The following is a 71,897-nucleotide window of genomic DNA, read 5'->3' on the forward strand; positions in this document are numbered from 1 at the left end:
TTTAGATATTTATTTTTATCGAGAGATATAATATTCATAGAAAGTTTGTCTTCATCTTACTTTGTATGAAAATGTTATAAATTTTTTAAGATGAGTGGTCATCGACCATGACTGAAACTTTGTTAAGATTATTTGGATATTTAAATAATCTCAAATCTAAAAGTTTTAAGCTATAAAGTTGTAGATCTCGTCGAGAGCTACAATTTTAATGAAAAGTTTTTCCTCATCCGACTTTATATAAAAAAGTTATGATTTTTTAAAATAAACTAACATCCAATATCACTGCTAGTTCATAACACGAACTGGCAGTGATACTTGATGAACTATCACAGCTGGGTCATTACTACAACCGACAGTGGTAGTTCAGATATCATTGTTGTCTGGTGCCCTCACCCGATAGTGAAGTATCACTGCCGACTCAAGCCATTAGCCAACAGTGATGCTTTTCATCACTATCGGTTCATAAGCCGCGTTCGCTGATTCTTCCCGCGCAACTTTTGAACAGGTAGTGATACCTCATCACTGCTGGTTCGTTAGCAACCGGTAGTAATAAACCGGTATATAAACCTGATGTTGTAGTAGTGATTGTACCATTGAAAAAAAGAAAGAAAGAAAACCATCAATTAAATCTGACATAGTAAATAACCATGTGTAGATCTTATATCACCGTATGGTGAACGCCTCTACACATACCATAACATTATAACCGCGTCAACGCATGATTAGATTAAAATCTCTCAAGACAGACACTACCTAAAAAACAAATAAAAGATACACAAAATTAGTGACGGATCGTAATATGATCTATCACATATGACAATAGTGACAAGTTGTAGTTATGACCCGTCGCTTATTACTAGTCATAAGTGATGGTTCATCCTAGACCAGTCATAAGTGGCGGATTAAATTGTGACTCGTCATTTATCATCAGTCATAAGTGGTGGGTCATCCTAACTCAATCATAAGTGACGTGTCAAGTTATGATCCATCACTAATGATCAATTCATTAGTAATGGGTCATCCTTAGAGTCATTAGTGCTAATGACCAGTTTGATGTAACAGAGCAAATGAAAAAAAATTATTAATCAATCATTAGATGTATTAGTCAATCAGTTTTCTATCCCAACTTACTTAATTTTTTATATATATAGTAAATATGTATATAGCATGATGCTATAATTTTTATTTTTCTTTTATTTTTCTCTTACGCCAGGAGCACTAAGAATAAGAATCATTATATATTTCTTCTCAAGTTTGATGTAAGGTATGGTAGATATAGATATAAACGCGTGTTCCGTAAACGGTCTAGAAACTTCAGGACGCGAGAACTCAATCTTTCAAGTCGTTTTTGCCCTTGAAAAATTTGCCGAACCTGACATGATAGCTGAGGTGGTAAGAGGGTACACGTGCGACGGGAGGTTGTAAGTTCGATTCCACATAACGCAAAGACTGAAAGCGGTTTAAAAAATAATGTGATTTATGGGCATATGTGATAGGCCCCTGTGTTAGGTGGCTTAAGTTAATATATATATATATTTAGTCATAAGTGATGGATTACTGTTACAATTCGTCATTTATGTTTAGTCATAAATGATGGGTCACTGTTACGACTCGTTACTTATGAACTTCATAAGTTATAGGTCAATTTGTAACCTGTGACCTATAACTAAATTGGTGACGAGTCTTAACCCGTTACTAATAACGACTTATCAGTAACATGTTCAGAATGATAAATACAGGACACATCACTAATGATGGTTAGTACTCATCATATATAACTTTTTTCAAGTAGTGGGATGGGATATCTTCATGGCATTTTATAGGTAATAGAAAACACCTACGGTTTGTTTAAAAAAGAAAAAAATATACAATTGGATTTGTGTTAGACCATCACAACCATTTTTCTTTTATTTTATTTTTTTCTGATTCTTTTCTTTATTTTTATTTCTTTTATTTTTTCTTATCTTTAACAGTTTTCTTTCGAAGATATTAATAAAGAGAGAACCGTGAAGAATAACTATTAAAATATTAAAAAAACAAAAATAATTTAAAAAAGATTCTGAATCATAAAAGAAATCTGTTAGGTATAGTTTAGGTGCAGTAGTAGCTTCCCAACGGCTGAGGTGGGTGCACTCAGGGTGGTCAAACGCCACAAACAGCGCATGGAAAAAAGGAACAGCACGTGCTCAAATTGAACTGTTATCACAGCTATAGCTCTGGAAGACTGGAAGTCATCGGCCGTTGGGCCGAAACGCAGCAACTGTGCCGGCTGCCGAGAGGCCACGTCAGCCAACCCGCACATCACGGCTGGACTGGGACCCACCGCAGGCTGCTGCCACTATCAGGTAGTGCCGCCAACGGTCGTGTTTATTGTACAGAATGTTAGGAGGAGCGATTTAGGTCATCTTCAACGGTTACTTAAAATTTATCTTTTAAAATATTATTAGAGTATCTATCATTACTATTACAGTATCTTTTATTCTATTTATCTCTAGCAGCTACTTTATATCTTATTCACTATTTTTTCTCCTCTATATTAAACTGTTTTTTACTCTACCGTCATAACCGCCATAGCAGCATCGTTTTTTCATATGTTCCTGTTGCAACGGCTATTTAATGGCATGGTTAAAATAAGTGGGAAGAATTTTATTTATTTGGAAATCCATTATTTATTCGGCTTCATAAGTTCACTTTTTGAATTTATAAAAGACGGGAGAATAAATAGATATTTGAAATATTTGGCAACTTCACAGTGATAGCGATGGACTTTATGGTCGCTATATTTGCCGATGCTAGAGCTGTAGATAGCGATTGCACAGTGATAACGATTCATTTGGTGTGTCTGCTGGAGCCATGCGATCGGCAAAAGTAACGATGGCGAGTGGGATAGAGTCAATATACATCTCCAACCGTACTCATACATGATATAGCAACTTTACATATACATATATATATATATATATATGAAAACTAGTATGTATTTTTGGAAATACATACTCTCATCTATTATATACAACGTAAATGCATATGATATACTTCTTTATCACTCCAAGTATATTCACACATTAATTCTAAGATATTTCAATATGAACTATATGAAAAAACTGTAAAGAAATCCATGAATTTTAGCTAATTATAATAATATCTATATATTTGTATATATAATGGAGTATGTAAAAATTTATGTATATATCAATGAAAAATATACATACCATTTGAATGATCTTATATACTCTCGCGCTATACATACATACCCTTCATTGCGTGAGATACCTCCGACTTTTAAGATATCGTATATGGGAGTATGTAATATATAGTATACCTCTCGTAACATGAAGATATTATACATACTCAATATACATCTCTAACCGTATCCGCCGTTGATTACGGTTGTCCATGCATGATATAAGCTAGGTAGGCAGGTAGATGCATGACCGAGCTCCAAACTTACAAGTGCTAATCATCAGCTAATTGCAAGATTAGGGCTTAATTGACGGCCGGGGATAATCCATCTAGCTTTGAGTTGAGTGGTCAATCTGTCTACTCTTGGTCGCACTGCTTTTCTCCGTGGCCGGCGCCGTCGCCGTCGCCGTCGTACGGTTAGGAGAACACGAGTAGCCAAGTGATCATCCCACCGGTCGGCACTGCATACGTGCCTTTCGTAAGCTAGCTTGCAACTAGACTAACTAATGGTTTTGCCACCTGCTAGCTAATCGAGCAATGACCCTCGGAGTTCTTGCCACGAAATTACCTCCGGTTGTTAGTAACATACGGTCTATAAAACGCAACTTTGGCTGCCAGACAGCCGACCATATAAAACGATGCGAGCACGAAAATATTTTGGGGGCAAATATAGTCATATCGATCTGTATGAGACCAATTGAATTGTCACTGAGATATTGTTGATCCTCTGTGAAATAAGAATATGTTGCTGCTCAAAGTTAAATGGTTTGTGGTTTGGTTGTATTATTCCGAGGTAAACACTTTCTACTACTGAGAAGAGGAACGACTCAACTAAACGTGTGTGTGGGGGTGGGGGGGGGGGGATTTTCCTAAAAAGATCAACTAAACACAGCAAGAAGGCAAGGTAAATTTAAAACTGTATAAGAGGAAGAATCCTTGTCCATAATATGGGAAATCAGCATAAACAACATCACGAATTTTTCATTTTTATATTTCTTAAATTAGAATTTTAAAAATATACATCTATTTTAAAAAATCGTGCATCTAGCATCCTATCACCCATTGGAAGGGCGTCGAGGACCTATCATACTTTCAATGGGCAACAAGTTTAAAATAAAAATATGTTTCATTGCATTTAAAATTCAAAACACTATCAAAATAGTAATGAAAAATTCTAAAAAAACTTGGCAGTGTAGAGGATATTATGATCTAGCTCTAAAAAAATCAGACAAAAATATGATATGTGCAATGAGAAAAAAAGACGAATATCATTATATAGAGTATGTCAAACTCTGTATTAAAAATTGTTTTCTTTTGTTTTTCATCGTATAAATAATTGTTTGAGTTAAAAAAAAATTAGAGCTAGATTGTAGCATCCTCTACCCTATACATTTTTTTTCAGAATTTTTCATGAATATTTCAATAGTGTTTTGATTTTTGAAAGTAATAGAATGTTGTATTTTTTTAACATGTCGCTTGTTGGAAGGGTGATAAATTTATTTTTTAAAACTGTCTACAGAAGTCTAGATATGTGATTTTTCAAAATGGTCGGTTATTTTTGTAATTGTTTATTTAAGAAATATAAAAATAAAAAAGTTCCAGCATTACTATCATCATTTTTTGTTGCACACTCTTAGTGGGCCTGTAATTTTAGGCCCACATCCTACAAACCGTGGGCCGGCCTGGTTTCTTTCCATTGCTTACATGATCCTGCGATAGGGTAAAAAATCAACAATTTTGAGTTTTTGACCCCCTGCAATTGCAGCTTCTAGCTCTCTAGCCCATAGTATTCTAATAAGTCCACATGAAGTCATGATTCATGAACTAGTTCCCAATGCCAAAAATAAGCTAGAGGTGAGGCAATGCTCCAAGGATCAAAGAGGACCAACCAACAAAAATGCCCCTCTTGCATGCAACCTCCCATTCTCACTCCAAACCTATGGACACAATGCCTCACAATTCTACCCACCCAACGATTAAACCAAAACAAATTCATAAAAAATGCCTAGCTAGAAATTAGTCAATATAGGTCTCTCGGTCTCTCTGTCTCTGTCTTCATCATCGATCTCTTGCATGCACGGTGCCATTCAGCCATGGGGCAAAATAGTTATTCTTCACCTGTTGATCTTGCCATTGTTGTTCTTGCACTAGTACTGGCACCATTCGTCTATGTTGCTGCTTGGTCGTCGTCGTCGTCGTCAAATCTGCAGCAAGCTAGCTTCGCCGTCAACACCGTCGGGAAGGGGCCCAGTCCTGGCGGCCAAGCCAGTTTCGTCGTTGACAACAATGGCGCCGGGACCAGCAAGCTACCGCAGAACTCTGGCGGCGGCGGCAAAGGCGGGGCTGCCGGCAGCTTCGACGAGTTCATCGCCGAGAACGTGCAGAGCTACACAGCGAACGCGCATATCTACGCCGAGAAGGTGAAGATTGGCACCGGCGGGAAGGCGGTGGACGCCGACCTGTCGGCGGCCGAGGCCGGGGCGGTGAGGTACGTGGTGAGCACCGACGGCAAGGGGAAGTTCAGGACCGTCACCGAGGCCGTGAAGGCCGTGCCAGAGAGGAATAAGAAGCGGGTCATCCTCAACATCAGGCCGGGCACCTACAAGTAATCGATTCATCAACAATGGCGCTGCGATTTTTCAGGCGACCTGGAAACTGAATTAAACGGAGCTGCGAATTGCATTGCATGCATGCGACGCAGGGAGAAGGTGTGGGTCCCGTACACGAAGCCGTTCATCACGTTCCTGGGCGACCCCAAGAACCCGCCAGTGATCACGTGGGACGACACGGCGGCGACCCGCGGCAAGGACGGCGCCCCCGTGGGGACCGTCGGCAGCGCCACCGTCGCCGTGGAGGCCGACTACTTCATCGCCTCCGGCATCGTCTTCAAGGTACGTACGTACGTAGCCAACCCAGGTTGCCACTCCATTAATTCCATGTGCACGCGCGCAATTAATTGGACGAACGGGCGCCGACGTTGACGGCGTGCGTAGTAGAACCACGCACCGCTGGCGGCGCCGGGGCAGAAGGGCGGGCAGGCGGTGGCGCTGCGGGTGTTCGGCACCAAGGCGGCCTTTTACAACTGCACCATCGCCGGCGGGCAGGACACGCTGTACGACCACAAGGGCCTCCACTACTTCAAGGGCTGCGCCATCCAGGGCAGCGTCGACTTCATCTTCGGCTTCGGGAGGTCGCTCTACGAGGACTGCACCATCACGTCGGTGACGAAGCAGGTGGCGGTGCTGACGGCGCAGCAACGGACCAAGAACATCGTGGGCGCCATCGAGAGCGGGTTCTCCTTCCTGCGGTGCAAGATCACCGGCGCCGGCCAGATCTACCTGGGCCGCGCCTGGGGCGACTCCTCGCGGGTGGTCTACTCCTACACCACCATGGGCAAGGAGGTCGTGCCCGTCGGCTGGGACGGATGGAACATTCAGAAGCCCGAACGGTAAAGCCTGACGATGGTTTTTGCTTTTGGAAAAACAATTTAGCCAACGCTAATTATATATATCAAATAACGAGCTCATACGATAATTTTTCATTCAGATAAGATTTACCGTTTTGATATCCATATTGCTGCATGAGGAGACGTCCGCTACACTGCTGTATAAAAAACTTTTCCTTGTTTTTCTGTTCTAATTTTATTTTATTTTTTGCAGGAGCGGGATCTATTACGGGGAGTACAAGTGCAGTGGGCCGGGGGCGCTGGCTCAGAAGCGGATCGGGTGGTCGCTGATCCTGAACGACATCCAGGCCAAGCCTTTCACCGGCACGCACTTCGTCTACGGCGACTCGTGGATCCTGCCGCCGCCCAAGTAGATGTAGCCAGCTTCGACGGGCCCCCATCCGTCCGGCCCATTGGGCTGGGCCGAGGCCCTAATCAGCTGAGAATGGAGCTGGCTAGGAATGGTGTTTTAGTTTAACTGATTAGATGGATGATTTGCAGCGTCGCCATGGTGCTGATCGTTGTTAAGTACCAGTAGGAACCAGCTGAGCATCCTTTCTTTGCTAAGGCAATGGTTTTGACTTTTGACAGCCCGTGTATCTTCTGGATACATATTTACATGGATGTTTCATACTCCTTCTGGACTCTTCTCGTTCATGTGTCTTTTCAAAGTAAAAACTTGTTTCCAAGAAATCTTTTTTTTTTCCTCTTATGCATGCCCTGCGAAACGAACCGTATTATCCATTCTCTGAATGATTGAACGGTAGTTAGCCAAGTATAACTGTACCTTTTTTCTACACATTTTCTAAATTTAAGATGTCTATTTAGGAGGTATGTCAGACGACGAAGAACGCCTGGGGGAGTTGATTTAGGGACTCCTTCATTGCCGGACTTAGAAGAGTTTCTGGGGAGGGAGGCCAACCCGACAGAGGAGGTAGGCACGGGAGAGGAGCAGCGAGGCGGGGGTGACATCGGTCGTAGCGGCGGAGGACGGCCGATGGGTTAGTGCTGGGTGTGGGAGGCAAGAGCGTCGGGTTAATATGACGGGGGGCGATGCTGGTGGATCCGGTGACAAGAGCGTTGCCTGAGGCAGGTGAAGGAGGGTGGGAGGAGGGGATGAGCACACAAACTCGATTGAGGGGGCATGGGAGGCGTGAGCACGAGCCATCGGAAGGTTGAAGATGGTTGTAAGCCGTTCACAAGTCACCATTACTACAGAACAGCACATCATTGTCGGCTCCAAAACCCTCTTCACTGCCGGTTTTGAAGCCGGCAGTGGGTAATAGGCAATGATAGACAGGGACTATCACTATCGGCTTGGGGGACCGACAATGAAAGAGTTATCACTGCTGGCTGAAGGCTTCAACCGTCAGTGATGATGAAGGAATCAATACCGACTGAATTCAGTCGGCAGTGATGCTTTGGGAATCACTACCGGCTGATGATTTTAGCCGGCAGTGATTCTCAAAGCATCACTGCTGGCTGAATGCTTCAGTCAGTAGTGTTTTGGCTCTTCTTTCTCCTTGTGCTCCCTCTCTTTATCCTCTCTCTATCTCCTCAATCTCCCTGTCTCTCTCCCTCTCAATACATGCATACAATGAGATATATTTAATACAAATCAATAATAAAGACACATTCATTAATACATAGTAATTCATTTCATATTCGAGTGAACACATATTACAAGTCATAAGCATCGACAAAACACATATATACATAATAGTTCTCACTGGTCACCCTCGAAAAGTCGGTCGAGGTAAGCCAATCTAGTATTCATCTACCTCTCCCGCGATGAGGACCGCGTCTCTACACGGACGACTGATGGTGTGTGTATGTTCGGAGACGCTAGGGGATCGATGTGGTGGAGCCATGCCTGCTCGACCGCAGCGTCTTCTATGATCTAGGTTTGTCGACGTGTCAAAGACATTGAAGTCCAATACCTGAACATCACTATGGTTTGAGCCTCCGGTTTTTTCTGTAGCACACTGATGGACCACCCTCTCGTGCTCATTCACAGTGCACTAACGGGCCATCCTCTCTTCCTCCTTGATGTGGTGGAGCCATGCCTGCTCGACCGCAGCGTCGCCTATGATCCAGGTTTGTCGACGTGTCAAAGACATTGAAGTCTAATACCTGAACGTCACTATGGTTTGAGCCTCCAGTTTCTTCTATAGCGCACTGATGGACCACCCTCTCGTGCTCATTCACAGTGCATTGATGGGCCATCCTCTCGTCCTCCTTCTTCTGGGATCGATGTGGTGGAGCCAAGCCTGCTCGACCGCAGCGTCGCCTATGATCCACGTTTGTCGACATGTCAAAGACATTGAAGTCCAATACCTAAACATCACTATGGTTTGAGCCTCCGATTTCTTCTGTAGCGCACTGATGGACCACCCTCTCGTGCTCGTTCACAGTGCACTGACGGGCCATCCTCTCGTCCTCCTTCTTCTGGGCACACTTATGTGACGCTGCTTCTTGCTCCTCCACAGCACATAACTGATGGGCCCACCTTTTATCCTCCTCCTCCTTGGCATGCTTACGGGCCACTGCTTCTGGATCCTCCTTCACATCATTGTTGGAAAGCCATTCTGTTGAAGAATCGTCCGATGGTACCAACTCCGAAAGTAGGTCGAAGGCCACAACAGGATCCCCTGGACCAAGTGAACTGATATGTATATAATGAGACACACATTTAATGTAAATCAATAATAAATACACCTTCATTAATACATATTAATTCATATCCTTTATTAATACATAGTAATTAATACCCTTCATTAAAATGGTGCCATTTGATGATATATAAGTTGTCTAACCCCTGGTTGCCTTCCTCCTTGTCGCATACGCTCTACTAGAAGGTACATAATCATTTGATGATCTCTCACGCGTCGACGATACGATCGGTTCATGAAACTCGCCGATTGGGTTGATAACATGTTCCATGAAGATCCCGATAACCTGTTCTTGAATGACATGTATTTTTGCAGGTTGTAATGCACATGTGCGTTGTTTCGAGTATTGAGTTTGAAGAATGAAAAGAATTTGTCCGAGAACACATATAGAAATTGAAAGGAAGACATCGATATGTAATTTCATACCTCAAGATCATTGAACCTGACAGTGTCTCTGTCAAGGCTGAATCTGTGAATGAAAGTAAGAACATAGATTCCACAGAGATTGTTACCAGTGGCTACCTCATACACTTCAAGAGGAAATGATTCATCAGTGGAATAAATTGTATCTTTTTATTCAATTGGAAATGCAAGTCATGAATATTCCCTGCGTACCAGAAAGTCGGTTTTTACATCACACTGCTTCCTATATGGATAGTACATAACACTCTTTTTGTAATATTCTGTGTCCGCTCTGTACATGAATATGAATACCAATTAAACTTAGATGCAATCGACGTGAAGATTAAATGATCGAGTTTACCTGTTTAGCATGTCAATGAGGTCTTGGTAAGTCATCTTATCTCTCTTTTGTGAGTTCAAGACAATGGTTGTCGGAGAGTGAACTCCTGTCGCAGGGATCCCGAGAGACCCCTTTTTAGAGATTCGGCCGGGGGGATGATCCTAGAAAAGCTTGCACGGGAAATGAGCGGAAAAGGAAATAAAATGCGATGGCTTGCGGGGACACCGGGTTTTTGGACAGGTTCGGGCCGCGCGGAGGCGTAACACCCTACTCCTGTATGAGTGTTATATCTATCCTTGAAGGAGATCCTTCAAGGGTATATCTGGTTCTCGAGGGAGAGCTGTTTACAAAGAGCAGGAGGCTCTTATGTTCTAGCTAGCTGGTTTCTTGATTGTCTTGTGATCGGGGGTGGTGATTTCTTGTTCTTCGACTGACCTCTTGTTTTTCTCTTGTCCTCCTCTTTTTCGTTGTTCGTCTCTCCGTCCTCTCTAGCGTCCTCCTTCCTTTCCTTTTATAGATGCGCCGACCTCGACATATCCTGAATGGGAAAGAGGGGATGCCAATGCCCAGGTGCCACGGAGAAAGGCCTAATCATCTCATTTTGGCGAAGTGACAGGGGCGGTGGAGGAAGGCGGCGCGCATTCGACCACTAGCCGCTGCGGAAGCTTCGGGGTGCCAAAAAAAGGCCCACCGGACAGCCTCAGAGGTGCCCGGTGCGCCCACTCTGTCTTGTTCTCCTGCCAGGGCAGGGTGGCAGGCCGAGTGCTTCGATTCTGGTAACGTTATCCCGAGGTGCGCAAGTGGAAACGGGACGGGACCCGTGCATTTAATGAACCCACGCCCCCCAGCCAGGGCATGGCCGGGTCTGACACTGGGGCGTGGGCAGCCGAGAATGTCAGGATGTCAGAATGCCAGGCCACGCGCGCCTATTAAATGCGGCATCGGGCCCTTGACTGGATGACACTCTGGCGACGGGGCCCTTTGAGTCTTTGAACGATCTTGCGCGAACCTTCTGGGGACCGAGTCCCCGGGGGCTGCCACGTGCAGCCCCGAGCACTATTTCCCGAGCATCTTGGGGGGACCTTCGGGGCACCGAGTCCTCGGGGGCTGCCACGTGCAGCCCCGAGCACCCTCTCCCGAGTACTTCAGTGAGACCTTCGGGGCACCGAGTCCTCGCGGGCTGCCACGTGCAGCCCCGAGCACCCTCTCCCGAGCACTTTAGAGGGACCTTCGGGGCACCGAGTCCTCGGGGGCTGCCACGCGCAGCCCCGAGCACCCTCTCCCGAGTACTTGAGTGAGACCTTCGGGGCACCGAGTCCTCGCGGGCTGCCACGTGCAGCCCCGAGCACCCTCTCCCGAGCACTTCAGTGAGACCTTCGGGGCACCGAGTCCTCGGGGGCTGCCACGCGCAGCCCCGAGCACCCTCTCCCGAGTCTCTGCTTTTACCTTGCAGGGTGGTGATATGTGGTGGGCGGCCGGTTTGGCCTCGGGACTTAGGGACCCCTGGTTCTAAATACACCGACAGTAGCCCCCGGGCCCGTTTGGCAGCCGATGGGACAGAGACTGCGAATGGGCCCTTCGTCGCGACCGAGGTCAAGGCGGGCCGAATGCCACGCGGCAAGCTTTCCGGAGGTGGCCCCTGCGGTTTCTAGACATCAAGCAGACCCCAACGGGCAAATGAGTGGACGCGTGTCCATACAACTTCCGAGGGGTGTGATAATCATACGGGCGGCCCGTGCGGTTGCCGCGCAGATCGAGGAAAATACGCCTGGCAAAATGCTGACATCGCGCGATACGAAGGGCGACGGCCCCGCGCGGCAAGTGCTGGAGCTGCAGCAAGTCTGCGAGCGCCTTGAGACCCTGCCTTGGGCAGTCCAGGAGCTCGCCGCCCGGGAGGGGCGCGGCCTGGCTCATGCCGTGGCCGAGCATGTCTTGGCCTGCTATCGAAGCAGGGACCCGAACTTCCCGCTGGAGCCAGCGCGGGAGGGAGTGGTCGAGGCTGAGGAGGAGGCCGCCCGGGCAGCGGTTAGCAGTACCGCCTCTGCGGTGGCGGCCGGCTTCAGGCGGGAGGTGCCACCATCGCCAGCCCCCGGGGACGACTCAGAAGACTCAGCCGACGCCTCTGCCGCAGACTAGGCCGTCGGCGCCCTTATCTTTTTTGTTGCAGATGTAGGAGCGAACCTTTAGAAAAAGCTTTGTCCAGGTCTTGCGAATATAATGGCAGCTTTTCCTTGGGCTCGAAACTCCAATTTCTTTTGTATGCTTGAGGTTTCTTTCCGGCGCTCTGTCTGGAAGTCCCGAGGAGTACTCAGTCGGGCCGCTCCCGACCTTTCCATCCCCGAAAAACGAAGTAGTTGTAGTCGCTGGTGTGTGTTGGCGCAGCCAGCTTTTAAGCTCTCGTGAGTCCGCACTGCCTAGCTTAAGAAACAAAGACATAGACTCCTTGCTCGGGAGATAGAACAGCCCTGTCCGGAACACGCCGTGCCCTGTGAACACCTTTTCGCCTTGCGACCACTCAGCTGGTAGATGGGAGACGCGTGCGAGCGAGAATGTGACCAAGAGTCCTCGCGGTCCGGTGGTGCCCGGGCTCAAGAAAGGGCCGGACCGAGTACTGACAGCCTGCCCCCAAGGCCTGAGCTCCGGACTACTCGAGCAGCTCGAGTGATAGGATTACCCAGGGCACCTGAGGACTCGGTAGTGCTCGGGGTCCTTAAGAGCGGACCGACCACCACGACCACCACGAAGGGCTTCGGTCGAACGTTATCGCACGCACGGTACTCCTTTCTACGAACCGCTCTGTCGTTCTAGAAAAAGGCCGACACGCGGCAGGGTTTGTTCACGGGCCAGGAGACCACCTCACCGAGCAGATTAAAGTGCGAGAGCCCCCGAGAATGACTCGGGAACATAAAGTTACTGAAAGCAGATTTGTTTGAATATAACCACTCACCGGACAGCCGTCGGCCTTCCGGCCAGCCGACCCAGAAGGGGTTGATTCCGAGCCCGGGGGCCCGGGAACTTGATCCTTTCAACGGAGCGCCCGACCGCCCATGGGCATACGAGGCTCCTAGGGTCGGGTGATCTCGACCACCCAAGCCTAGGCGGTAGGACCACCCGAAGAACCCTGGGGGCCGACCAGAGATCGGGGCATTGAAGCCCTCGCGGCCGAGCTGCTTGTGATTGCTGTCCTGTGACTTGATAGAGAAAATGTAGAATTTCTTTGTCTGGTGCGCTCTGTTAGTGCGGTACTTGCCTTAGACTGCTCTTGTTTTTTCGACCCGAGACCTCTCGAATACCCGAACCGGAAGACAAGGGCGGTCAGAGGCATAACCTAGAGGTCCTATGGTTCGGTGGCGCCCGGGTATGACAGGCCAGACCGAGCACCGACAGCTCGCTCCGGGGGCCTGAGCTCCGGCCTACTCGAGCAGCTCGAGTGATGGGATTACCCAGAGCGCCCCGAAACTCGGTTAGTACCCGGGAGCCCGTTACGACACCGAATACCACTGCCTACCATGTCGGACGTAAGTCAGTGGCGACTGCCCGCATGTATACCGATTGGGATTCTTTTATCAATGGGAAAAAACGAGAGAGCGAACTTTTTCTCGCACAACCGAGCACCTCACCAGACAGGTTAAACATAGGGAATCCAGAGAAATAATTTGCCATAGTGATTGCTTTATTAAAATACTGAATGTACGATATTTACAAGGTTGGGCGACAGCGATTTACCATACGGGGCGAAGCCTCCAGATTGCTCGGGCGAGGAGAAGCCCCCGGCCTTATCAACCTGAACCGCGAGCTTGACCATCTACGGGTAGAAGCGTCGGAGATGCTCGATGTTCCACGGATTCGGGAGTGGCAGCCCCCGAGGACTCTCGACCTGTACCTGGCGGCGAGCGGTGCCGACCAAAGCGGCGATGTCTTGCATCCACCGGCCTTCCGGAGTGTTTGGCGTGGCCTGAATGGGAGGGTGCCTGAGGAGGGCTTGCGCTGCAAGCAAGGCGCTCCCTGGGCTGGCCTCACTAAAAGCGAGCCTGCGCCGGGGCGGCGCCCGACGTGATCCAGAGGCGGGCCTAGCGGCCGGGGCCCTGACCATCTGCTGGGGGTCAGAGAGCACGCCGGCAGCGGCGGCGCTGATGGGCCCAGCGCCCTGATCCCCTTGGGCGGGAAAAACCTCTTGGCCGTGGGGCGGCGTTCCGTTACTGGAAGTGGAGCCGGAACACTGGAGACGATGCCCACCGGCCATCTTTTCCTGTGGAGAAAAAAGGGAAACAAACAATCTAGGGATATTCCCCCCTACCTGGCGCGCCAGCTGTCGGAGAGTGAACTCCTGTCGCAGGGATCCCGAGAGACCCCTTTTTAGAGATTCGGCCGGGGGGATGATCCTAGAAAAGCTTGCACGGGAAATGAGCGGAAAAGGAAATAAAATGCGATGGCTTGCGGGGACACCGGGTTTTTGGACAGGTTCGGGCCGCGCGGAGGCGTAACACCCTACTCCTGTATGAGTGTTATATCTATCCTTGAAGGAGATCCTTCAAGGGTATATCTGGTTCTCGAGGGAGAGCTGTTTACAAAGAGCAGGAGGCTCTTATGTTCTAGCTAGCTGGTTTCTTGATTGTCTTGTGATCGGGGGTGGTGATTTCTTGTTCTTCGACTGACCTCTTGTTTTTCTCTTGTCCTCCTCTTTTTCGTTGTTCGTCTCTCCGTCCTCTCTAGCGTCCTCCTTCCTTTCCTTTTATAGATGCGCCGACCTCGACATATCCTGAATGGGAAAGAGGGGATGCCAATGCCCAGGTGCCACGGAGAAAGGCCTAATCATCTCATTTTGGCGAAGTGACAGGGGCGGTGGAGGAAGGCGGCGCGCATTCGACCACTAGCCGCTGCGGAAGCTTCGGGGTGCCAAAAAAAGGCCCACCGGACAGCCTCAGAGGTGCCCGGTGCGCCCACTCTGTCTTGTTCTCCTGCCAGGGCAGGGTGGCAGGCCGAGTGCTTCGATTCTGGTAACGTTATCCCGAGGTGCGCAAGTGGAAACGGGACGGGACCCGTGCATTTAATGAACCCACGCCCCCCAGCCAGGGCATGGCCGGGTCTGACACTGGGGCGTGGGCAGCCGAGAATGTCAGGATGTCAGAATGCCAGGCCACGCGCGCCTATTAAATGCGGCATCGGGCCCTTGACTGGATGACACTCTGGCGACGGGGCCCTTTGAGTCTTTGAACGATCTTGCGCGAACCTTCTGGGGACCGAGTCCCCGGGGGCTGCCACGTGCAGCCCCGAGCACTATTTCCCGAGCATCTTGGGGGGACCTTCGGGGCACCGAGTCCTCGGGGGCTGCCACGTGCAGCCCCGAGCACCCTCTCCCGAGTACTTCAGTGAGACCTTCGGGGCACCGAGTCCTCGCGGGCTGCCACGTGCAGCCCCGAGCACCCTCTCCCGAGCACTTTAGAGGGACCTTCGGGGCACCGAGTCCTCGGGGGCTGCCACGCGCAGCCCCGAGCACCCTCTCCCGAGTACTTGAGTGAGACCTTCGGGGCACCGAGTCCTCGCGGGCTGCCACGTGCAGCCCCGAGCACCCTCTCCCGAGCACTTCAGTGAGACCTTCGGGGCACCGAGTCCTCGGGGGCTGCCACGCGCAGCCCCGAGCACCCTCTCCCGAGTCTCTGCTTTTACCTTGCAGGGTGGTGATATGTGGTGGGCGGCCGGTTTGGCCTCGGGACTTAGGGACCCCTGGTTCTAAATACACCGACAATGGTCTTGCTCAAGCTTGGGTGGATGACAAGGAGGATCCAATAAAAACTGCATGAATATGTCACCATAGAAAATTAGTACTAGAATCAAGTTGCCATAAAAGAAGAACACCCTAGCACAAACACATACTCAAACCTGTAGTCTAAGAGTACAAAGCTCTTCTGTTGGTGGTGAAGTAGACACTTCAATAAGCAGTCCTCAGTGAAAACTGGATTCGACCATATAATTTTTTGGTTGACAAGCCCAGGATCAATGAATCATACTTTATTATCTAATTCTTGTCTGCATGCTTAAATCTCTATTCTACGAAAGAGAGAAGTTAGCCATACGATTTCAATGTACAAGATCATACAACGTATGCATAAGTCACTTACAGAGTCCACGCTCTAATTATTGTCACATCGAGAGCATCTTCCTTATACATTTCATACAAGCACTTCAGCTTCACCCAGAAGCAATCGTCCCCATTGAGTGAACACTTGTATACCCTGCCTGGACTGCTCTAAGTACCACTGATATAATTGACATATTTGAGTTGTAAAGTTTCTTTCTATATTTGGTTTGATCAAAGGTTTGCTCAGCTCAAACGGCCATATAACATCCGACTTTGACATATCTGCTCCCATAGTGCGCCGTGCTAGTTCTTCTATTGTTAATCTTGAAGAAGCCAGGAAGTCCCCAATGTTTGGAGCATCCTGAACGATTGGACCTGATTTGCTCCTGGCTTGCTTCTTACTAGTATGTTTGTAGTCAGTCGGTGGCTTACTTGAAGCTACCCTCGTCTATTTAACTTTGGCTATAGTATCTTCAAGCACAACTGGCTTCGGTGGAGGTGGTGGAGGATGGAAATGAGCCATGACACTGACATCCACAATATTTTTGTTTTTCTCAGCAGTGAGTGAATAGACATTCTTGGGTTCTACCACCTTAGATGGCATCAACTTCTTAGATGATGTCATCTGCTTGGATGCTACGGAACTTGATCTTGTTTTTTGAGCTAATGGCTGGCTTCTTGATGGTGCTGGCTTCTTGAGCAGTGGACTTCTTCGAGGTGCTGGCTGAGGAGGTGGACTTCTTCTAGTTTTTGGTTGAAGAGAGGGAGATCTACAAGGTGACGGTGGCCTGGGGTGCCATGGAAAGTATAGATTCTCGGGAGCTATCCCTGGTGAAAACACTATGTATGCCTTCTCTCACGCGATGAATGTGTGATCGTTCTCCCCTATACTATTTGCTCCCTCCTCTGAGGGGTAGTCCACCTTAACATGACGATATTGGTTAACTGCCTCATCTACTTCGATCATGGCATAGCTCTCCAGTATCGGGTGTCCGTGCAAATGTTCATGCGAGCCGCGGGGATGAGCCACGACGGAAGCCATTGATGGTAATGTTCCTCGCACTAATGTGTAGTTCACACGGTGTCTGTACTATGTTGAGGTCCATAGGATAAGTGATGGGGTTAGCTCCCGAAACTCCTATGGATGCACGGCTATTTCGACGACTACTGGGGTTGGAGCGTGCAACATTAGGAGATGCTATCAGCCATTCCTTTTTGCTCACAATGACGCCCCGTTCACGCATGAGGGCTTGTTGTAATGCTTATGCTATCTTTTCGTTTGTATATTCCATCTCTTTTTGTAGTTCTTGTTCATACATTTCCATCATACCTAGCTTATTTTGCTTCTCGTTCTGCATCTCGCTCTGTATGGGATCTCTTTTGACTCTTGTAACTATCGATGTCGCTTGGGAATATATATTTCTAACCCATCACCCGAACACCTCATGTGCGACCACCGTGCTTCTTGTTTCCCAGTGCTAAGGTGAGCTTATCCCTATCCCTATTTGGCTTGAAAGAGCCTTATGCTGACTGCTCATGGGCTTCCGTAAGCTTTTTTGCAAGAGTTTGCTTCACTTTTTGGTCTTTGAACGTCGTAAAGCATATGTTTCCATCAGACGAGTAAGAAGCACTCCTCTTAAGAAGGAAGCGTGTCGATCGTTCGCTCCAGCTCTCTGTCTTAAGCGTGATACCTCTCTCTCATAGTTCATCTAGTTATTGTTGCCCATGTCGTTCTTTTCTTACGTACCCATGACTGCTGACTTTGTGGGGGTAGAGGTTCTTCTTCGAGTTTGCTTTGTTCATCTCACTCAATCTTTATGCTTCTTCCAACAACTTGTACTCCGCAAAGGCTTGCCACGATCTTCCAGTTGTGGCCATTTGTAGAAATCTGGTATTGTACTTTTCTGCACATATGTTATGTTCAGTGTGCCGTTCCAATTCTCAAATGAAAGGTTCATGATCATTAGCGCCTTACGCTTAACTACTTCTATCTGTCTCTTTAGTGAAGTCGAACTTCTCTAATATTTTGGGCCTCAAGATGTCATTCTTGATCGAATCAGGAACCACGTGTGAATCACCTCGTTCGCCAGTCCACAATCTGTAGTTGATGGGCATGTGATCCTTAACTGTAGTCCCACAAACTGACTTGTATGGCCTTAGAACTCTCTCTAGTGCAATTGGGTCCCGTACTGGTGGGATATCCGTGATCACAAATCGTCCTATAAGCATCTTCGAGGGACCTCAGGCATGATACCACTCTTGGGATTGCTTAGGTATCTACAAATAAGTGGAAAAAAATATTAAGAACCTATATGATCATATGTACAGTAGATGCATTTATCTACTTATGAAATACCTTATCGCCACCACTAGTGTCTGTTTGGTCCAGGTTGAGGTTGTTACTCGGGCTACCTTCTTCAATGTTTGAAGATGGTACATCTCCTTCCTGCACCTGGGCCGGATCGAAGGAGCTACCTTCTTGAGTGTTTTCCATACGATCGCAATGAGCGGTTGGTGATGCCATCCCTTCCTGAAAGTTTTGCATACAATGGAGACAAGCGGTTGAGTATTATACGGATAGAGAGCTAAGGAAGGAAAGATATAGAGAGAAAGCCAATGAGGGAGGGAAAGAGGCTGTCAAAATACTATAACTGACTGGGAGGGAGTTGATATATAGAATGCAGAGAGATACAATATGACCACATTTAACAAAAAAGTACAAAACTATTTAAAATATAATTAACCAAACAAAGGCACATAATTAAATAATACAACCCCTTTGCCAAAAAGAGGATAATATTGTGATTACATAATTACAACTCATAGTACATAAAAAATAATTCAACACTCATAGTACATAATTAAATAATACAAAACTATTCAAATTTCTTGCAAAAAGTAAAACATGTATGAAAACAGCATTAGCATCAGATTATGAAGATAATTATATACAACTGGGATAGTGAAAAGACGTGCAAGATGCATATGTAATAAACATCCCAGTCGAGCTTTGCAGTCATATGTATGGTCTCTAATTTCATCATTTGCAAAAAGAAAAATAAGTATGAAAATAATGTAATTTTTAATACAACATATAACATGAGTAAAAAAGAAATACAGCCTCAGAACCAAAAATCTTGTTGGCTCCAGGGCTAAAGTATACCCTGCACCCTAACTAGATATGTTCAAATTACCATTAACCGGACAAAGGCACACAACTCAACAATTAGGGTGTGTTCTGTCACCTAACCGGCCTACATGTTGTCCAAGATCGCGATTTCAATTCAATGGAATTAATTCTCAACTAAGACCGCAATATACCACTTCCTCAAAGACTGGTAGAGCCTTATGAAAAAAATGCACAGATACTGGTATAGCCTGGCTAAGGTAACACAGGAGAGAGAGGGAGCAGAGGGATGGCGCAGGGGAGCAGCACAGATTAGAACAAAGGGAGAGGTAGAAGTAGTCGAGTGGGTATAGAGCACAACACAACACAAGAAGGAAGAGGGCAGACGTGAGGGAGAGGGAGTAAAACAATAGAGGAGATCAGAATAGAGGGAGTGGTCGGAGAAGCAACTGAGTGGGTAGAGATCACAACACAACACATCAAGGAAGAGGGCAGGCATGAGGTAGAGGGAGTAGAACAATAGAGGAGTCATATAATCACTAGTTTGTAATCTTAGTTACTAGCTCATAGAATGTAAGTCATCTCCAAGGCGGCAGACACTAAAATCTTGGACAACATATAGGTCGGACAAAGGCAGCAGACAGTGCAATTTTTGTTGCATTACTAGCTCAGAGCCCGGTTTCAAACTAACAGTTCATCATCGAGCATCTCAAATTAATAGCTTATCATCGAGCATCTCAAACTAACGATTCATCATTGAGCATCCCAAATTAACAATTCATCATCGAGCATCTCAAATTAAAATTTCATCATCGATTATATCAAAAAAAGAATTCATTACACATGAACTTAGAACAAAACAACAATAAAGTAAAAAACAAATCATGATATCATGTGTATTTCAACAAGTAGACAACATGAACAAAACATGTGCAATAGTGCTCTCAGAAATTGTATAACAATTTGTCCTAGGACAAAATAAGTACTGCTCCCTAATTGTTCTATTGGATACATCATCGATTGAGAAAAATTCTATGCTCTTAGCTAGTAATTAGAGCTTGATAGAGTTCTGAAAGTATCATCATGGAGAGTGCTACCATAACAAATCAGAGTGCACAAGTTCTGAACAGAAGGATGCAAAACAAGTACTGACAATTAGAAAAATATCCCAATCTCAAACTGACATATTCCAGGGATAAAAAGGACTAGCAGCCCACTGGAGAACTAACACACCACTTAGAAAAGATGCCCAATCTCATCGTATCTCAAACTATTAGTTCATCATCGAGAATCTCAAACTATCAGTACATCATCGAGCATTCTCAATTTACTTGAAAATCAAATAAAATCAAATCAATTTGCATAGCATCTGTTCTTATCAATTTTGCATAGTATATATTCCTGAGCTTAGATTAGGAGGACATGGTAGCATACCTAGACTAAGGGGGACAAGACGGAGTGGGATGGGACAGCTGGGTCGTCGACACGAGTGACGACGATGGAGGGGGAGGAGACGACAGTGACTGGGTGCTGCTCCTTAGCGAAGGCCTAGGGGAGAGGGACGGGGACAACGTTAGGGTGGAGCATGGGGGAGGCGTTGAGGAGGAGGATGGGGCCAACGTCGAGGAGGAGGATGCGAACGACGTCAGGGAGTAGGATGACCACTGCGTTAGGGATGAGGATGGGGCCGACATCGGGGAGGAGGACAGAAACGGTGTTAGGGAGGAGGATGCTGATGGTGTCGAGGAGGGCCAGAACGGCGGGCTTAGGGTCATTAGTGCGGGCGTGTGGTCCTCCGGTGGTGTGGGAAAGGACAAGGCAGAGGCGGCAATGCTTGAGGATGGCGTGGGAGGCAATTTGGCAGAAGGGAAAAAATTTTCTAAGTCCAGAGAGAGAATGCAGTGCATCGGTTATATAGGGGTGCCCTTCACTACCAGGCCATAACGTTAGCTAGAAATGAAACCCCACATTCATTGCCGGCTCAAATGTGTGCCAACAGTGAATGGGGATTCACCGTCGGGCCATGAAGTCAGCCGGTAGTGAAACCCCACCCCCCGGCTGTGCTGCGAGGCAAAAAATTTTTTGGTTCTGAGCACAAGCGTTGAACCTGCGACGTTTGACCCCAGCTAGGACGAACAAGCTAACTGCCATGCTACTCAAGTGTATTCGATTGTGATCATACTATCTACATTTATTAACATCCTTTTGACCTCCAATACTAATACATATTTATTTTAATTTGAACTTGATATATACCAAAATTAAGTTTGTTATATACCAAAATTTCATGGTTAAATTTTGTAATTCAATAAAAATGGAAAATAAATATTGTTGGAGCTTGCTAATTAATTAAAAAAATATAATTGGAACTTCCTATATATCTTAATTTCGTAGGTAAATATATTAAATCATTAAAAATGGAAAAGAAATGTGCTCATAACTATAGATAATGTAAATTAATAGTAAAAACACATTTATTAATACATAGTAATACATAATAATTAATACACTTTAGCTACTTGGTCTTACATTCGCCCTTCATTATGATCATGGCGTATATAGGGAGGTTCGTCGATGTCTTCCATGAGACATAGGTCGACGTACTCTCCAAAAGGAGGTAGGGCGTCAAATTGATTATAGTCTTCCTCGTTAACTACATTCTCCACTTCGACAATCCTTCTTTTTCCTTGAAGAACCATGTGGCGCTCCTCCTTGTCAGCTGGATCCGGGTCATTTACATAGAAGACTTGGATAACATCATTCGCAAGTACGAATGGTTCTTCATAGTATCCAACAAGTTTTTAGTCCACTGTAGTTATATCGTACTTGTCGATCTTCATGCTCTCTGGGATTCTGACCCATTGACACTGGAAAAGAGGAACATTTAACACTCCATAGTCGAGTTCCCAAATCTCCTCTAAGAATCCATAGTAGATCTCCATATTTCCATTGCAGTCCTAGGCATCTATACAGACGCCACTATTTTGGTTAGAGCTCTTATTATCCTGAGCTCTCGTATAAAATGAATAGCCATTTATGTCATATCCTTGCAATGTGAGGATTATAATTGACGTTTCATGAGCTAACACATTCAACTAAGTACACTCTATCTGCTTATCCATCACCTGTCTATGTAATCAGGCGCCAAAATGATCTCGGTGCTCTTGCGCGATCCAAACATCAGACTTCCAAGGTTTTTGGTGCGTAGCATCTTCTTGTGTTCTTTTACATACGAGTCCACTGCAATTGATTATTGCCGAATTGTGAAATATGCTTGCGTGAATGAAACAGGATCATTAGTGCGGAATGAGTTTGCATATATCGTCCCTTTCCGCTATAGCCTCCCCTCATGGCGAGATACAGGCATACCAATAGATTTGATATTCATGTAGTCGACACAGAAATCAATGACCTCCTCCTAGCCTTCGGCCATGCAGCCTTCCAACCAATTTCGGCTACAAATATATTTCTTTAGAACTCTCATGAACCTCTCGAAAGGGTACATCTGATGTAGAAACACAGGGCCAAAAATTCGTATCTCTTTTGTAATGTGAACAATGAGATGCACCATGATATCAAAAAATAATGGAGGGAAACATGCCTCAAACTATGATAGAATCTTGATCACGTCTTCCTGTAACTTATCTAGCTTGGTTGGATCGATGGTCTTCTGTGATATCGCGTTGAAGAATGAACACAACTTTATGACTGGGTTTTGGACCTTCAACGGCAGAATACCTCTAATTGCAACTGGATGCATCTGTGTCATCATCACGTGACATTCATGAGACTTCATGCCAGTTAATTTCAAATCTTTCATGTTTATTAACCTCTTTATATTGGCGGAGTTACTGGATGGAACTTTGGTTCCATGCAAGCACTTGCATATTGCAATTTTCTCCGCATTTCTTAGACTTTAGCTAGCAGGACCAAGATATTTGTTGCCTTCTGTATATCTTGGGATGTAGATCATGTATGAGTCTCAAACATTTTAGGTTCATCCATGCTTGTAGTGTATCCTTTGTTTTACCAAGTATGTCGAGTAGCGTACCAATCAAGCTATCACACATGTTCTTCTCAATGTGCATGACACCGATTGCATGTCGAACCACCAATTTCGGCCAATAAGCTAAGTTATAAAAACAAATTTCTTTTTGAACATAAGAGCACTAAGATTAGATTTCAGAAATGGTATACTCCTGCGTCCCTTTCTAAGGATAACCCTAAGTCCCTTTACTATCTCATATACCTGTCTCCTAGTGCGATGCTTAAGAGGTGATCAAGTCTCAACTTTTTCATCAAAAGCTCTCTCCTGTTGCTGCAGTTCAGGTGATACTTGCGAAAAAATTTATGATGACCTAGGTACACTATTTTTTTGCATGTTCTTTAACCACAAGCTTTCTGTTTGATCCAAACAATACACACATGCACAGTGACCTTTGACAGTCTGGTCCGATAGGTTGCCAAGGGTTGACCAATCCTAGATATTACAAACAGCATTACGCGTAGGGTAAAATTCTCTCTTTTGTATGCATCCCATACCTACACAACATCGTTCCACCGTATTACAAGATCTTCTATTAATGGTTTTAGTTTGACATCGATATCATTGCTAGGTTGCTTCGGCCCTGGCATCAGCACTTGCATTATAATATACTTATGCTTTATACACAACCAAGAAGGAAGGTTGCAGATACATAGAGTCACATGCCAAGTGCTTTGACTATTACTCATGTTGCCGAATGGATTCATCCCATCCGTACTCAACTCAAATCTTATATTCTTCACATCTTCTGCGAAGGGCTCCTTGTATTTCCTATCGATGTTTCTCCACTGCATAAAATCAGTGAGGTGTCTCAGCATTTCATCATCCTTGTGCTCGTTGGCATGCCATTACATCAGTTCAGCATGCCTTTTGTTCGCAAATAAACACTCAAAACGGGGAACTATAGGAAAATACCACATCACCTTGATGGGAGACCTTTTCTTCTTTCCTTCACCATCGATATCATGATCGTTACGCTTGTACCGTCTTGCACCACAGACGAGACACGCTTCCAAGTCTGCATTCTCTCCGCGATACAACATGTAATGGTTTGAACATGCATGTATTTTCTGCACTTCCAACCCTAAGGGGCACACAACCTGCTTAGCCTAGTACGTGTTTTCTTGCAGCACATTTCCCTTTAAAAGCAATTTCTTCAACAACAGTAACAACTCTGTGAAGTTTGTATCAGATCACCCGTTGTTTGCCTTCAATTGTAGTAGTAAAAGCACGATACACAACTTTATGTGCTCCTTTTTGCAGCCCAAGAATAATAGTATTTTAGAGTCCTCTACCATACACTGGAACTTTTGAAACTCTCTTTCATTGGTGAAGTTTTCCTTCCCATCGCACAACATCTACTACATATCATCGGCGTCGCGTCGGCCTACATCTCCTCTAGATCATCATCAACCAACGTATCTCCGGCAAGCGGCATATCATTGTATTCATCAGCCGGCATATCGGTGCACAAGTTTTCATCTCTTCTGCCAATGTATTGCCCTTCCTGTAAGATCTCAAATTCACCGTACTCAGTCCAAAAGGTATAGCCAGGCATAAAGCCCCTCGGCATCTAGTGGGAATGTATCTGCTAGGTAGTAGAAAACTGCTTCTTATTCTCGCAATCAACGTATGGACAACATATGTTTTGAGACTGTGTATTTGACTTGTGCGTCGTGGTTGCTACCAAGAAATACTTCACGATATTCTTGTATTCTACTCTCACACGGCTCGCATCGTACATCCATCTTCTATCCATCTACAATTGTATCATTATTTTAAATCTAAATTCATAACATTTAGAAGATTTTGTAATCAACAATAAATAAATTACCTCACCATCTCTTACCGACAATTGGCCTGGGTTGGAGGAGTTGCCTTTTGTATGCTTTCATGTCCACTTCTGATGAGTATTTATTGATGCCATCCCTAGAAATTTTTATTATTATTCAATCCTTATGTAGTACTAATTAAGTAAAAATAAAAAATAAATACACTCATACATAAAGTTTCTATATTGAACCTTGCTAATTAAATAAAATATAAAAAAATATAATTGTATCTTGCTACATACCTAAATATCATGGTGAACTTTTCTAATTCATTAAAAATCAAAATAAATATGCTCATAACTAAATTATCTATATTGGAGCATGCTAATTAATTAAAATATAAAAAATATATAATTGGAGCTTGCTAATTAATTAAAATATAAAAATATAATTGGAGCATGCTATATACCTTAATATCATGGCTAAATTTTCTAATTCATTAACAATAAAAAATATATACGCTCATACGTAAAGTTTCTATATTGGAGCTTCCTAATTAATTAAAATATAAAAATATAATTGAGGCTTGCTATATACCTTAATTTTATGGCTAATTTTTCTAATTTATTAAAAATCAAAAATAAATATACTCATACATATAGCTAATGTTAATCAATAATAAAAATACTTTTCACCATAAGCTACTAATTGAAGCTTACATATCATAAATGAGGTATAGTTCCATCTATGTTGTCTTCAAACATTATGGCTATAGGTTCATCTCTATTATTTCAAAATATAGAGTAATTTTGCAAATAAAATTCAACTAGAAATAGATTAGAGATGAAGTTATATACCTTAAAACGCCTAGAGCATGAGGATTTCTCAAATTTTTGAAACCCCCGAGAACTAGGTGAGCAAAAATGGCCGCCACCAAACAAGAAAACAGAGCTACTCTCTGTTGTGCTCAGACTTAGGGAAGGAGATGACAACTTTTATATAGTTAAGACATCACTGCCGGCTCAATTCACCAGCCGATAGTGATGCCTTTATATCACTGCCGATCGATGTCTTTAGCCGGTAGTGATAATGGAGTTGGGCATCACTGCTGGCTCAATCCATCGACCTGCAGCGATGACACTTATCACTACCGATTCATAAGCCACGATGACTAATTCTTTCCGCGCGACCGCGCGACGTATGAACTGGCAGTATTACTCTATCATCACTACCGGCTCATTAGAAATCGATAGTGGTAGATCGGTATATAATATCGGTTCTATAGTAATGCACAGCCGTCGTATGAAAAAAAAGAAAGAAAACAGGAGATTGATAAATAGTATCGCTCCTTTTTCTACCCCTCAATTCATAAGCTAGTTCTAATCAAACGACCTTGATCCAAAACAAAAATCAAAACGACCAATATTTGTATTTGAATTCGCGAGCTAGAAGTGGTTGCTTTCATACATTTGTGTGCTTGCGCGCGTGTGGTAAGCAAAGCAAAGGTTGGCTGGCAGGTGGCACATAATCTATTTATTAAGATCTGATCTGTTCGATCCACCATGGCGATGGCAATCGATCCGGCATCGAATCCGACAAAATTCAATCCGCATCCAAAAGAAAATTCAATTCAAAGCTGATCGAGCGCACAGCGCGCCACTGCTCTCGCTCCAACTTTAATTTCGCTTTTGCAGCCGGTTTAAGAATGCACAGTACGTACGATCGAGCGGTAGCTCGCGGCAGTAAATCTCCATAACAAATATCGATAGAACAACCCAAGAACACGCTCTGATCAGACGGCACGTACAGATGGATTGATAGTACTTATGTGTTTAACAGCAGAAAGATTAATAGGCAATACATGCATGAAGTATTTATTCGAAAACCAAATTAGCGTACAGTTGATAGATGATCAAAGTATCAAGCTCATCTCGATCGTCGTCCTTGAGCTTCTCTTTCTTTTAATTTCCTCTGTTGTGGATGTAATGAACAGCAAATGGCCATGGCCATGGCGTCGATAGCGGCGATGGATGGATCAGTTCTTGGCGGCCACTGTCTCGGCGTGCGCCACCTCCGTGCTCATCTCCTTCAGCTTCTCCTCGATCCCATCAATAGCTGCGTCGGACTCCTCCTTGTTCTCTTCCCCAGCGGCCTCTTTCTTGGTATCCTCCTCTTTCTTCTCTTCCTCGGCGGTCTCTTTGTTGTTCACCTCCTCAGCAGCACCGTCGGTCACCGGCAGCGAGTGGTCGGCCTCGAAGGCCTCGACGGGGAAGCTCCTAGAGATCCCGCCGATGGCCTTGCAGATGAGCTTGCCGGTGGGCGGGTCGTCGACGCAGATCTCGTGGAGCGTGACCCAGATGAGCATCTCCTTGGCCTTGACCCCGGTGATCTTCTTGAGCCGGCCATTCTCGGCGATGGCGGAGACCTCGGTGCCGTAGCTGACGTGGCGGCCGGCCTTGGCGAAGTAGTGGTCCACCTTGCGGCGCTGCTTGAGCCAGACGAAGCCGGTCTCCTCCACGTAGCCGCACTCGATGATGTCCTTGAGCGGGAGTAGGCCGCTGGGGAGGCCCGTCTCCTCCAGCAGGAACCGCGTCTTCTCCTTCCCCGCCGCGTCGCCCACGTAGATCTCCGCCTTGGCGCGCACGTCGTCGGGGATCGTCAGCGTCATCGTCGCCGGCGCCGGAGAAGAGGAGGTGGTGCTCGTGTGGGGAGGGGTCGGTTGGAGGCGAGTGTTGTGTGTTGGAGAGGTGAGCATGCCGTGCGTGCTTATATAGGAGAGATGGAGGAGGTGTCCTCCTAGCTCACAAGTTAGTTGGGAGTTGCTTACTTTGTGGAGCAATGTGTTTAATTTGATTTGATTTGGTAATGACTAATTTGAGGTCTAGCTGCTAGATAGGTTGCTAGATTCTTAGGGTTTTTTTTTTTTACTTAGTAGCTAAGTATCCGTGTGTTGTAACCAAAATTAAAATTCCGTTCTACCCAACAAAACAGAATGTACTTTTCTTAATTTTGGTGCTCAGATAGTAGACACGGATGTAACTAATGCATGGAAACTTCCAAATATAAGCTATTATGAAGGGATAAAGTAAAAAATTTAGGTGTTTTTTAAAATATTACTATTGGAACTTATCATTCGCTATTCACAAAAGATGATAGACAGTTTCATAGAATATGGATGAATAAAGTTTATAGATCCCACCATGAAAGAGTACACTCTGTAACACAACAGTAGAAAGTAGAGCAGGAACACGAACTGCAAATAGCTTAGTAGACATCAAGCTCTTTCTTATCAAAAGAGAGTACACCTTCTTATGACAACCTGCATTGAAAACAAACACTGATCATACATGACCTCCGTGCCTATCGCACCACCAATGCTTGCCATGCCCAGAGCAATCTTCTCACTAATGTCATGGTCCCTGTCTCTTGTGATCTTACTCTTCTTATCTATTGCAGCATCTCTGGCCTCCAGTCCTCTCCCTCTCACTACCACATCTATGTTCGTTTTCATATAATAAAGCCATTAATCAAAAAGATTTTTTAACTCGCTTACATTTGTAACGTAATTGGGCAAGATTTTTTTAAAAGGAACAGGAGGGGCAAGCCCCTACCGATTAGACATTAATAAAATACCGATTAGACATTAATAAAAAAAGTTAATAATACAAATTAAAAAAAGGAAAAAGCACAAGCAAACTAAAGAGAATCTAGCCAACTATCTATATCCGGGAAATAACTTGTTTTTCGATATGGATAACCAAGGCAAATTTACGATGTTTTTGATTTTTTACGATCTTCGATGTGCAACTTTGATCATTATTTTCTATTAAAATACAATTAAAATATTTAATAAAAATATAATATTATGAAAATATTTTTCAAGATAAATCTACACGTGTAATTTTTATGTTTCCAAACTAAATATTTTGGAAGTTATTGATGGTCAACATTTTAAAATTTTAACCAAATCTTAGTCACGACAAGTATTTATGATCGAAGGAACTAATTTAAATTATTTTTTTACTTATAGTTTAGGACATCGGTTCAGCCTTTTATGCACGACTTTGGTTATTTCTTTTTATAAGTACTCCATTTGTTATGTTATCTAAAGTTATTGTAAAGTATTTTTCATTACAAATCTACAAATATTATTTTAATGTGATAAATATTGATATTTTGTATATGTTAGTGGTGAAAGTTTTAAAAGTTTAACTACACGTATCACTAATCGTCATCTGAAGTATTTATGAACGATGAAAGTATTAGATTAGCCGTACCATCATGTTATGTTGTGTATGTCAACATACAATTTTCAACGTGCTACCTCTAAGGTCAAAGAGTGTCGTTTCGGATATTGACTTATATTGAAACACCATCTCAAAAACAAATTCATCCTGTAACATTTACTTATTTGTAAAATCCAGAGCGATTAGACCGTCGCGATAACACCTCTCTTTAATCCATGGAGACATCGATGGCTAAAGACCGATCGCACGCATTGCGAAGACGGTTTGATGAATTAGGTTTGATGGCCATGACAATCGGGGCCGCCGCTCCCCGATCCGACGGCTGCACGCTCACCCGCCGTCCTCCTGTCCCGCCATAAATGGGAGCGGTTGGTCGGGGGAGCGAGTAATCAAGCGAGGCCGGTGCGCTCCTTAAAGCCGAGCTGCTCCAGCTAATTGCAATTGCACATCACTCCACATCAGCAGGTCCTATTCGAGCGACGAACTCTCAACCAACCCTTCAATTCGATTCTTGTCCACGGCGAGCAGAGCAGAGCAGAGCACCCTGCGTGTCTCTGGTACTGGTTGGAGACGACGACGGTCAAGGAGGACCTCCTGGTACTTGCTGAAGCACCATGCAACTCGCTAGTAATTTCTTCACTGCTGCTGTTGCTGCAGCATGGACCATGCATGCATGCGTCCGTCCGTCCATGTGCTGCAGCACCATGCCTCTCTCTCTCTCTCTCTCTCCTGTGGAAGATGGACCATGCATGCAACAAGTCAGAGGCAGGCGTCCGGCGCCCCGGACAATGCGTCTTCCCTGTGCCGCATTCGAAGCGGCAGCGCCAGCAGGGCGTGCCACCGCAGCTCGCGATATTCTCCAGGGCAGTCCATCCGTGCATGCATGCATGGCTGGGGTCGTCATGGAAACGCATCTATGGTGCGCGGAGACCTACCAGAGGGGCAGGCACATACATGGCCGCCAGCCAGCCTCGCTCCTGTGCTAGCTTCGTCGGACACCCAGCGGAGCGGAGCAGATCAGAGCATAATGACGATGTGGTCACGGCATGGTCAGCTTCAGGCTTCTTTCCGCTACCCAACCGTACGCGACGACGACGGTTAACCGTGTGATGTCAAAGCCGAGCCACACCTGTGTGCACAATCATAATCACGCACCGTTGCTTTCGTGTTTTGGTCTCGACTGTCTGCGTTCCAAGCGAATTTACGCAGAAGAAATTCGGTTGACAGATAATTTCTCCAAAATTTAGCAGTGATCAACTGATGGATGAACTTGATTTCCCAGCGGTGTCAGGTGTGGCCAGAGCATGGCTCGCCTCTCACTCAGCTGCAGGCAGCTCGCAGCTCCTGGGGTGGTTCCACCGCGGCGTCGTCACCGCCCATGCTCATAAAGGTGGTCAAGTGGGGGATCTCCTTCGGCACCGACGCCGTCAGCACCTGCGAACGACGACCACCACCATCAATCCCCGACGGCAACATTCACCAGCCCCAGCATCCAACATGTAACAGATCATTCAGAGGGGCACTAGGCACGCACCTCGTGGTGGCCGGTGTCGGTGACGAGGACCTCGTTCTCGATCCTTATTCCGATGCAGCGGTACCTGTCCGGCGCCTTCTCGTTCAGTATCGGGACCGGTGGGATATAAATCCAGGGCTCGATCGTTATTATCTGCGCAGAAAATGGCCCCCAGAAAAGGAATAATTGGTGCTACACTAGACTTGGTTCACACAGTGCAAGAACTCGAAAAGGAGCAACTAATAAATATGGACAATGCAGTGCAAGAACTACGAAATTCTGTGACGAGCAAGGAACTGTTGGCTGTAATGGTGGCTGTAGCATCCAGGTAGATTCAAGCAAGGGCATGATCACATTCACAGCAAGGCAGGACCAGGAAGGAGGAGAGCATCGACTTACCACGCCGGGCTCCAAGGGTTTGTCCTTGGTGAGTGTTACGGAGTCATGAATATCCATTCCTAACGAGTGACCTGGGAACGGGGACACAAAGGGTTGATGTTGGACCCCCCAGGGGCACCATCCCTTGGATTCAAGAGCGAGCAAATCTAAAGAACAGGCCGACAGATACCTATGGCGGTTGGATTCAAATAATTGTATTGGATGGATTTCCCTTTCTCCATAATACTGAGTTCTCGTGAGAAATCAAATTGAAATGTGTTTTGATTTATACTATATGTTAAGTGATTGATAATTTTATTGATTTGATTTGTTGAGTTTTGGATTGCTTGAGCTTGGTTTGAGTATTTTGATTAGAGACTAATTGGAGTTAGAGTTGGAGAAATGTGTTTGCTTGTCTCATGGTATGCAGGTGACATATTTAACTTGGCGGTCGACGGTGGGTGATCGGAGCTAAGCGGGTGCTTGGTGCCGGACGATCAAAGAGGCCGGACGAAGTCGAAGGTGATCTTATATACACGTGGAGGTCAAGCAAAACATAAAACGAAGAATAAAGATGGCGTATTGATAAAGTCAAGTGAAAAAGGATATTGGTGCAAGTGACAAGGCGGTCCAAGAGAGCGGGAGTGGGAGAGACTTGCTGGCGGTCAGGATCGTATGACGGAGTACATGTATCAACATCAGAGCGCTTACTTAAGGTGTAAGTAAGTGGGGAGTCACGCTTTGGGAAGCATGCAAAGGGTTTCACAGTTTGGTCTCAAATCGTGAGAGGATTGGAGGAGTATGTAGCACAATCGTGAAGTTTGCATCGAGGCGAAGCTAAGTCGTGAATGCACCGTTGCCATTCGATGGACGGAGCAAGAAATGAACTAAAATGCACTCGATGGTAGGTAGGAGTGTACTACAAGAGAGATATATTTTTATAACAAGCTAGGAAACTTAGGGATCAAGTTTTCTAGTCTATAAATAGAGGTGTAGGGTTATAAGAGAGTTTCAACCAGCTACTTGAGGCACTTGTGCCACCCATTTGAGAGCCTAATGCTAGGGTTTTAGTGCAGAGGAAGGATGAGTGCTTAGCCTATGTAATATATGTGAGTTTTGAGAGGAAAATCTTTGTAATTTGTTTAAAATAGAGCTGACCTCTTTAAGTAATAGAGTTTATATTTTTTTCATATGCTTGAATTCCCCTCTCTCTAGTTTCTCTCTATTGGTTTCCTTGATTTTTTTTTAGCAAGTTTTCGATCTCAATTGTGATTTTTATTTTTGTGCTTGAGCTGAATTTTTTCACCTTATTGTAGTTAATCTTCTAGTCGCTAGAGGCATAAAATTCACGCACAAAAATACACAATTAGGTATTGAATTATTTTGCCTATGATCCATCAACTTAGAGGTTTTCTTCACCCGGTGATTATCTCATTGAGTTTTTGGCGTTTCTCCAAAAGATCCAATTTTTGTGTAGGGTTAAGTCATAGATTGGTTTGCTATGGAACCTAGGGTTCGATTAATTTGGTTTTTTAATCAGAACTTCTAGGTTGAGCCTAAATTTCTACTGTATTGTTCTTTGTCGTGATTTCTTCTTGAGGTATGTTGGGTGAATAAGAAGTTGACCTTCATCGGATTTGTGATTCTTAGGCGACAATGGAGAGAAGTGAGAAAATTTTGTTCTTTGATGGTCGAGATTTTTCATACTAGAAGGTGCGTTTGGAGACTTATCTCCTAAGTCAAGGAAGTGCAATATGAGAGATTATGGACTCCAACTATGTGATTCCTGTTGCTTGTTCTTCTCTGTCCTAGATTGAACAATATGAGGCCAAATACAAGACTCGTAATATATTGTTCACTAGCCTAAGTCGTAATAAGTTCGATAGAGTTCAGCACTTCTGTACTGCTCGCAAGATCTAGTCGACTCTTAGTGTCTTTCATGAGGACACTAACCAAATCAAGGTGATGTTACAATTGGGTAATGAAGTAGAACAGGTCATTACCATTAGTGGCACTTGTGGAGGAAGTCACTCATGGAACGCAGCAGTATCTCCGAGAGCGTTACAGTAAGGTCACGCTACATATGAGCAACCCACAAAGGGTGTATACAGTGAAGATAATGTCTTATATGGAAGAGAAGAGTGGGAAGGGCCATTCACACAGAGTTCATATTGTTGGCAGCCATCAGCACCTCTTCGAGGTGATGTTGTGTGACAAGCGCGGAATGGGTATCGGAAGGCAGGAAATTACAATGGAATGCAGGTTGTGGCTAGCGGACAACATGTGCGAGTGCACTTGCAACAAGCCAACACTGACACATTTGCCTTTCTCTCATGTGCTAGCTTGTTGCGCGAAGGGCAGCATTAAGTTGGAGTATTTCATGTCACCATACTACCATAAGGAAGCGGTAGAAAGTACTTGGTCCGGCGAGTTGCTTGGGTGGCAGGCGGTGAAGGACTTCACGAAACCACCTGAAAATCATCCATTTTGGATTCTAGATCAAAACAGTAAGGTCGACACAAAGGGGCGGCGCAAGACTTGGCGTATTAGGAACGATATGGATAATGTTGAGGGAGCACGTCCCCACAAGGAGTGCCTAGTATGCAGAGGTCCGCATTCGAGGGGGCAGTGCGAGGAGTATCCAGTATACACTCTGGCGTTAGGCGAAAAGGTTATGCATGTCTCGGTACACCAGCCGAAGAAGAAGAAAGATCATTCAAATGAGACTATTATTTGAAGCAAGGTGTGATTGTTTTCATGTTGTATTACTAATTGGATGGTGCTCTTTGTTTGTAATATTCTTTTGTCTATGTGTTGAAGCCTTGTAATGTTGGCACATTGTTGTAATATGTTCAGGCAACGTGAGTATGTGATGTAATATTTGGAGTATGTTACATTATGCACTATTTGGAGTTACTAGACAACCTGACTATGTGATGCTATGTATTATTCTTTGTGTTTTATTTCTCTTGTGTTCAATATTTATTTTGCATATTCTGCATTGCTTTACTATGTTCTTGTCGTATTCATTATGTTATGCAGTATAATATTTTTTGCTTTAAGTATGGAGCTCATCGACCCTGTGATCGATGCAATGCATTGGGCACACTTCGACGATACGGACATGTACCCGTGCTTACGCTTATGTACTCCAGACACCTTCTGGAGGCTTGACCAGCATTGGATCCTGAGGTAATAACTTTGTGCATTATATGTTTGCTCAGTAAATCACTTGATATTTTACTCACATTCTTTATTTTCCATAGGTTGAGGGCATCGGGTCTCCTTCCTTTGGCCTGTCTACTCAATCCAACTAGGGACCGGTCCCCTGATTTCCCCTTTACAGGGCATTGCTGACAGCACTGGTCGACCACTAGAGGCCAGAGACGCACACTTTTCACCTACCCATAGGTGAGATGACTGTCGCGCTACAGGATGTCTCCATGCTACTTGGATTGCATGTAGTAGGACTGTTGTGTTTGGACCGTACTTGCACATCGAATGGAGGGATAGACTCCTCGCTAGGTTCCACAGAGTCATCCCTGAGGGTCAGCAACCTGAGCAAGTGGCCTTCGACATGGCTCACAATCCATCAAAGGCCTGGGTCCACAGTTCTGGGCGGATCGTTTGACGCCAAAGTCAGAAGACTGGAGAGTGCGACGACACCTAGAGGCGTACCTTCTGTGGTTGTTCGGGTTGGTCCTCTTCACTAGTACGCGCGCAGACACCATCGACAGGCTGTTCGTCTTTTTCTCGTAGCAGATTGTGGATGGCCCCCTACATCAAGTCCCTCAGTATAGTTGGGGCTCCGCGGTCCTAGCGCAGATGTACTGGGCGTTGTGCGAGGCCTGCAGTAGGATGAGTAACTCTGGGTTGATCACACGTACGAGCGCTTTGACATAGGGTGCCCACACCTAAGCTCGTACGATGAGTCTTTCTAGTTCCCTGACGAGTTCAGCCTACACAACGTAGTGGATGGCCCTGTGATGGGTTCGCTCTAGTGCAAGCGTGACGTAAGTAATATAAGTTAACACATTTCTTTTAGTACTATTGTTTCATGATGTTTATATGCCAGACACTTCTCTTTTTCATTCAGCCGAGGTGGGCGACTGCGACGACACGCTCTTTGTACCCTCAGTTCATTCCTGCATTCGACCAGCTACAGACAGATAGGGTGCGCTAGACACCGTACGACCATGAGGTGGTCACGATGCGCACGCCTCTTGGCCTCTCTAACTTATGCATAGGGACCAGGCTCCCTAGCTTACATGGCAACGGCTAGTGTTCGACATCACGATCGAGCCCTACTACCCCGATAGAGTGTTCAGGCAGTTTGGGTATCACCAGCACTTTCTCCTGCCATGATGACCAACGGACATCACTCACTTTTAAGTATTTGTTGTTACAAGTTCTACACTATTCACATTTGAAGTTCTGTAATCGTAACTTCATCTTGTAGGATGATGCAGAAGGGTCAGGGCATCACATATGATGCAACTTGGAGGGGTAAGTTGCATGTGTGGGTGGACGAGTGGGTGGACGTGGCTTCACACGTCCATGTCCCTAGTGGGCTTATGATCCTAGGATGGAGGACGCGTACTTGTGCTAGTTCCACGAGGTGATACGAGTTAAGTGCTTCTCAGTGCCTCAGGAGCCACTACAGCATGAGCTGGAGGTCACCGACACGTTCGCAACGGAGCTGGTGGTGGCGTACCACGCAATGGTATGTGACGATGTTTCATTGTACTAACTTTCATTCTTATTATTAAATGTGTTCTCTTAGGCATTGCAGGTGGACACATGCAGGGACGTCGGCACAGAGCTACTAGACTTCATGGACCGCCGGGAGTCAGTCCCACCGCAGGTTGACCCAGTCGAGTTGATGGTCGATCTGCTTCAGCTGGCACGGCATTGCCTCGACGGGTTTTGACGTGCTTCATGCCAAAGGGTTCCAGACTTCATTGAGCCTACCACACAGACGAGGTCCTCGTTACGCGATCGGGCTATGCTGTCACACTTCCACATGGAACTAGCCTCGCCGTCTCGGCCACCACGGCTGTGGTACATGCCGACTTCTGGTTTCCGCTCGAGTGCTTCTGTTCTAGGTTTGTCACTACCAATAGTATCACTCAGGAATGTATCTTTCAAGTCAACTATATTGTGATGCACGACATTTGACATAGTTGTACCATGCAACAGTTCCACCCTCCTTCAATGCAGCTTCTGGCTCGTCGCACTCCGTGACGGATGACTGTTTGACAGAGCCGACTGATGAGGAGGGACCATCGTAGACAGTGGGGGCACCTCCAACAACACAGCCGTCACAAGCTAACCCTGCCACCCTGCTGAAGCTGCACGGTCTCAGCACCCTCCGTGTGACCCCTTTATGTTCTCCAGCGACCAGGTGCATCATAGAGCAGCTGATACACGGAGGGCGGTGGCCGTGCGCATTAAGCACGCCCGTGGCCATGGCGACGCCCCTTCACTGCGCCATTAGATAGTACTTGTATATGTTTATGTTATTTCTATTATGTGATTGGCATGTTATGTAGGATGCTTATGTCGGTACTATGTTATTAGCCATGGTTTTATTACCCGTGTTCTTGTTCCATCCTAAAACATACCATCAAGCAATCTTATCAGCTTTCGAATGTATCTGTGTGACGTCCTACTGCAACTTTTGAAATCAGAACCATGTGCATTACGAACCCTACTACTATTACGTGTGGAAACAAAATCCAACTTTACATGACCGAGTACAAAATCCAACATTAAAAATAACACGGTACATTGAAATAGTGCAAAAGGCTAAGGCACGGATGTTGAACGGCTGAAGATGAGGCTACATGAACTCAATGAAGAGTGGTGAGATAAGTACATCATTACATGCAGCAGCATGCAGTTTCTTCCACAATGCATGTGCGGCCTGCCTGTTGTGCCAGGGCCTGTGGCACATGGACTAGCACAAGGGTACGTGTGCAGCAAGCCCTACCCGCATGGATGCAACTTTCAAGAGATCTGCTGGGAATATCTGGATGAAAAGCCTCTATCTTTTCCACCAACCCAATATATATTTTCTTGCACCCGGCAGTCTGTCTTTCCATAAGGCATGATTCGTTTTGCGATGGATTACTACATGCTATTTTAACTTATTGTAGATTGTGTATGGTACGAGTCGATACATATTGCCTTATGTTTTGTAGCCATATACAGACAATGAATGCTTACAATGACACTTATATGTGATGTACTTCATTTTCATCAATGAAATGACCGGAATTTATCATTCTACCAATACATTTTTTCTAAGCTCAATTCTTTCATAGGATCCCCTACCTTATATGCAGAGGTAGTAATAACTCATTGCTGAACTTTTGCAGAATGAAATGACCACACCAAGCAACATCTTTCACAGAAAATCTCTATCAAGCATCAATGTCACAACTTTTCTAACTTTCACAGGGAATCCTATGCTCCAGCCCCATCCAAGTACTACTGCAACTCAGTCCATGCATCAGCCTCCAGCCACTATAAATAACCCCACCCTCATCTATAGATAGACCTCTCCTTCCTTAGCTCTCTCAACCACAATATCTTTCTTAGCTCCACCAAGCCCACCCAAAAAATATTGGGGCATTTTCGTCCCCTATGGGGGTCGTGCCGTCGACGTACTTATATGGCGACCTTTGTAGGCTTCGTGAGTCCCATGATATCTCCTACACTTATGGCCTATGTTTTTTCATGTGTGCCAACTAATAGTACGACAAGCCTCGATATAGACCGTATGAGTACCCACCAGTATAGTGACATAGATTACTCATACGGGCCTTTCTATACGATTTCATACACTCTCTTACTAATCTCTCATCTTGTTTTTTTTGTCCAATCTCCTTCACCTATCTGCGACTTCATGCAATGGCTCGATATAGAGCAAAATGAGTACCAGAAGCGATGGGTGGACATGGAGATGCAGTAGAGGAGGGAAGCTTACGAACGCCGCAAGTACGAGTGACATTAGGAGGAACTACGGATGAAGCAACAGGAAGAGGAGTGCATCAGGAATGCCACAAAGGAGCACACCGTGGCTCAAGCACATGAAGCAGAGATAGAAAGAAAGCGGGAGAGGGCCCGTCGCGCTAAGACGGAGGGTCCCGATGCCCTAAGAAAGGGAAATATTGTAGGTTCACTCAGTAGAGAGAATCTATTGTGACTCGACCTATTTTCATTCCCTAAGGTATGTTAGGTTTACCAGCGGCACACTATTAGGTTAGTCTTTAGACGTACCTAGATGCCAATAGTTATTGTCGTTATTTCTTTATGGTTATGGTCCATTCTTGCAGTGACGATAACCCATATGTCCCATATAATGTTTACCAGCGAATATAACTTTCATGCTGTGTACTATAATAATTGTGTTTTACAACTAATATTGTTCACAAATTTAAATTTTGTATCCTCCTAACGCTACTTCACTAAAAAAATTACTCACACAATTTTACATCAACTAAATAAAGAAATATCGATAAAATTACATTAAGTCAATATTAGGAAAAAATGAACAACTCTATGATGTTGTTTGGACAACTCTTTGAACAACAAACATTTTCAATCGTTCAACAACAGTGTGTATCATTGCCTCAACCTACGTGTAGCCTTTAGCTGCTATTTTCAAAAAAGTTTAACTTCTTTTATAGGATGCACATTGAGTTCTGCCTGTGCCTCATTAAATACATGATATTTTCCTAATTATTAATAAAAATCTTTCATTAAATACATGATATTCTCCTAATTATTAATAAAAATCAATGAAAAGAGATAGATATTGGTCTGTCGGCAAATGGAGAGCCGACAGGCCTGTCGGCAAACAGAATGCCAACAGGCCTGTCGGCTGTCCGCTACCATGACACCCTTATCAATGTCCACCTAGATGTCTGTCGGCACACGGAATACCGACAGACCTTTGGTCCGTATTCCATGCGCTGATAGGTCTCCGGACCCAGTGCCATATAGACTATCGGTATATGGAATATTGATAGATCTTTTATCAGTATTCTACGTACTGACATATACCTATTCTTACAATTTTTTAAATTTAACTATTATTTTTTAATTTTTTAATAAAATAATATTATTAAAAAAAATTGTCGCGCTGCCACGGCAGCAGCCTCCCTAAAGCTTGGCTAGAGTTCGCTTCTTCTCTCTAGAGTTCTCTCTATCTATCTTTCACCAATCTTAAAGCATATGCAGGAGGCCAGTTCATTCTGCCTGTTGCTCTTGCCATGCTTGCACCCAAGAAGACAGGGGAAGCTACAGTCCCTCATCGAGTGCACTGGAAACCAGGGAAAAAATTACGTCTTAGTTATTGATAATTCAATTTCGTCTCTTGTGTACTATATAATTTTAAATATACGTTAAAATGTGCTTAGAAACTTCAGAGCTCTAGCTTTGCCTTTGCAAGAAGATGGTGCAGATCTCTAGCTTGTATCACTAGATTGTGCGACCCTGATACGTCACCATATAGCCAGTTCGGTTCGAAAAATTGGAACGCGATTACGCAGGAGATTTGAATTTGAAAGAAATCAATCTACAAGAATTTGTTTTGATTCGCTGATAATAGGCGAGGCGATGTGCGGCTTGGATGATCCGAGTCACGAGTTTTGAAATTAAAAAAATTGTAATATCAGAAGATATGATTCAAGACATTCTGATGCCACACCAGTAAACCTCTCAAATCTCAAATTGTTTTGCGCAGTCAAATGAGAACAAAAATTACCAGCAAACAAGGCGAATGCCATCCAGAACCCACCTTGTACACCAAAAGAGATACAACAGATCAGGTTGCAGCTTACAACAGAATACAATCACTTGCAAACATTTCATTGGAAATTGGACAAAAAATCCTTTATTTGATCGATGTAGGGCGACCCAGTGGGGATTATGTGGCCCCTATCATGTTCAACAATGGAGCAGCAATCCTGCTCAAACAGGCCGGCAAGTTCAATGCTTGCCCTGTTTGCTATCTGCCTGTCATGGCCTTCGCCATTGCCAAAACAATGGAGGGAGGGGAGCTTGATTGGTTTGTTGTCAAAATCGCCCACAGGTGCTGGATATCCCGAGCAGAATACCCCAAACCTGAACTTCAGAGAGCCAGAGGTCTTCTGCAGCTGCCTGCAGAATAAGGCAGCCATTGCTGCACCCTGAGAGAAACCAAGAATTCCATCGAAGGTACCCATCTGAGAGAGTGCATTTTCAAGGTAGGCATATGATTCCTCAAAGCCTTCGGTTTGTTGCTGATACTGAAGAGGGTCAAATGGTGTATCTGCGACCTTCCAATCTTGCTCGGCATTACAGCTAGCATTTGGAGCAATGAGCCATGCAAATTTTTGTTTTGCTGTCACAGATGGAGGTGAGGATTTGTCAGAGCAGTTGCCCTGAATTGGTTGGTATACAAAGGAAAGCTCATGAGGAGCATCTATAAAAACAAGCTCAGCAATATGCTTCAGCTTCTTGGCAAGTGCCGATGTTCTCCCTTTAAAATTAGATGCGTTTTGACGAAAACCATGCAAGCAGAGGATCCTCAACTTTTTCAGCTGCTCACTACCTGCGAACATTCCCCACGTTAGAGAAATATCAAACTTAAGAAAAACAAGTTGCAAATTGTATGCTTGGTAGTTCAGACCGAAACGAACTATATAACACAAATAACTCACTAAAGAAAATGCATGTGGACTAGAACCACATGCAACTAAGTTGGTATTATTTCAGAATTGATGGGCATGTTGCAAGGTTAATATTGACCTTGTGGCTACCGAATCCAATATGCATTTATTTGTCTTTTCAAACCCAATGCATTAGTTCTGTACTTCTATCTACGGCATAAGACTGGTAGCATGTGCATAACTAATGAGATCATAAATAATCTAAAGTCAAGAGAGTGCAATGGAAAAGTGATACAGACCTTACCATTACTCCTGGGAAATTTGGAGGTCACACAGTGATTGTTTATGGATGAATTTTCAAAGCCAGAAGATTCAGATAGCCCTATATGTATTAAGCAGTCTTGACTTGGTGATATTTGGCAGGATTCTTTTCCATTCTTTTGGCATAGCTCGCATACATATTCCTTAGAGGATTCCTGGAGAACAAAAATGAGAAGTTTGAAGCAGTTATAAAAAAAAAAGCATAATGTTAAGGTGACAATCAGCAATAACTTCTTCAACAGGCATTATAAAATATTGCAATGAGCGACCTGACATGTAGGGCACACTAAGACCAACATTCTGCAATGGTTGCAACGACACCGGGAAGAATAGTCATCATACGAAGAACAACATATCAAACAAGTTCCAAGTATGTTTTCTTTCAGGCTTCCTACAGAGATTCTGTAAAATGGCATTGTAATACGTTATCAGTAAGGAAACTGAGGAACTGCTAAAGGAAACAGTTTGTGCTTTGAGCAGACTGTAGTAGGTTAGCTACCAACCTATGGTCAAATACAAAATTCTTTCCTTCAAAATAGCCACCATCTGGGAACTGCTCCAGATATCGCTGAATGCCACCATAAAGCTACCATAAACACAATAATAAACAGATATGAACAATGCAAATTACTCAAACATGGTTAAGAAGTCAAGTCAAATACCAATCAATCAAAGGGTGCATATTACCTGAAAAACATTTTCGAAGCCTTCACCTTTTGAGCGAATATAAGCTGACGCCATCTCACAGCGTATACCTCCTGTGCAGTACCTGTAAATACCAATAAGATAATTATGTTAATTGCTTGCCAAATGCATGTGTCTAATTCAAGGTTAATTCATAGATCCAGCCAAACATACATCATAATTGACTTCCCCCGGAGCTTCTCGGTATGCTCATCAATCCACAATGGCAGGTCACTGTATTGCCTGATTTCTGGATCTAACGTCTCCACATTTGGTACATTGAACTTGCCGATCCGTGTCTCGTACACATTCCTTGCATCCAAGACAACCACTTCATTCTTGTCCGCAGGTGCGTCGGCATCCAAACTAGTTCCCGCTAAAAGGATATCCCAACTTCGCAATTATGATTCATTCATAAGCCGAGATTTGGCAACCCATACAAACATGGACAGACTTCAGTTGACAATCAACTCACCGATGCTTTGTAGCACCGAGTGGAACTCCATGGCCGACAAGTGTATCCCAGCACTTGAAATCCCAGGGGGTGCCAACGTCGGGTTGGAACACAGAGTAACCAGCTCCTGCCAGTGCAGTAACAATTTAAAACCTAGTGTAATGGATGACTACTTCAATGTTGAGATCGTTTTGCTGAAGAGAAGACAAGAACCTTCACGACCCGGACGGAGAGCGAGGTGAAGCCACACTCCCTCGCGACCCTCTCGTCGACGGGGTCATCGCAGGACGCCAGCTTGAAGTCCGTGCCCTCGAACAAGGTGTTGGAGTTCATCTCCGCGACGTGCTTCTCCAGCGCCGTCATGCGCCCCCCAAGCTACCAACACCAAACGCAAGGCCGGCGAGGTCGCCATCAATGCACTCAAGAACACTAAGGTCGATCTTTCCCCTCTCAAAGGCGCCGCCTTCGATGGCAAGAAGAGAGAGAGAGATGGGGGGATGTTCTCACCGTGGCATTGACGCCATCGGGGCCGACGCGGACGCGGCCGACGAGCGCGAGGCCGCGGCAGTGCGCCTCGTAGAACGCGGCGAGCGCGGCGGTGTCGGGCACCTCGGCGTATTTGTAGTAGAGCAACACGCCGTAGCGATCGCCGTCTCCGACTCCACCTCCTCGCTGCCGCCGCGGCGTCGCGTCCATCGGAAAAACCCTAGAGGCGGCGGTGGCGGCGGCGGAAGGAGGACGAATCGAAGACGACGAGGTGGTGGGGCCTTCACCTAGTCGTAACACGCTATGGGCCGGGCCAGCATGCAAATGAGATCAGCCATTAAAGCCCACACTTAAGTAAAGCCCAAATGATAGGCCATTTAGTTAAGGCTAAGAATTCAGCTCACTTATGTTAAAGCCCAAAACTCAGCCTATGGAAAAAGACCACTGTCTGATCTCAAAGTGTAACTAGCTAAGTACATGTGTATTATAATAAAAATATAAATATTAGATACGGTAATATTAAATATAAATTCAAAGTATAGATATATGTATACGTCATGAGAGTACTGCCAAATGAATACGTAGTTGTTGTAGTTTGATTTCAGATAGAATCAGAAAAAAGAGAGAAGATTATCTACTAATTTTCCTCCTTTTTTATTTATTTTATTAGTAAAATGAGTCACATATATGTCACACCCTAAAAACCCTAACCTAGTCATCAAGCACACATATACATTATGACATCATATTTCATGCTTTTGGTTTTTGTCTTAAGTGTTAAAAAAACATTTTGGAAATATTACGTCATAAATCAATGCGGGTCCCACCATACACTTATGAGTGATAAGTATTTAGAAATAGTTTTAAAAGCCCCAAAATTATTTAAAAAGGAAAAGGAAAAGGAAAAGAATTGGTAGAAATGAGAAAAAGAAATAGAACTTTATGCACATGGGCCCAGTCCGTGGTATGACCGGGCTCACCCATAGTCTGATCGCCATGACTCAGATATGCCCACATAAAGCCTCCATCGATCAACCCCCCCCCCCCCTCTCTCTCATTTCCTTCTTTCACCCAAAACTGAGAGAAAGGAGAGCTCCACCTCAACCACCACGATGATCGGAGATCAACGGAAGAAGACTTCCCTGAGCTTCACCAAGCTTCCTTGAGGTCCTCCCTATTGTATTCCTCGCCAGAGAAGCTTTCCCCATTGTCTTCTTCCACCTAAGTCCAAACACCAATCCGAAGCTCGGTCTTCGAATCGAAGCCTCCCTATAGTCGACCAACCTTCTAGGAAGCTTACCCACACCAAGGTGAGACTTCCCCAACCATTTTCCCATCATCCCTAAACTCTCATCGATCCCCATTAGATTTAGACACGAACTCCACCCTAGGCACCCTAGCCATAGGCATCAGTCATGAGGTCTTCAAGTTTGGCCCTGTGCATGTCGCCCAAACCACCAAAAATGAACTATCATAACCTTGTAGAGTGTTTTGGTACCACTCTTGTTGGAAGGCATCACCGGAGCCTTCACTGGCAACCTTGTAGAGGTACAGCCAGCCATGCCTAGTGGTCTGACTGCCACATGGGCTGGTCTGACCGTCGGGTTGTGACTTGTTTGCTTAGACTCAAGTCAGACTCCATAACTGTGACTTTGTCGATCTGACCGCCACCTGGACAGGTCTCACCACCATAGCTACTCAGTAGTGATCTTTCTCTGTTCGACCCCCACGGTCTGACCGCCACTTAGTCTGGTGAAAGGACAACGATGTCGCCTAAAGAGGTGAATAGGCGTTTTTACAAAAATTCATCCTATTTTACCATTGGCCTAAACTTATAGCGAAAAATAAACTAACGGATTTTTCATAAGTGAAAGTCCTAAATATGCTAAGATCAACTAGTGCATAATTACCCTAAATAAGTGTGGAGGTTACAATCTTAGTGTGACAAAGATTATTCAAAACTAGCAAAAGATATGTAAGAAAGCGCTAGTTGAAAAACCTAAAAATACTATTCACCGGATACTCTGGGTTCAGAGCTAATTGTACAGAATCCGAAGTATATGAATTAAATCCATAACTTCCGGGTTCAGCAGAGAAAGAACTTGAAACTGAAATTTTGTCTAAAGAGTTCTACCTCAAACCAAATGAAATCGTGTGTTCAAGTGATGATTCCAAGTAAAATCACGGAGTACCTACAATCAATTTTACACGAACAAGTAGATCAAACAATATATATGAATATTGAGCAAGAACACAACAAGAAGGAACCAAGAGAGGAGACATAAGATTTATTTTTCGAAGTTCAAACACCTCCTCTAGATGTTCCTACATCTCTTTTAAGGGGCTCAATCATACTTGAGCCGGGTCTCTAAGGTTGGTCACACTTGAATTTAGCTTCCATTCTTGATTTCTTTTCTTGCAGAGACGATATTAAAGCCTTCATAAACTTCCACGGTATACCACAACCTTGAGTGCTCGTTGGTGATGCCTAGCTGCCTAGGAGCTCTAAGCTCCAAGAGTAACAAATGCTTCACGAACTTCTCGCCGATGAACTCAAGTGCTCAAGAATAAAGTTTAGCTCACCTACACTCAATCTTTCAACCCAACTCATTTTTCTTCTCAAATCACACAATAGATCGGAGTGGGAGGAAGTTCTTTTAGCTCAAAAGATGTTCTTTTTTGTGCTATTAAAGCAGCAATAAAGGATGGGAGAGAGAGGGTATATATACCCAACCCTCAAAAACTAGCTGTTACACCAGCACTTGTATTTGCAAGCTCGAGGGTTGGATGTTTGGAAAGTCACCGAGATAGGATGAGACCTCGCATCACCAACAAGGAGAGGCAATTAGATGCATTGGCCAAGAGTATATTTTTATCATCTATATGTGTTGATGTATTTAACCGTATTTATTCTCTCACCAATGCACATGATATTTGGACTAGTCTCATTGAAATATATGAAGGCACAAAGGATGTACGTAATGAGAAATATCATGTGTTTGTTACTAAACTCAATAGCATCAAGCAATTACCCTATGAAAATGCTAATGAAATATACTCATATTTAAATATTCTTGTCAATGAGATCAATGGGTTAGGTTTGACGCCAATTGAAGATGATCAAGTGGTAAGAAAAATACTTCAAACTCTTCTTTCAAAATACAAGTTGATACTCTTCATCATCTACGACAGTAATGACATCAAGAAGAAAACTCCAAGTCAAATGCTCAGTAAGATCACCGTTCATGAGATAACAATGAACATGAAGGTAGAAGCTTCTTCCTCATCCGACACTAAGAACCTTACTCTCACAAGCAAGCAAGCTAAATACCAACACATGAAGGTAAGGATGAGGAGACAAAAGTAAGAGTCAAGCTTAAGCGAAGATGATAGTGATAAAGATGAAGAGAGTGATGAAGAGGATGATCAAAAAACATAAAGTGATGAAAAAATTGATCCTAAGATGACCAAACTCTTCTCAAAGTTAGAGAAGAACATGAAGATGATTAATACCAAGGTTGATCATTCTATCTCCATTGATGACTTGGTCAACACAATTGATCATATTAAGAAGGAGAAGAAAACCAAGATCAAGAAGAGGGAGACAAAGGGGAGAGCCAAGGCACTTGCTAGAATAGAAAAATGGGTGAGTGATGATGAAGATTCAAGCTCAAATAATGAGAGCGTCACCATCCATTCCTCCAAGAGAAACTTTTTCTCAAGATCGTCATTGTGTAAGTCATCACACAAGTGCCTCGTGGCCAAAGGTATAGATAGTAATGTAAATGGTGACGAATCCAATGAGGATTCTCCCTCCTATGATGAACTCCTTCATTTGATCAATGAGCAACAAAGGGTCCTTAATAAATAATCTAAAGAGCTTAATAAATTCAATATACTTAATGACATTTATGCTACATTTGTTTCTAATTATGAACAATTATTGTGCAAATTTAATTTGCTAAACAAGGAGCATGAAGAGCTTAAAGCTAAATTTGAGTTTATTGAATCTCAAACTAAGGTCCCTTTGAAGCAATCTACCTCTCTATTTAATTTCAAATCTAAGATAGATGCTTCTACTTCTTATAATGATTTAATTGCTTTATCTAACTCACCCTTTTGAAATAAGATTTGTGTTAAGAATGTTGTTGTATAATCATCTAACAACCTCATTACACAAAAGAATGATAAGTATAAGCAAGAAGTGAAGAAGCTTAAGAAGAATTTGGCGAGTTTAAAGGGCAAATGACATGTCCAACCTCATCAAGATGTTAGGTTGCTTGTGTTTATCTCTAACCCATGAGCGGTTATTAGTTGTATTACATAGCATTATTAGTTGTAGGTTCTTTACATAGCATTAGTTTTTATAATTGGTATCTTTCATTAGTCATGATCCAAACTATAGGATAAATTTTTATTGTTATCAATAACAAGTGCATATATCTCACAAGTATTCAACACTTATATGCACACTTTTAGGGGGAGTATATCGTATAGGTTGTGATTTTGAGACTAACACGTGTTGCAAGTTATATCTCTTATAGTCTCATGGAGCAATCAATATATCACCAAAGGTATGCAACGCTTAAATACCTCGATTGGTATCATTGTCAAATCTTTTCTTCATTTAAGCTACCTCCATACATAATATAGCTTAAACTTCCTATCTTAACATATTTTCTAGTTGTTCATATGTTTGTTTCTCATCATATGTATGCACACATATAGAGAGAGTTTAGACTATATTATATGAGTTTCAAAAATTATGATCCATATACTTTCATATCCTACAATTGGTATCGTTCATTTGTAGTATTATCCATACAATTGATATCCTTTTGTTAGATCATGATTTATGAAGTTAGTTCTCATGTGCTCTAATATTTTTTTTCTTTGAGTTCAATATGTGCTTATAGCCCTTTTTGGAGATTGTTGATAAATAGAGAGAATTTTGATGACCAAAGCAAGATACAAGTTTGCAAGACGAACAGTGTGAAGGAGATTGTAGCAACTAGCAAGACATCTAGGAATGCCGAAGTTGACAAAGGAGGAGGAGAAAAGATATTAGACACCTAGATTGACAAAAGAGAAGCTTTTGCATAGACTGTTTAAGGGAGATAGTGGTAATAGAGAAAGGGAGAGCTATAACAAAGGGGGACTGATTTATAAGAACATTTATCCAAATAATGTAGTAAGACTTTGTGCTCGCTTTTGATCTTTATATTTGGTATCATTTATTATTTACCACTTGCTTTAATTGTGTTATCATTAATCACCGAAAAGGGAAAGATTGTAGCGAAAATACCCTATTAGGCCATGATTGTGATTTTAGTGATTAATGACAACATAGTCAATGGGACTAACATGTTTATCAAGAATATACGTTAGTAGGTCTCACGGATGCAATACATGAAGAAACCACCACAGTCGGGACAAAGTTGGGCTAAATTGGAGAAATCCTAGGAAGATTTACCTCACCGGATGGTCCGGTGCTCTGGGTGTTGAAGTCACCGGAGCATATTTGACAAAGGGGAGAAAGGCCTAAAGACCTCACCGAAAGGTCCGGTGATCAGAGAAGATACATACCGGAATATTTTGTCTAAAGAAGGTTGCAGCTATTGAAGTTGAAGATCAAAGCATCGGATGGTCCGCTGATCAATGTATTGCACACACTGGACAATGAACAATGCAAAGAAGCAGAACGAAGTTTAATGTATCGGATGGTCCAGTGATAAAGGTTGTGCACACCGGAGCATTATTTCCAGAAAGGGTTGCATTGGCTCGGTTGGCTGAAGTGAACTCACTGGATAGTCTGGTGATGAAGTGATGTGCACTGGATGCTTTCACCAGAGTAATTTACACAGAGAAGAAGGAAAGACTTAGATGACTCATGATAACTCACCGGATAGTCCGATGATGGAGATAAAGTATACACATGAATGTCTGGTGTTCACAGAGGTTTAAGTAGGGTTCTAATGACTAGTTTGTGAGAGTGTACTCACCGGATGATCCGGTGTTAGTACTAGTGTTCTCACCGGATCATCCGGTGTTAACAACGTTTCTGAGCTGTTGTATTAATGACCAGTGCACGGATTTGAGGCTATAAGTACCCCTCCACTTAGTCATTTGAAGATGTGGCATGCTGCTGGAGTCCAGAGAAGTCTATGTACACCTGAAAAGAATTTCAAGGCACCAAAGTGCTTAATGTGATTATCTAAGGCGATTAAGCACAATATTAGTAAGTTATTAGTGTTTATAGGCCTAGAGAGTGTTACTAGGTGATTGCTGTCTAGAGAGTGGATTAAGAAGTGATCCAACCTTGTACCAAGTGGTATGTTGACAAGCTTATTGACTCTCCGATTTGGTGTGGAGCAACGGCAAGGCGATTGTGCGGGGATACGAAGATCCTTGCCTTGGTGGTTCAAGCTCCGAAGTGATCACGGTGGCAAGAAATCAGAAGAGAGGCTAGTGGTGAGACCTTACCTTGGTGGCTTGGTGGCTCATCCGGTGGAGGTCTTGTCTTTGTGACTTGATGGCTCAAGAGCCATGATTGGATGTCGACCAGGAGCGTATCCTTGGCAGAGCTCCAACGTGTACTAGAAGTGGCATTCATGCTATTGATACCATGGGAAAAAATTCTTGTGCCGAGTTTGTTCTATCTACCTTATTTACGTTTGTACATTTACATTCTTGCAATTTACCTTCTTAGATAGGTTGCAAGCGCTTTGATTGGTAGAGTAGACACACTAGATAAATCTATAGCACATATAGATAGAAATTGATATTGGTTTATCTTGTGTAGTTTTTGGAGTCGAAATAGTTCTAAGTGTCCTAATTTACACCCCCTCTTAGAACATCACCGATCACTTCAAGGAAAAATAGTAGATTTATCCTTAGATAAAATGTTACAATTAGGATATGATTTTTCTAAATCCACTAGAGACATAGCATCTAATTTATCAAGCAAATAAATATGCTTAACTTTAAGATCCTCGTAAATATTAGATAAAGAACTATGGAATTTTTAAATTTTTTCATATTTCACATTTAAAGCCTTAAGCTATTGAATTTTCTCAATGAAGAATTCCTCTTGCCTCTCGAGGTTTTCCTCATGTCCTTCTATTATACACATGGGTTTGATTACTTTAGACATATCCTTTTTGCTCAAATGATCAAATCTGAGCTCATCACTATCACTAGCACTAGAACTAGCATTAGCATTATTAACCTCATTTACTACTTTCTTTTTACCTTTTGCCATGAAGCACAATAGAGAATCAGTGTGAGGGGATGAGCACCTTGGAGAGGTGGATGCTTCACTTTCAAGTTAAGGACAATCCATGCTATAATGTCCATATTGATGACATGTATAGCACGTTCTTTTTTATCTTCTCTTAGATGGATTCTTCTTGATTTTTTTGAAGACTTTCCACCTAAGTTTTGTCTCAAGTAAGCTTCTATTTCCTTCAAAATATTGGTCTCACAAATACTAATAGAAATAGATTCATTATAATGAGTACAATTAACTATATTATCATAATAACTAGGCAAAGTTACACTAGATGATATGTAAGAGTTAACAACACTAGTAAATTTAGAAATTTCATTATAAGTGTTGTTAAAGTCCAAAGAGAGACTTAGACAGTTACTAAACTCAGTCATCATTTCATTACCTTGCTTGGAGTAGTATGTTGGTGAGGTGGTTTGCACTGCAAAACAAATGTGGATGATGAAGGGAATCACTTGAGGCTCTTCATGAAGTGTTGATGAAGTAGAACACTCCTCAAATGATGCCTCCAAAAGGAGTTCTTATCCATCACATTAGAGCTTGTCATATCTTTCTTTGAGAGTAGTCCAAATAACATGAGCATCTTCAAGCGGCATGATATATTCAACCATATCTATACTCATAGCATCAAATAAGATATTAGTAGCTTGAGCATTGAGATATATGCATTTCTTTTCCTTTTCTGCTTGGAACACACGTACAAGTAGATCGAGCAATATGCATAAATATTGGGCAAGAACATAAGAACAAGGAATCAAGAGAGGAGACATAAGATTTATTTCCCGAAGTTTGGATAGCTCCTCTAGAGGTTCTTACGTCTCTGTTGAGGGGATCAGTCATACTTGAGCTAGGTCTCTCTCAACCCTTTTCCTCTCCAAGCTCAGTCACACTTGAGCTTGGCTTATAATCTTTACTTCTTCCCTTGCGGAGGCGAAATCGGAGCCTTCACAAACTTCCACGGCACACCACAACCTTGGGTGCTCACCGACGCTGCCTAGCCGCCTAGGAGCTCTAAGCTCCAAGAGTAACAAACACTTCACGAATTTCTCTCTGATGAACTCAAGTGCTAAAGAATAGAGTTTAGCTCACTTGCACTCAATCTTTTAATCTCAACCGAACTCACTTTTCTTCTCAAATCACACACTAGATCAGAGTTGGAGGAAGTTCTTTTGGCTCAAAAGATGTTATTTTCGTGCTCTTGTAGCAGTAACAAAAGAGGGGGTGAGAGGGTATATATACTCAACCCCCCCCCCCCCAAACTAACCGTTACATAGCTTTTTGTACAGACCTAAAGTATCTGGGTCAACTCGGAAACTCTAGGTTGGCACTAGAACGCTTAACCGAGAACCCTGGCCGAAGCTCATCTCGGAGACTCCAAACAGAACACTAGAATCCGGAGTATCCAGGTCAACCTAAAGACTCTAGGTGAACTAAAGAAGGCCACCGAGACCCCAACCTAGAGCCTCATCCGGAGGGTCCGAAACTTGGAAACTCCGGATTCCACTTGGAACCTCCGAGGTTAACAGAACTGACCCCTGAAAAATGACGATAACTTTTGATCCTGAAGTCCGATTTCGACAAGTTTGGACTCTATAGAAGGCTTATTCAGAGAGCTACACATCCTAACTTAATTCATGACCTCAGAAATAATGGATCAAACTATAAATACTCTAAAATCTAATTCAGACACTTCCACACTTTCCGCACTGGACTCCTTAAGCTAACTTTCACTTTAGGTTGGTTACAGAACTCTCGAGCACTGAGACATGACAATTAGCTCTATGCTGCATCCCTCTTAATATTGTGGCATACCTATACTCAAATTAAAATGTAAAACTCGTTTAAACCAATTTGATCATTTGAATACTTTCAAGTACCACTTCTTTCTTTCGAACCTTGAGGGTTGCCAACTTTCATGTAATCTTCACTCCATCTCTTCTTGATTCTTCATATGATTGATGCAAGTCACCCATAGCTTCCCATGGCCTCATATGGTCCATTGGCGCAAAGCCTTCACTCACTCTTCACCATCGCATTGGTCCTTCGATGCCAAGCCATTTGTTTGCCCTTCACCACTGGATAGTCCATCACAGCCAAATCTTGCTTATCCTTCACCATCTTGCCATAGAAATTTTGTATCTGACATCTTCAATAAATTCACTTTATCATATATGGAGTCCAATCTTGTTCTTCACTATTTGCATATATGGTTTCAATTCAACTTATGCCTTCTTACGGATCCTAACCCCAACTCACTCTCAAGCATAAAGCACATATGTTAGTCCATAAAACTCTATTGACAATAATATACGTTTATGTCGGTGTATCAGGAACCGGGGGTCCCCGAATCCCGAGGCCAGGCCAGCCATCCGTCACATGGCGCCATCCCGCGGAGTCTCTCTCGCGAGGTGAGAAAAGATCAAGTCCCGGGAGAGGGCGCTCGAGGCCGCAGTCGGTGGCCCCCGAGTACCCTAGTTCCCCGATGATCCACGAAATCTAAGTACCGGGAAGAAAGTGCTCGGGAAGGTGTACGGTGGCCCCCGAGCACCCTAGTCCCCCGACGACTAGGAGAGCTAAGTACCGGGAGAAACGTGCCCGGGGCCGCTAGCGGTGGCCCCTGGGCACCCAAGTATCCCGAGGACCCACCGAAGGAAGTTCCGGGAGAGAGTGCTCAGGGGCTGCGTGCAGCAGCCCCCGAGCACTCGGTTCCTCGAAGATCCGTACAAGTGTGCCCGGGAGAGAGTGCTCGGGGGAGGTAAATAGTACCACCGAGCACTCGGTTCCCCGAGGACAAGAAAGGGCATTCTCGGGAGAGAGTGCTCGAGGAGGTGAACAGTACCCCCGAGCACTCGGTACCCCGAAGACCCAGAAAGCCCCCTGGTGAAGGCCCTCGAGGGGCCCACCGATGAGGTGTCAGCCAGTCAAAGGCCCGAGACCACATTTAAAGAGCTTGCGTGGCCTGTCACCTCCAATTGCTCCCGCCGCGCTCGGTGTCAGTTCCTGCCACGTTCTGGCAGAGAAGTGTGGGATTATTAATTGCACGGGTCCCGTCCCGTGCCATCCGGCCCGTCTTAGGATAATGTCGTGAGGGCCGAGGCGTTCCGTCTGTCGCGCTGCTGTGGCAGGGGAACAAGACAGGGCGGGCACGCCAGGCCGCTCTGCGGCTGCCCGGTGGGCCATCTCCACGGTGCCCGTTGCCAGGCCATTTATGGTGACGGATGACCGGGCGTGTGCCGCTTTTTCCACCCCTGGTCACGTCGCCTAGAGGAAATGATGACGCCCATTCCATTTGTGGCGCCTTGGAGTTCGCGCCCTCCCGTGCGGGGCGTATCGCCGTTGGCAGGTATTTGAAGGGGCCGGCGGCACAGCAGATATAGTGGAATGCATCCAGAGAGAAGAAAAAAGAGAGAAGAAAAAAGAGAGAGAGAAAAGAGAGGAACATATAGCTGAATACCTCTGGAATAGATCCTTAAGCTTAGAAGAACACAGCACAAGAGAAACAACGACTGAGAAGTGAGTAGCAGGAGACAGGCTGAAGAACAAGGAGCCCCAGGCTTTAGAATAGGAGATCCTCCTTGTAACCAGCAACATCCTTGAGGGACTTCCTCGAGACATTCATAGAGTTCATACAGGAGTAGGGTGTTACGCCCCCATACGATCCGAACCTGTCTAAATTCCGGTGCATTTACTTCTTCTTGCACTAGGTCACACCACCACCACTGGCCGTTGCATTCATTCCTATTTATTTCTCCGACGAACGTATTCAGGATCATCCCCCCCGGCTGAATCTCTAAAAAGGGGTCTCTCGGGATCCCTGCGACTGGAGTTAATCCTCCGGCAGCTTAGTTACTTGATCTCCATAAATAACTTAGCCTTCATTTTTCAAACTTCTTCTTCTTCTTATGAACACCACTAAGATCTCAATGACTTTGATGCAATTCTTTGAACTCATAGCATTTCTCAATGAATCCATACTTCATTTCTTATGCATCTCCTATAAAATAACATAATAACAATTCTCAATATCATTGTTAGTCCATAGGTATTGTCATCACTTACTCGAGCATTACATAGAGCTCATTGATCTTGATGCATATCTCTCCTCCATGCATCACCTATGAAACATCATACTAACAATTCTCAACAACATAGTTAGTCTATAGATATTGTCATTAATTACTAAAACCGCACATAAGGGCTAGATGCACTTTCAGCTAGTCTCATCGCCAGCCACTTAGAACCCAGTAACCTTAGATTGTCTCATGCGAGGTTTAAACCTCTTCCAGCCTAATCGTTTAAGCGTTCTTTTGCAAATATTTTCATGACATGCCACATTGCATCTCGTTCACAATCATACATCATAAGCATATATCTTCGTTCATTCTTTTGTTCATTCGATGCATTCTTCCATTGATTAGAGAGTGACGCGTCGATGATTCAAGCAGTTGAGGCCAATATCGAACCAGACATGTACATGAGCAAAGCATCGAAGAACCAATGCAAGCATCTATGCATACTTCATCTTTACTTTGGATCTTGTGATGTCTAATTTTTTTAAATTATCGCTATATCTATGTTATGCATGTCTAGCGAGTCGATGTCAGGTTTTGCAGGTAGATTCTAATTGATGCATTACCCTACCTTGATATTATTTATCTCTTGATCCACTGTAAGGGGTGTCATTATATAATTGCCAAACTTAAAATGAACACGATATGTTTAGCAAGCTTAGGTCACTGTTAGAATTCGAGCTGTGGATGTTCCATCATTCGCGAGCTATAGGGCTTAATTATTATTCACAATAAAAAATGATGTTGGGATGAGGAGTTTGTGAGAATGATACGAGGTGTGGACGGTGTTAGGGGCATGTCGGGAAAGGAACCCAGATGCCATAGGCCGTTTACATCGATTAAGCATCGATTGTTATTGGCTATTGGCTTAAGCACTTTTTGTACTTTCACATATTCAATAAATGTATGAATGAACCGATTATCATACGCCATGCTAACACTTGACTTGTTGCCCTATGATGCGTAAGAGAAAAAGAATGAGAAGAAGCAATGTGGTGGGGGCTGTGTCCAGGACACGCTCGTGATAACCCTGACGCCATAGGGGTAAGTGCAAATGGGTAGTTTTAGGTATGAGAAAGGTTATCTCAGGGGCCAAGTGGATGGATATAAGTCATTTGGGTAAAGATGTACCCCTGTAGGGTGTAAGATCAATTCGAATTATCACGCTCTCGGTTATAAGCATGCTTATGTCCATCCGCATCAATCATAGAGTTCCGATGTTGGACTGTATATGGTATGTTGGGAAGTGGCTAGCGTTGGTCTATGTTGGAAGGATATGTTCATGTGACTATTACGTAATGTTTATGATCTAAGGATAGGATGGTACAAGTTATTAAGTTTTGTAGATGCTCACACTCTTGAGTCGATAAAATACTATTACGTATAAATTCATTTAACCTTGTGGTCGACTCCTTGCTACTCATCACAAATGCGTGATCCTTGAAGTCAGGTTATTATATGTACCTACTATGCGTAAGTTGTCAAGGGTTAATCCTTGACAATGTATCCAGAGTATGCCGGATGATTGATGCATGATCAACGTTTCCAATGACTATTGGTGGGTTTATCTAGGTTTAGGCCTTTAGGGATAACAACCCTACATCATCTGTATTTTCTTATGAGTTAAATGAACTTATCCAGAGTCTCTTTTTTTACAAGCCCAGTCCTCCTCCATTTATATAGCAGGAGGCGACATGTATACACAAGCAGACCGTGCCAAATACAATGGTTGCCCTATACCTGATGAAAACATCTACTCCTAGGTCATCATTACAGAGAGTGGCATGCTCAGCTTGCCCTGGTCGTCCTGCATGCCCTGTTCCATCCGCCAAACGCCGTCACACCTGCCTGCAAGCCTATCACACTCGCCTGCCAGGCCATCCCATAGCATTATTTAATGCTACGCGACAGGTCACTCCGTCTCTGCGCCGACCCATGACTTTATCCACCAAAAGGGTGACTGGGGAAGGAAAACGCATGGGTGGATGTCATTAAATGCGATTAGACTGGTTAGGTGTGTATCTGCCTCGCGACCAACAAGGGCTGATCGCGGAGCCCCGCCTGGTCGCGAGGTCGGGCTATGGTTTTGAAAATATCAACTGTCAGTTGGCATCTGCAGGTATGGGCCCTCTGGACAAGGGCCCTTTTTATTCTTTACATCGACATAACTCTTGTGAGTACCTTCGTACTCACCTTGTTATTGTTGAGTTTTTGCAGACGATGATGATCTAGTGTATGGTTAGTTCATGCACGCCGATGTCAGTGACGGGCGAGAGTAGTGGTGGGCTACTCATGGTGACATGATGGTGCCTTAGGGCAAACAACACCATCTATTTTGATGTTTATAGATGGTATTCCGCTGCGTAGTAATATTAACAAGTTAGGATATAAGCTTGATGTATTTTGTACCTCATAGCGTTCGTTGATGTTATATTAAAACTTTAAATTGTTGAACTTGTAATGACTTACATACTTGTAATATATTTATATTACTTACTCTTTATTATGCCTTAATATGATGAAGCTTATTGTAAAAAATGTGTGTTCCAATCTTAGTCATAAAACACATACCGGGACTATTGAGATTGGATTCGTTTTAATCATTGAGTGACTGTGATTGTTATAGTGAGATATGGATTAGCACATGGCACGTCGGGAGACAGACATGTGCTACTTCTAATCTTATTAAGCGATCACCTAATTGATTAATTCGAATACAATTTGGACGGTTTCACACAATATCCATAGCCGATAATGCGACGGGGAGGTTGAATGATACGGACGGATGGTAAAAGTGGATAAATTATATGGGAGTAGAGTAGGGAGGAGAAGTGACACGAGATCAACTCATACTTTATATAGTATAGATAATGAATAGACTAAACAACATGTCGTGATAAAATCAGTTGCTTATTTTTATATTTTTGGAATGGAATAAAAAATATATGATTTTCTGGATCTAATGAATAAATAGATAGAGCCTCACTCCAATTCTTGTAAAATAAAAGGCAACTAGCTTCAATTCTTAATTGGAATTATTTCCTTCCACGATACAATCTATGGACAAGGATTCTTCGATCCTTCTAGCTAGCTCTCGACTGAGCACATTTACCTTGAGGAGCAATTCAAGCTCAGAACTTCAGCCTACTAACTTAAAGACCTTTTTTTGAAATATATCTAGTTTGATTAATATTAGAAAATTAGGCCATCATTTGCATATTTTATATAAATAGATCCGAGTCGTCCAACCAAACTTTGGTAATGTTGATTATTATATGTTCAATCTCTTCGCAAAAATTCAGCCTAAAAAAGACTTGTACAATGAGAAAAAAGACAAATTTCAAGGAAATATAAATATGTCCTTTTCTTCTGGTTCTACATGCCATTATTGGGTCGAAATTTTGTGGAGCACTTTTAAAATAGCATCTTTACGTATTACCAAATATTTTCATAATTTTCTTAGCTATTTGTATGGTGCTTTGATGGCTGAGAGCGAATGAACATACTATTTCCTGTTTTTTTTGGCAAATGTCGCCGAACAAATGTGCGATTTGCAAAAATCGCTCAATGCTCGGGTGATTAGGCCTTGCTATCCATTGTTTGCATGACAAGGGTCTAATTTTATAAAATTTGAGAACTGGGGCTTAATGTTGTAATATTAATAAAAGCTAAATATATTTTAGGAAAAATCTTAACTTTAATGCCTAATGTTCAGCCCATATACTTTTAGGCCCAAATTTTGGCCATTTACACTTATGCCCAAAGTTTAGCCCATGGACTTTAGAGATAAAACCCCATTAAAATTTAGGCTCATATACATTGAGGATTACCATTTTTATTTTTTTTATTATCTAAATTAGCAAAAATATGTGTCCATTTACAAAAAATAAAAATAGGTGCTTCTAGCCCGTTCAATAGGCGAGACATAGAGGACGAGAAATAAATATCCCTGCGAGAGGATGATTCATATTCTCACCCAATCAAAGGTGGGGATTATCCACCATGGTTTGCAAGACTGCTACCGAGGTCAAGAAACTGATCAGCCATTGAGAAGGCGATCCATAGAAAAATCTTCCACCCAGCAGGCAGTCCATTATGTACCAAATGTATCATCCGTTAGATAAGCGATTTGTGGACGGCTTCTATAAAAAGCCAAAAATCTTTGCATTTTCTTTCTTAATCACCAAGTACTTTTAATCAGAGATCAATCACAAATGATCAATCACCAAGTACTTCCCATCTTCGTATTTTTTTCTTAACCACCATGCACTTTCTATTTACTCAAAAATCAATCACTGTGTACTTTCCATCTTTGCATTTACATTCTTAATCACCGAGTCCATTCCATTTAATCAGAGAGCAGTCACAAATGTTACTGTACACTTTGGGAAAATTGCCCTCATACAATGTTAAAGATTTGCATCTTTATCCCACATATCATAGATACACCAGTGATATTTTGACAAAATAGAAGAGAGAGTGGTATGGTGATAATTTTCTCAATATTTTAATCACCAAGTGAATATTTGTTTCCTTTGGCAGGAGTGTCCTTATCACGGTAGCGTTGAACACACGCTCCTTCTCGCCCTCAAAGGTAATATTTTTGTAATTTTGGGAAACGGCGCGGCTAATTTTTAAAATAAAAATATAATAATAAAAATTCTGAGGATTACTTTAGGACCAAATTTCAGTTCATTTAAGTGGAGGCCCAAAATCAAGACCATTTAAATTGAAGCCCAAAATTCTGCCCATTTAGGTTCAGGCCCGGCCCACCTGACACCTTATCCTTCTTCTCCTCGCCCGCATTTCGCTCCGCGTCACCCACCCAAAACCCCCGGCAAGAACCTCGCTCTCCGTCGTCTCCGGCCAGACACCGATGGAGGCCACTGCCGCGCCGCGCGCTCTCTCCCTCCTCGTTCCGTCGCCGCCTCCGCCGAGGCTAAACCCGTGGCGCGTAGCCGTTGGCGGAGGTGTGGGGCGGCGGGGGGCCGTGGCAGTCGGGGCAAAGAAGAGGAGGGGGAGGGGCGGGGACGGGGACGGGGAGGCGGAGGAGAGGGTGGACAAGCACAGTTTCGCGCCCAAGGACGGGGAGGCCACTGGGCCGTTTCCCGAGGCCGTCCTGCTCAGAAAGGTGCGGCCTTTTCCGCTTCCTGCTTCTAGATGCTTCCAGTTTGAAGATCTTCTGAGCTATCAGGAATATCCCATGGTTGCTCTCTGCTTCTAGATGCTTCGGCGAAAACCTTGTGTTTTTTTTGGCTGTGATTCAACGACTTTCTTGTTGAGTGACTGCTAAGAAGACAAACAATCGTTCCATGCTTGCAATTATGTGTCAGTCACTGTAGTGCAATGTTTTTCCTGCTAAGTGACGGTTTCATGGGCGAAAATAAAGGTTGACTAAAAGCCATTGCCAATGAACACCATCTTGGCATCTTATACTGCATGACAATGAAGCTATTTGCTTGCTAAATGCAAGTAGAAGCAACTAAAGCAGAATAGGCTAAACTACTAGGGGAAGGAGAAGAAATTATGCACTTTGCACGAGGTCTTTGCTACCAAAAGGGCATGGGCTAACAGGCCAAACAAAGCCTTGCGGGTTAAGCCATTTGTGGATGAAACAGGAGCTAGTTTGAAGCTTTGGAAGGGTAATGTGGAAAGCTATGTGGCATAAAGAGGGCTAACTGATAGGCTAAACAACTATTCAGATATTTGGGATTGAAAAAGAGGGGAGGGAGGGGGAAGCATGGTAGTCGTCAAAGCTGCATTTCTTCTAGATTTTCTCAAACGATGCTAAAGATGGTGAAGCATAGGATTTTGCTGCATTCATACTTTCACCACCATTCTGATTTACCCCTTGAAGACAGTGTGCCCCTCAACTTTCACTGAATTCTAATATGAAAAAGACCGTATCTGTTTGTTTCCCCAAATAATGTATTGCTCCCAATGTTTCTCTGATAAAGTAGAATACGATTCTGAATCTGTCAATTTCTTATGTCGGCTATTTTGCAGAAAATGGTGAGGGAGGATGGTCAAGTGTCACCTGAATTTGCTGATGCAGATGAAGGTGATATTCATTTTTGTATATAAAGTTCCTTTTTGTCATTCATGTGAATATTTGATCGGCGTAATCCAATTATTTTTTGCAGAAAAGCTGTATGAGTTTCTTAACATTCAGCTAGAGAGTGATTTAAATCTGAAAAGAAGTAAGAACTCTTTCCTGTCCTCATTTTCCGAGCAAGTTTCTACTGTTTGTGTATGGTGCCATCAATTGCCTTGTCATTTGCATGTGGCTATCTAATTCACCATGAACTTATTCCTTACAGTGCGGCACTATGAAGTAGTTTACCTAATTCATGAGGATCGTGTCGAAGAAGTTGAAGATCTCGTATCAAAAGTACAAGGTGCATCTCTCATCATATGTCCATCACTTGCACAGCTGTGAATTTTTGGGCATGTTGGAGCCTCTGGTTTCTAATTAAACTCACCAAATGAGTTAATCTTAGTCATCACAAGGCAAACAGACATACTCACATGTCATTTTCCTGCTTGTGATAGATTGACACTCTCCTAGAGCCTTTCCTGAATCCTGATAAATTTATTATGTCTGATTTGCTCTTCCTGCCATTTTTTCCCATCTATGTGCAATATCAAGGGCAGGCAGGAAAATGTTGTTTCTCTATTTCTTTTGATTGTTTGGGGAATGTTTTCTTTTACATCTTTTTTCTATCAGCCAATGTGCCTAAACCTATATTTTTTTTTTGTATGTTCAGGATTAATACAATAGTTAATCTATGCTGCTTTATAGTTGGCATATAACTATGGTCTTTGCTCTCTTGTAGAATTTGTCAGAGAGAAGAAAGGAAGGATATGGAGACTTAACAATTGGGGACTGCGTAGACTTGCTTACAAAATAAAGAAAGCGACACATGCCAACTACATCTTAATGAACTTCGAGATAGAGTCAAGATACATCAATGACTTCAAGACCCTGCTAGACAAGGATGAACGAATCATCAGACACCTCGTTATGAAACGAGATGAGGCAGTTACTGAAGACTGCCCTCCCCCACCAGAGTTCCACACTCTGCGAGCTCAACAGTATATGAATGATGAATATGATGAAGATGAGGAGGAGGTGGAGGAAGAGGAGGGTGTGGATGCTGGGAGAGAACTAGAGTCTGCTGGTTATGATGACGATGATGTTGAAGCTGGTGATGGACCTGAAATTATTTTTGTTGATGAAGCTGACCAGAATAAGCACGAAAATATTAGAAGAAGGAACAGGAAGCTGAAGGTGAAGAAGTATACAGTGGAGAAGGTATTGAGGTAGCATTAGTGTTTGGTTTTCATTTATTTAGTAGTCTATTTTAGTTCTTATACAAAGAACCACTTGTATCTGTATGATGAGGTAACTTAGGTGTTTTTTCCGGTGCCAAGGACCACTATTATGATAATGAGATAGGTATATCTGTTATGCTGAGTACAGTTCTAGTAAATGCCTCATTTAGTGCACCCTTTTATGAGTATCTTTATAATCCCTTTTCTTTGCCAAGAAAATCAAAAGCTTAAATACTGTATTATGAGTTCAATCTTCAAAAATACAGTCATCACTGAACTGAGCACATATTTTGCTGCAAATATTTTATGAATACAAACCATGACCATGAAGATGCATGCTTCACCCCTTCAATGGGAGTTGCACAAATGTTATATCTCTCCTAGGGATAAGTAGTTGGAAGTCACCCTTTGGTTTGTGCTTTAAATTTGTGCAATTCTCAAGGGATGGAGCATAGAAACTCCTCCCATCTATGGTATTTGCTGGATGTCTCTTCTTCTTCTTCTTGTTGTTGTTGATTGGATAGCCCGTATTTGCTGTTATTCACCACAGAACATGCTAGGTTCATTTATTACACCAAACTTTCAGCCCCCTTCATCATCAGTGCACCAAATTTGTTAACGTGTACTTGAGTAATTTTTCAAGCCAGGGAGCAAGGCTAACATTTCCCGCTAACTTGTACTAGTAGGTATTTGACATAACATTATCAAATTGCCGACATGATTCTAGTCATGTGATGACAAATTGAGGGTGTGAAAGATGATTGGGTGGGAAGTTCATTAATGATCAAAGCTAAGGACTGTTCAACAGTTGGGTTTCAATTGTCTCACAAGTTCAATAAAGGTGGAGATCAATCAATTGATCAATAACTAGCATTAACTTAGGGAATCATGTTCACCTCTCAACTAGCTAGTTGCATGACACATGCAAATGTTGAAATTATCATGGTATTATTGAAGGAATCTTATTGATCAGCCTGTTTTCATCATTATCTTCTTGTTTTACATCTAGCTGCGTCATTGTTTCATAATCTTCTATTAAACAAGCAAGAATTATTGACACCGCAGTTTGTTCTGTCAGAACTTGCTTTATGTTGCATTTAGTACTGGTTTTTTTGAGTTTGAGATGATATTATGATCATGACTTGGAATGTCTGGATAGCCAGGGACTTCTTATCAGTATATCACCACTTGATGATTTCATTAATTTGCTATTAATTAAAGGAATCTTTTGATTGATCAGCCTGTTGTAATCATAATCTACTTCATGTCACGGTAAGGAGCACCAACTGTTCGGCGTAAATGATTCACCTGTTGTTTGTAGTTTGTTCTCTGATGTATTCATGACAACATCAGTCTAAAATCTATTAATCTGCATACTTCCATACATTGTACTTGTACATGCTCCTGTGTGTTCACTTAGAACAGTGTAGCTATTATCTGGAAACATTGTCGCCTCCATTGATCGGTTGATGCCTCTCTTCTACTCTCTGATCGTGATCTGGAAGTTTTCATTGCATTTTACCGAGAGCTGCCTGTTCCTTTATTGTACTTTGTATTGTTTTTTTAGTTTGTCCTGTGCTGTATAGGCTTCCTTGAACAGTATACCTATGGTCTGAAAGGTCTCGTCATCTCTTTTTGATCCCTCCAGAAGTCCAGATTTCATCAATCTGATGTATCAAAATTTCTGTACTGGTCAGTGGCTACCTTAACAGGCCGGCATACCAGTAATTGTTTTCCGCTGTTCACTAGTCTGTTTCAGCAAACTTTATGATGGTGAGGAATCCAGACCATCGATCAAGCGATGTACTGTGTGAATATCGGTCAGATGGTCTAGAATTCGATAATTAAACAGTACTACTTCTTGAATTTGATTCAAGTTGCCATTCATACTGTGATCAGTCAGGCAGAAGTTGGAAGAAACTGGCTGATGGCTGTCTAACAAAGTGAAGCTGGCCTTGGATCTATCTGTGTTGGTTGGTGGGATTCGATGCCCATAGCATCTCCTTATCTACGTTTCAAGATATATGTGTTAACTAACGCTCGTCTTGTTTTCCCCCTCATTAATGGAATACATGAGCATAAACTGCTAATCCATTCTTGTCTAAGATTTCTAGTTTCGGAGCGAATTAGGTAGTGTCTAGAAGACAATAAGATAGAGTAAAGTACACAAGTGACCCCTAAACTTGTCTCGGCATGTCATCTTAATCCATAAACTCTCAAACCGTAAATTAAGGTTCTTGAAATCGTTAAGCGGTTAACCAGAGGTCCAAACACCCTTCCCCAAGTATTGTTCTTCCTGTCGTCCCCTTCCTCTCGCCCTCCTCCAATCAGCGTCATGTCAAGGGCATGCCGCTTGTTGTCATCGAGTCGGCGGAGGTAGAGGCTGCAGATACCTCTGATCTTGTGCCCTAGTTGGCTGCGGATTTAGGAAGGTGATGCAGCGAACATCGACTACGGTTGGGCATCCAGGCCGCGTCTTCTACATGTGCCCACATCACAAGGTCAATTCAAATCGGTTTAGTGGGAAGAAATGGAGAATGATGAATTGAAGGAGAAGAAACTTTCAGTGGTAGTGGCCACTGCAAAGGAAATTGCTGCACTATTGAAGGCCTTGCTAGCTATTGGTGTGCGTTGTGTGTGCTTTGGTTTGCATTCTGATTGCTGTAATCATGAGGTGAACTATGTAATTTACACTCAGAGTTGGAATGAAATGAAATGGAACTTATGCATGCTTCGCAGCACTTGTGACAGAATGGGTAGAAGTAACTTAAACTCAGATTTGGAATGAAATTAGATGGAGTTTCACATGACATGTAAGCCATGTGTAATATGATTGGGAGGGGACCTGACGTGATGTACATTAATGATTAAACCAAAGGACTGTACAACGGTTGGGTGTCAGTTGTCTCACAAAATCTATGAAGGCTAACCTACCAGATGTCACTCAGGTTTAAGTTGACTTGTTGCATGGCACATTCAAGTGCTGCTATCGAAATATCGAATAGAGTCCATCAATATTTGCAGTTAACCAAGGAAAGCTCTCATCTGTATTTGGCTCTTTGCGAACTTAACTTAATGTTGCATTTAGGATTGGTTCTTTTGAGTTTGAGATTATCTCATGATCATTCATGACTTCGGCTGTGGATGGGCCAGGATGTCTTATCTGTACTTCATTGCTTGAGATGATCATGGATTTGCTATTGATTAAAGGAATCTTCTTGATTGATCAACCTCTTTTCACCATAATCTGTTTCATACCAGAATAACAAGAAGCTGCTTAGTCATCTTTGAGTTTTACTATGCAGCTCAGATTATCTGCATATGCTGTTTAACTGAGAAGAACCTGAATGATAAGCAAAAACTAATTCTTCCCAACTGCTAATAATCCGGAACCTGCATATATGTACGAAACATATATCTTTTAGCTGCTTGCAAAATTTGTACAAGCTATGTATCTTTACTAAATAAAGAAAGAATGATCATTCGATAAGAGATATGATATTTGGTATGTGTCATTTTTTTCTTCAAATGTGGGGTGTAAAATGTGAGCTCTTTTATAGTACCTTCAATTAAATATGGATAATTCATTTTGTTTGATCTTAGACTAGATTAGTTAGAAATTTTATATTCTTCACGTGGTGGTACAAGGGAGTATCATCTATTCGGGGTTAGGTTGGTAAATTTCCTTGAAACTAAAAAACTAATTTCCCATGTTTTTAGGAAATCATCCTGGAATCCATGAACGTCCAAATGTAAAGAGACATCCATATCGCTGTAGCTATTATGAAATATTCAATCAATTGGAATAGAGATCGATTTACGCTTTCAGATTGATATTGTACAAGCAGTTTTTCCCCTAAAAAAAATACTGTTTTGGTCATCGAAAAACAAGAATGCGGATAAGGTAATGCCGATGAACGAAGTTCCATTCAGTTATTCTGATGGAGCATAGCTTCGGTTGGCTTACAGGGCAGCACGGCAATAAGGGCTCGTGGCATCCTGAGAGCTACGTGTGTATGTGCAACAATGGCTGCAGGTCATGGAGAGATTAGGTTCAGTGCGATCAGATCATGGACAAAAACAAAATTAGGGTGCGGTTGTTTACTTAACTAACCTAAGAGAATCTATAATTAACAAACATTTATAAAGAATTAGTTAAGGAAAAGGTTTTATATACACTACCACAAAAATAGTCAAATCAAACAGCGTATCACAGACGATTAACTAGAACCCGTTACTGACTAAATACGCATGGACGACTGTTAGGCAATAAGTGTCTATCACATGGCTTGCCGTCTGGACATGTCAGTTCCTATAGACAAGTTTTATTAAAAGTCGTTTGCAATTATGACGCAGGTTGTTTTTTATGAAAACCATATGTGTCTATATGATGAGTACAAATGGCTTTTTATTATAAATATTCGTCTGTAGTTAAAGACCAGGTATTATTTTAAATTTGATTGGTATTTTCTCTCCCTTTTTTACAAACCGCTCGTCTCCATCACTAAAACGATAAAGTTCATCCATCTTTTTTCTCCCTCGTTGACATCCGATCCTCTCCCGTAATGGTGAGTTTGATCTTATTAGGGCAATTTTACTTTGTTTGGTATTCAATCTACTTGGTTTGTTGAGTGATTCATTCATTTCTCCGGAGTTTGTTTGATACCCCACTCTTTTTAGGGTTTGATTTTGCGAGGGAGGATCGAGATCTAGGCGACAAATTAAAGTTTGGGGCTGCACTGAGGTGAGTTCGAAATGCAATGTGGTTTTTTATGCATTCTGTTTGATTATCACTTAGGGTTGCATTGAGTTATATTTGTGTGTCTCAGATCTGCAATAGTGTAAATGACTTTATTCACTACTATCGAGTGCTTAGAGGATGAGATTATTCCTATGCTTGCTTCCACTGTCAAGATGCTTGGCATCAATTTCAGTCATGTGAAACATGTATTCTTTGCTAGCGTGAAGGGTACCACTATATACTGGGTTTATATTGTGATCTATGTTCTTATATTTTTTATTCTTGATAAAAATTTCTCTATTGATGTTCGCCACAATGGAGCTATTTTTGTGAACTTTAAGTCTAATTTGAACCGTAATCTCTTACTTAACAAGGGTAAGGTGTTTGGAACCAATGTTGTTTTGTTCTGACGCATGAATTAGTTAGTTAGGATGGTTTCTGATCCAGATGACAATTTATTTTTTGATATTGTGGTGAAATGCAAGTATACTGCTGAAGCTGAATCCTCGAAAGCCCCAAGACCTAGGGATGTTATGTCTAGGTTCAATTTGTAGTATGCTTGTGATATATATATATATATATATATATATATATATATATATATATATGTATGTATGTATTTATGTATGTAGAGAGAGAGAGAGAGAGAGAGAGAGAGAGAGAGAGAGAGAGAGAGAGAGAGAGAGAGAGAGAGAGAGAGAGAGAGAGAGGTTTCAATCTTGATTTGTATGACTGTGTTGTATGCCTGTGTGATGTTAATTGCATAGGTCATGGTTGCCGCATCATGAGGGTAGCCAGGAAGTAAAATGGGTTATCAGGGTGAAAGGGTCACACAGACAGTTTTCAGCAAAATTTATTTGTGACACTTCATACACATAGATGGTTTTTTAGAAAAAAAAAATCCGTCTTTGAGACTTACAAAACTGACATGTGTGTAGCTATATTACATATGCAAGTTGGATCCAGACCTATCTATGTGTAACTATGTTACAGACGAAGTTTTATCCGTCTGTAACAAGGTGATATCACAGACACTTTTACAGAGACAGAACATAAGTCAGTTTGTGATAAGGTTTAATATCGGTCTGTGATAACCCGTTTTGAGGTAGTGATACCTCCCTTTGAAAATCAATTTTCAGACTTAATCTACAGGGTTTAATATCCGTCTATGATAACCCGTTCTGAGGTAGTGATACCTCTCTTCGAAAATCAATTTCCAGACTTAAGCTATACTCCCACCTATATCTATGGGAGTAGAAGGAACTGTAAAAACCCTCATAACATTTAAGTATTTATAATCTACTTGGCAATACATTGGTGTTTAGTGTTTTCTAGAAACATAATAGAAAAATCCTATTAGAATTAATTATTAGTAGCTCTTTGCTAACTATATAATCTATTAACACTACTACAGAACATACCATAAATAACAGGTCATTAGTGTCGGTTGTGCAAGAACCGTCACTAAAAATATATCACTGTTGGTTCTTGACCTCCCACGCTTGAAAAATAATTGAGCCGTTAAGAATTGGCACTGAAATCGACTGCCAGTGTCGGTTCATGCCACGAACCGTCACTGATGTGGATCGAATTCAAAATTTCCCTTCGATGGTGTTTTGGCTCACCTAAAATCCGTTCGGCTCTATCCGCTCAGCTCCTTATCTCTTTGTCCCCTCCCTCTCTCTCTCCACCTTATCTCTTCCTCTCTCTCCCCCCCTCACTCCTACCTCCAAGTTGCTGCTCCTCCTCTTCACCGCTCCTCATCTGATCGCTCCTTTGGTGTGCCGCCGGGGTGCCACATGAGTTGCAACTACACTTCGCCACCACCGAGGCTGAGCACGACCGCTTCCTACGTGCGAGAGGGGGAGGGGGGCAACGGTAGTGGCAACGAGGGGAGTGGTGGCCCCAGAGGTGAACGACAAGGGGAGCGACGCTGAGGGAAGAAGCGGCCCCGGGAGCCAACGGTGAGGGGAGTGGTGACTGCGAGACTAGACGGTGATAGGAGCGGCGACCCTGGGAGCAGACAACCCTTCTGTTGTGTGTTGCGGTGGTGGCCTTTGTGCCACCACGCATTTTCTTGTGCAGGGCCGAGCTATGGCATGATAGCGGTGGTAGAGTGCGCCTGTGGTGGCTTCAGCCGAGCTTGCTCGATTTCAAGCCAACTCGTTCCTTTTTTTTTCTCCCCAGAACACCTATCATTGCTGGTTCTAATCATCAGTGCTAAGTAAAGACTACCAGTTCCAAAAATGATAGTGATAGGGTTTTGGAACCGGCAGTGATCACCCTTTTTGTGGTAGTGTAACATAAAGCATTGTTACCACAATACACTGCTACATGTACATCTTTTTACGTACAATTGCTATACTAGCCTAAGGATTGAAAATCTCACAACACTCAAATGGTATCCCACGTATGAATCAAATGGCTTAAAACACATGGTTATGCGTCAAGATAGACATATCAACACAATTCAACTTTTTAAAAAATATATCACCAGAATTATATAGATAATCCCGCTGATGGGCATGTATCCCTTTTACTGCGTGACAAAGGAAACCACTTAATTCTTACACGCCTCCTAATCTGCAAGTGCCTGAAATCGGCAAGGAGATTTCAAGCGATGTACCATTTGCATCGGCGAGGAGATGTTAGAGTTTGGGGCTTCTACCAGTGTGCTTCTACCAGTGTGCTTCTTGGGCTTAGAGGGATGCATGGGGAATCAAACGGACCTGGCGGAGGAGGCGGGTGTAGGGGCAGAGTGGCAAGATAGTGGGGACGAGCAGAGCCAAGTTAGTGTGGAGGTGGGCGACGGCGCCCGAGATGGGTGGAGGTTAGTGGGGTGGTGAAAGGATCGATGACATCTTAAGAGGATGGTGAATTAGTGAGAAACCAAGTTTAAATGTGCCTTGGTTTATACGTTATGAGTGATTTATAAGATTGTCGATTTGGTTTGTCAAGTTTTAGATTGCTTGAGATTGGTTTGAGCATTTTAATTATGGACTAACTAGAGTTGGAGTTGGAGAAATATGTTTACTTGTCTTATGATGTGCAGGTGATAGATGCAACTTAGTGGTCGACAGTGGGTGATCGAGGCTAAGCAGGTGCTTGGTGCTGAAAGATTAAGAAGTCCAGGTGGAGTCAAGGGTGATTCTAGCTGTACATGTGGAGGTCAAGCAAAGCATGAAACGGAGGATGAAGACAGCATGTTCAAAAAGTCAAGTGAAAGGGATGTCGGTGCAAGTGATAAGGCGGCCCAAGGGATCGGGAGCAGGAGAGACTTGTCAACGGTCAGGATTGCAAGACAATATACACGTCAATATTAGAATGCTTGCTTAAGGTGTAAGCAAGTGGCAAGTCATGCTTTGAGAAGCGTGCAGAGGGTTTCACGGTTGGGCCCTAAAATCGTGGGAGGACTAAAGAAGTATGTTGCACCATCGCGAACCTGCATCGAGGTGAAGCTAAGTCATGAAGTCGCCGCAACCGTTCGATGGATGGAGCAAGAAATAGACCAAAATACTCTCGGTGGTAGGTAGGAGTGTACTATAAGAGAGGGATATTTTTGTAACAAGGTAGAAAATTTAGGGATCAAGTTTTACAGGCCTATAAATAGAGGGGTAGGGTTATAAGCGAGTTTGAACCAACCACTTGAGCCCCTTGTGCTACCCATTTGAGAGTCTAGTGCTAGGGTTTTAGAGGAGAGGAAGATAAGTGCTTAGCCTATGTAATAGGTGAGAGTTTTTGAGAGAAAAATCCTTGTAGTCTGCTTAAAATAGGGCTGATATCTTTGAGTAATTAAGTTTATATTTTTGCATATGCTTGAATTTCCATCATTCTACTCTCTCTCTCTCTATTGGTTTCCTTGCAAGTTTATAAGTTTTCCCTTTTCAGTTGTGATTTTCTTGCTGATTTTTTTTTTTTTTTGCCTATGAGCTACGATTTTTCAACCTTGGGAAGTTATTCTTCTTGTTGCTAGAGGCATAAACGTTCATACACTTATATATTTGAGAGGGTCTTGAATCCTCTTATCTCTAGACCATCAACTTGGAAAGTTATTTTTTTCGGTGACTGTCTTTTTGCTTTGTTCTTCGTTCAAGTTTCAAGCTTTTGTGCTCAAAGACACATGAAATTGTCTTCAATAGAGCATATGATTCATATTTCATCCGTGGAGTCATATTGTCTTGAAACTTTCTTTCTCACTTTGTCTCTCTAAAGTTTATGTTTCCGTTTGTGCGTTTTTTAGGAGCGTTAGGTGAATAAGGAGTAAGTCATCTATTTCGCAAGAAATTTGTAAGGAGCCTATTCATTCCTCTCTAGTCACCGTTCCCGGTCATACAATTGGTATCAGAGCCGGTTGAATTGCTTGTTGACTTTAACCGACTTTGTGATCTGTAGGTGACATGGAGAGAAGTGAAAAGATTCCTTTGTTCGATTCGATGGTCAGGATTTTTCGTACTGGAAGGTGCGCATGTAGACTTATCTTCTAAGCCAAGGAAGTGCAATATGGGAAATAATTGATTCCAATTATGCAGTCTCTGTTGCTCGCACGACTCAAGTTCAAATCAAACAGTATGAGGCCAACAACAAGGCAAGAAATATTTTGTTCACAAGCCTCAGTCAATGAGTTTGACAGGGTCCAGCACCTCCATATTGCCGGGAGATCTGGACTACTCTGAGTATCTTTCATGAAATCACTAATTAGATTAAGGCTAGACGTCAAAGCACATACAACCAAGAATATCAAATGTTTATGAAAGGGCCTAGTGAATCTCTGGATACTATGTTTGCTCGTTTTGATGAAATTATGAGCAACCTTAGATTCACTGGTGTTTTGCCCTACTCTGATCATGAGAGGGCGATCAAGTTTCTCTATGCTCTCGATCATAACATATGGGAAGTAAAGATCTCGATCATTGAAGAGTCACCAAGTTATGACACGTTAACTTATGATAAACTCTTTAGCAAGCTCAAGTCTACCGAAATAGCCAAGGTGGCTCGGATAGGCCTCGGAAACCCCCTGTCTTAGAACATGGTGTTGGTTTCTAGACCTACTGTGGCAATCGGGCTGGAGCTAGCTACTCTTATACTAACATTTCACAGAGTGATTTTGCTTTATCTTCCTTGATTTCTATCACAAAGAAGCAGGAGGATGCACTGGATGATGAGGACCTTACTCTCATCGTGAAGTTCACTCGCTTCTACAACAATAGGAGAGACCGGAGGAGAGGGGAATCACGTGCTTATTTTGAGTGCGATGATACCACTCACTTCAAGACGGACTGCCCCAAGCTCAAGAAGAGGGAGGACAACGAACACGACTACAACAAGCACAATAAGAAGAACAAAAAGTCCTTCTTCAAGAAGAATCATGATAAGATGGCCAAGATGGCTTATAGAACGTTCGTGGTAGCCCTCAGCGACATCAACATCTCATCAAGCTCAGAGGAGAGCTCGGAGGAGGAACCGCAAGTGAAGAACAAGAAAAAGGCCAATGACTTCACTGGTCTTTGCTTCATGGCGGACAACAATAATGACAGCGACCTCGAGCTTGATCCCTTCGAGATATTACCTTCCTACAACCAGATTTTTATCCAAGTTGATACCTTGAATGATGCTTTCGTTATCCAGAATATGTTACTTAAGAAAGCTGTGCTTGAGT

General features: G+C 43.3%; 4 protein-coding genes across 5 annotated transcripts; 2 read left to right on the plus strand and 2 right to left on the minus strand.

Moving 5' to 3' along the window:
- Positions 1–5,237: 5,237 nt before the first annotated feature.
- LOC133905447 (putative pectinesterase 63) lies at positions 5,238–7,002 on the plus strand. The gene is made up of 4 exons (XM_062347227.1): positions 5,238–5,788; positions 5,885–6,074; positions 6,180–6,631; positions 6,843–7,002. The coding sequence occupies exons 1-4, from the start codon at positions 5,277–5,279 to the stop codon at positions 7,000–7,002; spliced, it is 1,314 nt and encodes a 437-aa protein (XP_062203211.1). The 5' UTR covers positions 5,238–5,276.
- A 19,877-nt stretch (positions 7,003–26,879) lies between these two features.
- Positions 26,880–27,822, minus strand: LOC133905458 (uncharacterized). Its single transcript, XM_062347244.1, has one exon. It carries the CDS (start codon positions 27,818–27,820, stop codon positions 27,101–27,103), a length of 720 nt encoding a protein of 239 aa, XP_062203228.1. The 5' UTR covers positions 27,821–27,822; the 3' UTR covers positions 26,880–27,100.
- Positions 27,823–39,913: 12,091 nt separating this feature from the next.
- Positions 39,914–43,087, minus strand: LOC133905505 (rhodanese-like domain-containing protein 6). 2 transcript variants are annotated; one of them, XM_062347312.1, is made up of 9 exons: positions 42,829–43,087; positions 42,535–42,696; positions 42,343–42,448; positions 42,042–42,243; positions 41,871–41,952; positions 41,687–41,769; positions 41,453–41,585; positions 41,167–41,338; positions 39,914–40,804 (listed from the first exon to the last, which is right to left on the minus strand). In XM_062347312.1, exons 1-9 carry the CDS (start codon positions 43,015–43,017, stop codon positions 40,080–40,082), a joined length of 1,854 nt encoding a protein of 617 aa, XP_062203296.1. In that variant the 5' UTR covers positions 43,018–43,087; the 3' UTR covers positions 39,914–40,079. The 2 variants fall into 2 exon arrangements, with proteins under 2 accessions (XP_062203296.1, XP_062203297.1); XM_062347313.1 differs by having other exon boundaries at positions 40,649–40,804; positions 41,162–41,338; positions 42,829–43,086.
- A 15,870-nt stretch (positions 43,088–58,957) lies between these two features.
- LOC133905198 (protein REGULATOR OF FATTY ACID COMPOSITION 3, chloroplastic) lies at positions 58,958–61,642 on the plus strand. Its single transcript, XM_062346930.1, has 5 exons — positions 58,958–59,296; positions 60,172–60,226; positions 60,309–60,365; positions 60,486–60,563; positions 61,002–61,642. The coding sequence occupies exons 1-5, from the start codon at positions 59,042–59,044 to the stop codon at positions 61,490–61,492; spliced, it is 936 nt and encodes a 311-aa protein (XP_062202914.1). The 5' UTR covers positions 58,958–59,041; the 3' UTR covers positions 61,493–61,642.
- The last annotated feature ends 10,255 nt before the right edge of the window (positions 61,643–71,897 follow it).

This window comes from Phragmites australis, chromosome 22, assembly GCF_958298935.1.
Source record: "Phragmites australis chromosome 22, lpPhrAust1.1, whole genome shotgun sequence".
In the NCBI taxonomy this organism is placed as follows: Eukaryota; Viridiplantae; Streptophyta; class Magnoliopsida; order Poales; family Poaceae; genus Phragmites; species Phragmites australis.

What these genes read in the sequence shown, in the direction of transcription:
- LOC133905447 (XM_062347227.1), top strand. Translation starts at nt 5,277, where the DNA reads ATGGGGCAAAATAGTTATTCTTCACCTGTTGATCTTGCCATTGTTGTT. An exon ending in ATCAGGCCGGGCACCTACAA is followed by an intron (nt 5,789 to 5,884) that starts GTAATCGATTCA and finishes CATGCGACGCAG; the next exon opens with GGAGAAGGTGTGGGTCCCGT. An exon ending in CCTCCGGCATCGTCTTCAAG is followed by an intron (nt 6,075 to 6,179) that starts GTACGTACGTAC and finishes CGTGCGTAGTAG; the next exon opens with AACCACGCACCGCTGGCGGC.
- LOC133905458 (XM_062347244.1), bottom strand. Translation starts at nt 27,820, where the DNA reads ATGCTCACCTCTCCAACACACAACACTCGCCTCCAACCGACCCCTCCC.
- LOC133905505 (XM_062347312.1), bottom strand. Translation starts at nt 43,017, where the DNA reads ATGGACGCGACGCCGCGGCGGCAGCGAGGAGGTGGAGTCGGAGACGGC. An exon ending in CGGGGGAAGTCAATTATGAT is followed by an intron (nt 41,953 to 42,041) that starts GTATGTTTGGCT and finishes TGGTATTTACAG; the next exon opens with GTACTGCACAGGAGGTATAC. An exon ending in GCTTCGAAAATGTTTTTCAG is followed by an intron (nt 41,770 to 41,870) that starts GTAATATGCACC and finishes TGTTTATGGTAG; the next exon opens with CTTTATGGTGGCATTCAGCG.
- LOC133905198 (XM_062346930.1), top strand. Translation starts at nt 59,042, where the DNA reads ATGGAGGCCACTGCCGCGCCGCGCGCTCTCTCCCTCCTCGTTCCGTCG. An exon ending in AGGCCGTCCTGCTCAGAAAG is followed by an intron (nt 59,297 to 60,171) that starts GTGCGGCCTTTT and finishes GCTATTTTGCAG; the next exon opens with AAAATGGTGAGGGAGGATGG. An exon ending in TCTCGTATCAAAAGTACAAG is followed by an intron (nt 60,564 to 61,001) that starts GTGCATCTCTCA and finishes GCTCTCTTGTAG; the next exon opens with AATTTGTCAGAGAGAAGAAA.